The sequence below is a fragment of the Mercenaria mercenaria genome, chromosome 1, assembly GCF_021730395.1.
Source record: "Mercenaria mercenaria strain notata chromosome 1, MADL_Memer_1, whole genome shotgun sequence".
Taxonomy (NCBI): domain Eukaryota; kingdom Metazoa; phylum Mollusca; class Bivalvia; order Venerida; family Veneridae; genus Mercenaria; species Mercenaria mercenaria.
In genome coordinates, this window is record NC_069361.1 from 15,935,095 (window position 1) to 16,007,183 (window position 72,089).

At 35.5% G+C, this 72,089-nt stretch overlaps 4 protein-coding genes across 5 annotated transcripts; all 4 read right to left on the bottom strand.

The window, feature by feature from the left end:
- Window positions 1-7,504: 7,504 nt before the first annotated feature.
- On the bottom strand, window positions 7,505-10,937 carry LOC123545774 (uncharacterized). Its single transcript, XM_045332082.2, has 2 exons — window positions 10,168-10,937; window positions 7,505-9,782 (listed from the first exon to the last, which is right to left on the bottom strand). The coding sequence occupies exons 1-2, from the start codon at window positions 10,421-10,423 to the stop codon at window positions 9,022-9,024; spliced, it is 1,017 nt and encodes a 338-aa protein (XP_045188017.2). The 5' UTR covers window positions 10,424-10,937; the 3' UTR covers window positions 7,505-9,021.
- Window positions 10,938-16,743: 5,806 nt separating this feature from the next.
- LOC123544898 (uncharacterized) lies at window positions 16,744-32,370 on the bottom strand. Its single transcript, XM_053546217.1, has 3 exons — window positions 31,911-32,370; window positions 27,692-28,288; window positions 16,744-18,425 (listed from the first exon to the last, which is right to left on the bottom strand). Exons 1-3 carry the CDS (start codon window positions 32,164-32,166, stop codon window positions 16,744-16,746), a joined length of 2,535 nt encoding a protein of 844 aa, XP_053402192.1. The 5' UTR covers window positions 32,167-32,370.
- Window positions 32,371-43,333: 10,963 nt separating this feature from the next.
- LOC123544896 (RING finger protein 145-like) lies at window positions 43,334-47,441 on the bottom strand. Of its 2 annotated transcripts, none has more exons than XM_053540673.1 (2): window positions 47,101-47,441; window positions 43,334-45,326 (listed from the first exon to the last, which is right to left on the bottom strand). In XM_053540673.1, the coding sequence occupies exons 1-2, from the start codon at window positions 47,354-47,356 to the stop codon at window positions 43,633-43,635; spliced, it is 1,950 nt and encodes a 649-aa protein (XP_053396648.1). In that variant the 5' UTR covers window positions 47,357-47,441; the 3' UTR covers window positions 43,334-43,632. The 2 variants fall into 2 exon arrangements, with proteins under 2 accessions (XP_053396648.1, XP_053396660.1); XM_053540685.1 differs by lacking the exon at window positions 47,101-47,441 and adding an exon at window positions 46,397-46,519.
- A 4,702-nt stretch (window positions 47,442-52,143) lies between these two features.
- Window positions 52,144-60,230, bottom strand: LOC123545773 (RING finger protein 145-like). The gene is made up of 2 exons (XM_045332081.2): window positions 59,712-60,230; window positions 52,144-57,782 (listed from the first exon to the last, which is right to left on the bottom strand). The coding sequence occupies exon 2, from the start codon at window positions 57,572-57,574 to the stop codon at window positions 56,117-56,119; it is 1,458 nt and encodes a 485-aa protein (XP_045188016.2). The 5' UTR covers window positions 57,575-57,782; window positions 59,712-60,230; the 3' UTR covers window positions 52,144-56,116.
- Between the last annotated feature and the right edge of the window lie 11,859 nt (window positions 60,231-72,089).

Sequence of the window (72,089 nt, forward strand, 5' to 3'; positions counted from 1 at the left end):
CAACTTTGCAATATTTATCACCAAACAAAATGGAAATCTCCGTTTTTCCTTTGATATTCAAGTAGTTTCCACTGGCGGATACAATCCGGGAGTCAAATGGTTGAACTGGACATTGTTGATCAATGACACTCCACAACTTCTCAGAAATGATTGTCAACGTGGCCCCTGTATCGATCAGACAATCAACTGACATCCCATTAATGCTAGCTGTTACGTATAAACCAGATGATCGCACGCTCGTCCTCTTACAACTGTGTTCGGTATTCTTATCCTTCTTTTTGTCTGTCTCAGATCTTGTTTCTGAGATGCCTGACTTAGATTGATTATATGGGTCATGTCTCATATCCTTTGGAGGAGGGTTTCTAACTGTTGGATTCGAAGGATAGTATCTTCTTGATCTATCATCATATCTGTATGGCCGAGGAGGTGGATGTCGGTATTGTCCTCGTTGAGCATTTCGTCGATCATAACCATAAGGTCTATGCATAGGCCTATTTTCAGGCTTATTATATTGTCCTTGACGTTTCAGACTATCTACACTATCTTTCAGATTTGAAACTACCTGTTTTAGATTTTCAATATCTTTTGACTGTCCCTCATTTACTGCAGTTCTAAGAATTCCTTGTTGCTTCTTTTCTGCACGATAGAATGCCTCCAGCTCCACCGCATGTCTGACGGCATCGTTTAGATCCGTAGGCCTGGCCTGTTTAATCTTGAGACGCATTTCTGAACTCACAAGAGCGTCGATGAATTGTTCCTTAGCCAGGGTCTCACGAACGTCGGTTGGGGCATTAGGATATGCCAAGTTAGCTAGACGTCGGATATCCTGTCCCAGTTCGGCCATAGACTCTGTAGCTTTCTGTTGTCTGTCTCTCAACTGAACCCTATACAACTCAGTTTGATTTCTCGGTGAAAACCTATCTTCTAAAGCTCTTTTTAATTCATGATAATCGGTGGTCTTTGAATTAAGGTTGCCAAAAACTCCCTGGGCTTGTCCGCGTAGCGATACGGATAGATATAAGCCTTTCTTGTTATCATCCCAGCCATTTAAAGTAGCACATGCATCAAAGTGTGCCTTATAATCTGTCCATGCACTTGTCCCGTCGTATGTGGCTGGTTTCACCAAAGTCGTCTTACTGGAGCTTGATATTTTTGTTCCATCACTTGAATCTAAGGTTTGCTTATCCTCGATTTTTGGTGGATGGGCAACCTTTTTTATGCGCTCCGTCACAAATCTATCTGATTTTAATGACTCTTCTTTACCTTCTGATGTAGGTGTTTCTGGTAACAGACGTCTAGGTTTTAAGGGTCCTTTATGTATTGTAGATAACCCTTCATCAGGTCTACCTGGTGGTATCATTTCAAAGACATACTTTTTATCACTCTGTATTGGGGTTGAGGTACCAATATCACTCAAGGTCTTATCTATTTCTTGTTGTAACTTTGAAATCTCTCGTTCAAGTATCAAAATCCTATTTTGTCTTCTCAACCTCTCAACCTCTTCAACCATGGTTTCGTCGTGATGAGGCAACCCAAAAGTGTGCTCAGCCATCTTTTAGCGTGGATAAGATAGCCTATATGAAGCTATGAATGGTCCCACGTTGGGCGCCAAATTTTGTAGCGTGCACGGTCTAGCTCAGTATATTAAATATAATATAATTTTCCTATGGGCTTCCTTGCCGAATGATTGGAAAACAAATGATTCTTAAAATGATTGGTGAAATATAAAATAATTAATGCTAATCAATCTATCTCAATTTAACTGATGACGAGCACTCAAAATTAGTGGATGGGATCTCTTGTAGTATGGCGATTCACAACAAACTATGCCTGAGGTGAATACCATACATTAAGATTTTACCGAAATACCACCAGATGTCGAGTTCCTATCGTCGTGGAACTTAAACGGAACGCAATGTTCTGAGTAAGAACCCAGACTATGATAGGAGGTCAAGAACCCGATAGTATTTGGCAATTTATTATATTATTTATTTTTCTGCGATGTTATTCGGTCGGTAGCTTGGCAGATTCTCATCACTTCGTGATGCTGCCCTGGTATTTATAACCTTTTTCCCAACTGTAATTAATGAGCGCTCAATGATAATGACAAAATCAAGCTCCTTAGTACAATGATCATCTAAGTGCGTAATTTGACTAATCTTTGTATATTTTCCATTATTAACGCCTTAATATATTGGTTTTATCGTAGTAGTAGATAGAACTTTCTCTCTTCTATGTATTCATGAAAGATTAATGTTTACTTAATTAAGTCTACTGAATTATGACGGCTCATCGGTGGGTCGAAAACGTGGTACGAATATTTTAGGTACGAATCTTAAGGTATGTGACTACTAAATCAAATCAACATAGGTATCTCGCCACACCATCATGTAGGTGACGTGTACTATTTTTAGAAACTGCATATATAAACCTTGAATTAAGTATTTACCTCTGATTTCTATATCCGACCTTTGATGTTATTGAAAATAACATTTTCACGGCAATAACTACTTAATACTTTAATTAAAATTTACTGAATATCGGAAAATTCCGTTTGATGCAACGCTTTCCATTCGTGGGGAGGTTTTTATAATAGCATATGGCCAGCCGAATGACAATCGCGCTAAAATGTAGTGCTGTAAAATGCGAAGAATTTACGTGGTTAGAATCGAAATAATAAATATGTTCCAATAATCTTATCAGTTAATAAAATATGGGCAGTCGTTCGGATGCGAATATTAAATCACTCGTGCTACGCACTCGTGATTTAATTATTACGCATCCGAACTCCTGCCCATATTTTATTAACTGATAAAATATAGGCACATATTTATTATTTCTTAAATATGCACGAGTTCTGCAGAGGAAATATTGCGCGACTTTAGGAGGAGTTGTAATATACAAGTCGAAAATACGTTCACAATCAGAGGAAAGATATGTAACATTTTTTCGTTTTGTTGCAAGTACCCGTGACATACAATACCACCTTTGACATCTCTGTATCCAGGCATATCCAACTGGAGCATTAAATTAATGCTCTGCAGAATCCGAGCATTGACCTGATTCCAGAGAGGTTGAAATCAATAAGGCATGAAAACAGTACATTTAAAGCAAAAGAGGCAATAAGTGCTGTGTGTGGCAACGTTAAATGTCGCAACGCCGCTAAATGTCGCAACCACCGTTATATACCGCAAGGTTGACGTTAAATGTCGCAACCACCGCTAAATGTCGCAAAATCATCTGCCGCTAAATGTCGCACCTTTAACGTTAAATGTCGCAAAAATTTGCCCACCGTTATATGTCGCAACACCAACGCTAAATGTCGCACATCAAAATAAGGTACTAAGTTAAATAGAGATAACATTGGGTAATGCATGTTTGCATGCATCAGTATGCAATGTGTTCATCTGGGAAGGGCTGAAATGACCTTTCACTCTAATCTGCACGTTTACTTTTCAGTGGTCCCGCACCATACATACGTTAAATATTTTATATCTTAAGGTTTGAGCACTAATGTAGTACTCGTCACAGTACTAGATTTATTTCAGGTCTGAACTATGTAGTTCTATGGAGTCCTGCTTAGCTCAAGAGACATTAAGCTCGCGCTCCGTATTGTCGCGCGTTGTATCGACCTGAATTTCGTTACACAACAGACCCGTGGCCAGAAATTGTTGATGGAGGGTGGGGGCACCAGTTTAAAACAAAAGCGTCAGCGGCAACGTTCTGTAGGTACGGGGTTCCTCTGTCTGTATTTGTTGGAAAGTTGTTTATGTACAGGTATGAAATGTTGGCCTGTGGTGCTTTTTTTTTAAGGTACGTACTAGAGGGGCACTCCCCTTATTTTAGGTGGTTAGGGTCTTTTCCCCATGACAATTTTGAAATACAGGTATGGAATGCTGGAATTTTATTGCATTTTTTGTTCTAAATTTCGATGTCATTTTCGAGGGCTCAGGGGCTCTCCCCGGGAAAGTTTGAAAAACAGATATAAAAAGGTTGCCTCTGGTGCATTTTTTTTTTGGTCTTAATCTTAAGGTAGGGGAGGGGTACTTTCCTCATTTTAAGGGGTCAAGGGTTCTTCCCCCTGGGGAATTTTGAAATATAAGTAAAAAATGTCCGCCTCTGGGGCGTTTTGGGTCCGCAGTTTGAAAAAATATTATTTCCAAAATAGTTGTTTGCAACTTTGATGAGTATAAGTCACTTCTAACCCAACAAGGGTGCGGGTCGGGGGGTGGGGTGAGGGGGTCGGCTCGGACCACGATCCGGGCCTGTTACACAACAGGATGTTCAACTACACGACACGAAGACTGTGACTAAAAACAGCTCTGGTGCGCTTGTCATGGTGTGCTTTTTTCTTATTGTCGTGCGTCGTATCGCATTTCGTGCGTCGCCCTAGGAGAGCAGACAGTCGACACACAACACGATTCGCAAGATACATTACGATACGCATCCCCATATTTGACTGGCATAGTAGGTTGTCCCCCTTGAAATTTATCCGATACTCAATATTGGTTTCCCTGCTGATATCACTTTGAGCAATAGATTATATAGGACATTTATTTTCAATGATTAATTTCAGATATGTATTTTAGTTTGTGAATATTTTAACACATGTGACAGTATACACCAATTTCTCCTCTTTAATTTCATGTGAAAATATTTATTCTAACTGAACATCTTCTTGCTTCCAATTTTGTTTTAAAAGTATCACCATCGCTTATATTGAAAATATAATGAAAATCACTAAACTTTTCAATTTCTTTTACTTTAGATGCAAATAAATTATATTTTCCAAAACATGATAACTTATTAACATATATGTAGGTGTTTCTTGACTTTACAAACAATACAATAGTACATTTATATATATGTAATAGGGTAAAAGCTTCTTGCTTCCATTTAACGTCAAAGTGTATCAAGAAATTAAAAACTGTTGGATTTTCTGATGTTGTTTAAATTGTGTTAATTTACGGAACTCATATACCAGCACTTGACGTACGATTCAAAATAGTTATATAGTAAAAATTCTTCAAAAGTTTTGATAAAAGCGTATCACCATAATTTACTATATTACTAAAATATAACATATGATTTAGATAGTTGCAAACAACTTACCTTCACGATACCAAATATAACAAGAGCACCGCAATGCGAAACGATATACGCACGAAGGCATGACCTTTGACCCCTAAGTGTGACAATAGTTTTGAAGCGAGCCATCGGAAACAGGCGCGCTGCACGCATTCTCGATATGTTGAACATTTGTGCCAAGTTTCTAAAAACATTTCGAGAAGTTCAGAGTAACAGAGCGGATACAAGACAAAGTCATATGACCTTTAACCCCTAACTGTGAACTTGGCCTTTAGGCAAGTTGTCCAAAACATGCGTTCTGCACATGGTCTCGGTGCGATGAACATTTATGTCAAGTTTCATTGAAGTCCTTTAAGGGGTTCAACAGTTAAAGAGCGGACACGAAATTGCTTGCGGACGGACGGAAAGACAGACGTACATTGGGGTCATACCAACATACGAACCTTCGGACGTATATAAAGCGAATAGCTTCTGTCATATATTTAGGCTAAACCAGCCCAGCCCAGCTCAGCCCAATCTTTTTAATTTCAGTAACCCGTACCCAGTTAACCTAAACAGTGTAACTGTGTTTTGTACCAGCTGTAGAAAACGAAGATTTTCTATTAATCAGCCTTGGGTTCTATTTCTTTGTTTGGAGGTTTACGTTTAAAGTCATAAGGCGACTATCAAGCTTCAATGGCAGAGAACGATCCTATGTGGCCCTCTGTACATTCTTTCAGGTAAAGCGGGAATTTCGATATTATTTTACTTTTAGTCTCTTAAAATTGTTTGGTTTAGACTCATCCCCCACTATCCTACTTTTCCGCCTACCTACACATACCCCCCCCCCCCCCCCCCCCCCCACCCCACCCCCTCCCCTCTCTCCAACTTTAAAAATGTAAATATTTATAATTTCTATTAATTTTATTGGTGCTGTGTGTTTGTGTCTTAGATTTCTTTGTCGTTATTCACCCCGTTCCCCACCCATACCCAACCCCCACAAACATACAGCACCATTTCCAAATCGTATTTAGTTAGAAGAAACCTCAGAATATTTCTGTCCTAAAACACTGGCCCTAATACAAAATAATTTCACAAATATTTTACTTGCGTGACTGCTCAAGCAAGGTGTGGAACTCAGGTGAGCGATCTAGGGCCGACATGGCCCTCTTGTTGCCATACGTAACAGCACTTATCATTAAGATAATTATTTGTATAACATAAACCTGTTAATTTTTCTTCCCTCAAAAAAGTAAATATACACAAGGAATTGGTAGTCATAGTGTCAAATAGGAAGTGCGACATTTAGCGTTGGTGTTGCGACATATAACGGTGGGCAAATATTTGCGACATTTAACGTTAAAGGTGCGACATTTAGCGGCAGACGATTTTGCGACATTTAGCCGCGGTTGCGACATTTAACGTCAACCTTGCGACATTTAACGGTGGTTGCGACATTTAGCGGCGTTGCGACATTTAACGTTGCCACACTGTGTATAGCGATTATACATCGAATTCAAGACGTACTGGTAACATTGTTTCAATCCGAGCATTAAATCGAAGTGTACTGTATCGGTGGGAAGTAAGCAGTTACCAGTTGTAGCAGTTGCAGTCACAGCAGTTAACTGCAGCAACTATCAGTAGTTAAAGCAGTAAATACAAAATACAATGATGATGACTTTGACAAGGGAGTTGAATCAGACAGAATTTCTCGTAATTGCATCCCCTGATTATCTTTTCCCTACATTCCAATTTGTAAAGTGACATAGAATAGTTTTTTCGTATTGTGGCCCGGTCAATAAATCAATATAAGTTACAGATGAATTTTACATTAATTAATATTCAAGTAGTCTTTTATCATAATAACTGAACAAAGGAGTGCTACAAAGAATAAAAATATGTACGGCAATGAACCAACCGAATGGGCATGCGTCAAAGTTGACCCTGAACGGATAATTGCGAGTTTTCGTTGCGGTGTCTTGTCCCGTAACTGTAGAAGAAACTGATGTGCAACCACTGGCCCCGTGTTCACAAAACGTTTTCAGTCTCAGCTGAGTTTGATAATGAAACTTTATTTGTCATTTATATCGAAATAGCATGTTCAAAACTAAATTTCAAGTTAATAATAATTTTCAAATGACTTTTCAGTAGTGATGGTCAGTTTCAGTTGGAATTAAGTCTTGAAGTTTTAGTAGAATTGATATTAAAATTTCAAACTCAAACTCAGTTGAGACCGAAAAATGTTTTGTGAACACGGGGCCTGGTGTCCGTTCTAGGGAGGATGGGCGCCCACCACGCTGAGGTGGTGGCCATCCTAGCAAGACTTGTTTCCTCTTCAGCTGGTTTCATATGTGTGCATGCACTTTTTCAGATTTGATTTAAAATCAGATTGAGTGTACTCGAATAATCTCTAGTTATTAGTAAAAACTGGTTCAAGTAATTTCGCGACTGCCATTTGCTGATATAGTATGACAACAAATGCAATATAAGTAACTTTTTAACTATTTGCAATATTAACATCATTTCGGTCGTTACAGATGAGCATACAGCACCAACATCACGTCTCACCTATGCTTACATTATTCATTTCAGGTTTAGGAGTACATCACCAACACAAATAATATTTGATAAACAAGCAACATCTTTACTAACGTTCATGTTCTACCGTAGGCCTTTTACGGTGGATATTAAAAATATTCTCGAAACGTTGTCTGCCTTTAAAAATAAATGCCATTTGTAAAGAAACAAAAGTAAGCACTTGCTTAAAACTTCGTTCCCTCTAGTGATGTGAAATTCAGCATTAATTATTGCAAATGCATCAAAACGAAGATAAGTCACAGTTCTTTGAAAATGGTGAGATTTTTAAAGGCCTTAATCTGTCCGAAAGTGTGGCCCCTTTATGCAGAATCAATGTATTTTCAAGTAAACTAACACTTGTTTTGTAAAGTAATATACGTGTTATACATTTTGTTCAATTTTCATGTGAGACTACCCTTCTTTGTAAGGTTTGGTGTTGTTTGATTTTTCAAAGTTTCTCAAAATGTAAGGTCATCCGTCAAATGAAAGAATGTCCGAGAATAAATACACATCTACGCACTCCTAAGTTATTTTGCGGGCCGTCTTACTTCCCGTATATAAACATTGTTAACAGTTACACGTTGACGACACGTCGACCTACTACATTTGGCACCGTACAAACGGCATGAAATAGTGCTTCCCAATTCAATCTGCGTGTTTACATAAAAGACATATTAGAATCGAAATAGTATATAGCAGAACCAAGTTTAGTATATCCCAACAAAACGAGTCGAATACACGCTGTATATATAATTCATTCGGGCTATGCTCTTGTGAAATACACCCTTCGTGTTGTTTCAACATGTTACAACATTTTTATGCTATACATTATTTCTGAAATAAACAACCCAGCTATATACGGTACAATGCATCCTTGAAGCCCTCCTTAACGTTGCGATTACTTTGGGGCCTCCGTGGCCGGGTGGTTAAGGTCGCTGACTTCAAATCACTTGCCCCTCATCGATGTGGGTTCGAGCCTCACTCGGGGCGTTGAATTCTTCATGTGAGGAAGTCATCCAGCTGGTTTACGGAATGTCGGTGGTTCTACCCAGGTGCCCGCTCGTGATGAAATAATGCACGGAGGGGCACCTGTGGTCTTCCTTCACCATCAAAGCTGGAAAGTCGCTATATGACCTAAAATTGTGTCGGTGCGACGTTAAACCCAACAAAATAAAAAAAAACGTTGCGAACTCCAGTAGTATTAAGGATTCTGTTAATTAGTGTTTGTTGTTAGTTGTTATAACAGTAATACTGTTGTTACTGCAGTAATAGGAGCAATAATGTTATTACTGCTATTATAACTCAACAATAATAGCAGCTGAACTGCTGTTATTATTCTACCCTTCACGCTTACATAGCTATTATCTATTATTAATTTTAGAAAATTTGCTCAATGAATTTCGGTAGTAAAGAACGAATGGCGGACACCACTGTAGCGCACAACATAGTGGATACATCGAGGAGAGTGTTGAGAATTACACTCGAAGTCATTTTTCTTCGGGTCCATAATGAAACTATAGCTCCAAACGCCAGGACTGCATATTTCGCGATCCATTGGCCTAGATAATTGTTCGCGTAATAACCAATCCCACGCCTGTTATTTATACGTTGTTGTAAATCTTTGATTCTGGCGCTGTATTTACGTCTCAACATCCTATCATCCGTCAGCATCTTTAATTTCTTTCTATCAACATCTAAGTCTAGATTCCTTAATGAACGCATTTCAGACATACATATTATAAATAATAATGTACTTTCTACCCAGTACGAGAGTTTCGACATGAAGAAAGGAATAAAACCAAAAGTACTTAGGATATTGGGAACCATCGTTGCGAAAAGCGTAATATAATTCCCAGTGGTTGCACGCAATTTCTCTCTGTGTATTAACGTTCCAGGTCTGTAGCAAAGATAGACAACTTGCAGCAGGCTTGAACATAGCACAAGTACCCTCCAATGTTCTGTGACATTAGACCAAACTAGAATGTTCTTGTCATGTAAAACACTATAAGCCATGTTTCGGTGGGTCCAATAATCCGTTCTTTTCAACCACATGACAGCAATATCCATTGTTGAAATTGTGTAGAATTGTAGAATAACGCCGCTGTTCAGTGTGCAAGCTCCAACCAATAGTAAAGCAACTATAAAAAAAAATACAAATGTTCATTACAATAAATATTGTTTCAAACTTCAGATTAGAAAAAAATGTCAGATACGGATTCTGCGAATGTCATTATCAAGCTCATCTTTGATAAACTCAATATGCATGTTATTAATTATACTGTAGATAGGGTAAATATCGCGTTCATGTTTAATCTGTATTAGTACCTGCAAGTTTTAAGTGTCTGACTGCAAAAAAAAACTCAGCGAAAAAAAACAACATTGTTTCTTCTACTCGGTAGCCAGGCTACTCTTATGTCTGAACTATAGGCTTAAATGTTATACAGCCTCTTTGTCTCTATTAATTTACATATATATACTAGGCCCTTGAAAACAATTTTACTTGATGAACAATATTACACTTACCTCCATATCGCACGATGAAGAGAAATATTTCAAGAACCCAGTAATTTGAATATGGACTGAGAAGCAGCCATTGCTGAATTATACAAATCAATGGCAGCCTTAGCAAGACCTTACAAACAATTGTTTCTCCAGGTGAAGCACTATCCATATGCTCATCCAACGTTTTTCCAATTCGTAGTGCTTTGTCCTCAATATATTCAAACGTTTTCTGTGATCGAACCTGTAAATAACGAATTACTTTTCCTACTACCTTCATTATTCTATTTTTTTTCACAGTTCAAATCACTGTCTGTGAAAAAAATGTCTAACGTATACACTTTTTTAGATATGTTGACTTTATCATAAAGTTGGAAATACCCGATATTGATTAATGCCTATATTAAGCACAAAAATATAACTGATTTAGGGGAAACATGGTCGTTGAGCAGTTAACATGGTCGTTGTTGAGCAGTTAACATGGTCGTTGAGCAGTTAACATGATGATATTTATACCCGTGTTCTCAAATGCCACGTTTTACTAAATGACAAGTTATTATCGACCTATTTCCGAGGCTACCAGTGTCATTGTCATACTGATAATTCCACAATGACGTGCTTTGAACTATTACATTAGCCACTTTCACAAACTGATTAATATTCCAACTCTAGCAATAATTGTAACGTCTTACTCATGGCTAAATTTTTTGTGTGTTTCGTCAGACACATCAGACCACTTTCTCGTTTGTTTATATGACCTTATTAACGTTTTGGTCCGCTAGTTCAACAATTGTTTTACCGTTTAAAAATATCTTAAATCATTTAAGCTTTAAATAGATCGATTATTGGATATATACATTGCGAAAGGAATGCCAATATCACATAACAACTGTACAAATCTGTTTGTTATAATAACCAGTATTTTGGATCGATAGCTATTGGCGTTTTTATATATATATATATATATATATATATATATATATATATATATATATATATATATATATATATATATTTAATTGATTTAATTGTCTTTTGTACTGTGTCTTCGAAAATAAAAAAAGAATGTTATGTGTATGCGAGTGCATTTATATATAAATACGAAAATACAACTGACATAACTGAACACGACTGCTTCTTAAAGTGCATTAAATGTATTTAATTTAGTATATAAACATATTAATCCAGACACCAGACATACGGCGTGTCTCAAAACATACAAGTAACTTCTTTTAATAATCAATTTAGTATACTATTTTACTTAAATGCCATGACTCGGACTATAACGATATTTGCAAATAACATCTCAGTAATAGTCTGGTTTTGATACACCTTGTCGTAGTAGTCATGTACATGATACGGTGTTCCGTTTGGACAATCGTGACTTTTTATTTAATACTAAACCGCGATGCATGATGGTACAATGACGAAAACGCGATGGCACGATGATGAAACAACGATGGAACGATGGTGAAAACGCGATGGCACGATGATGAAATCGCGATGGTGCGATAGTACGATGGTGAAATGTCGATGTAATATCGCGTTTTCATCATCGTACCATCGCGTTTTCACCATCGTAACATCGTACCATCACGTTTTCATCATCGTACCATCGCGTTTTCACCATCGTGTCAACGCGTTTTCATCATTGTACCATCGCATTTTCACCATCGTACCATCGCGTTATCACCATCGTACCACGCATTTTCACCATCGTACCATCGCCTTCCGGTGGTCATGCGCAGTGGTACAGTATATGTGTCAGTAAAATTCAGGCTTGATACAATCTCATTTTCACATTGCACTATGTACCTTCTACATCCTAACAAGAATAAGCTGAGTTTGAATAATACCACGTGACTATTACACCCAGCTTTTTATTTACTTTTATGCATACATAAAATACAAAGTACGTGTCCTTGAAGATTTTACAGTTTTAATGAACTGAGCACTGAACATTTTGTAAAACATTTTGCAAAACAGCAGAATCTAAATGGTAAATTTCTTTTCACAAAATACATTGAGATACATTCATCTATTGCTGACAAAAATACAAGTGTATTGGACTACGCATTTCTAACCGGAAGGCGAAGGTACAATGGTGAAAACGCGATGGTACGATGGTGAAACCACGATGGTACGATGATGATAACGCGATGGCACGATGATGAAAACCCGATGGTACGATGGTGAAAACGCGATGGTACGATGGTGAAACCACGATGGTACGATGATGATAACGCAATGGCACGATTGTGAAAACGTGATGGTACGATGCTGAAAACGCGATGGCACGATGGTACGATGATGAAAACGCGATGGCACGATGGTGCGATGGTGAAAACGCGATGGTACGATGATGAAAACACGATATTACATCGACATTTTACCATCGTACCATCGCGATTTCATCTTAGTTCCATCGCGTTTTCACCATCGTACCATCGTTGTTCATCATCATGCCATCGCTTCATCGCGTTTTCGTCATCGTACCATCGTGCATCGCGGTTTAGTATTAAATAAAAAGTCACGATTGTCCAAACGGAACACCGTAACATAAGGGCGAGTTTCACTTTACTTGGTACAGGAAATGTGTAGCAAAAATGTTCTAATGTGTTAGATTAATAAACACCAGTAGTAATAATATATCTCAAATTTCAGTTGTTTTTTTTTCTAATGATTTATCTTAAACAATCCCAAAAGTATACCGATAATGTTACTTCATAGAACTCCTTTTTTCATATGGGTGTATTTAGTTTTTAAATTGTTTGAGTTGCATTATCACTGTTTGCGTTTGAATTTTGGTATATTTTGCATTTTATATGCTTTTATGGCTATTTTTGCTATATTTACCTTGTGAAAGAGCTAATTTACGACATTTGATGTGATCCACTCGGCATAAAATTAGAACACTTTACAAACATAGCAAATTACAATAATGACTTAAAATTCCTCATGTACATTCACTCATAATTACGATAAGGCCTGCAGTATATGCATAAATGAACTATAATATTAGGATTTTTGTATGCTTAATGTATGTTAAACATGAGCAAATACTGTCTGGATCGGATATCAAATATATATGAGCGCCACATCATGATAATATAGCAAACATAATGACTGGAAATTGTTATGCCGACATGATTGTAGAAGTGATACTGGCTAGATTAAACTTTTATGCAACGTCTCTATGGTATTCCGCTAGAGCCACCGTTGTATTGTCCATTTGTCTCATAAACTGGTAGGGGCAATAATATACGATGTTTATTATCACACCCTGAATGACCGTGACCATGTGCCGGAAGGTAATTGATGTTGTTTTTTATGCCCTCGAAGGGAGGCATATTAGCTTTCAACTGTCCGTCCGTTCGTTAGTTCGTTCGTTCGTCACAACGTTAACTTTTTGCATGAAGGCACTTTACTCGCGAAACCACTGCACCCAGGACCTTCAAACGTCACATGCTGATAGTACTTATTGAGTACACGACCCCTACTGAATTTGGGGTCACCAGGTCAAAAGTCAAGGTCACCAGGTCAAATATCAAGGCGCTGCGGGGGCATTTGTCACCATTAGTGACAGCTCTTGTTTCTACTATTTCATAGCATTTTAAAATTATTTAACATACTCCACTCAACAACTTAACGAATCAAGTGCAATATTTCAATTTTTTGAAGCGGCGGCATTTTGTTGAAAAAAGTGTGATTTTAATGAATCTGAAATGCAGAGTTATAGATTTTATTATTGAAACAGGTTTGTGCAGGGCTTAATTTGTGCAAGACATGGAAATGCACTGCGGTATCATGTACATGTACTTTATTCACACGCGTCTTATAAATGTTCATACGTGTTTTCTACTTTATTCTAGGGATATATGTTTGATGGTCACATTGTGTTATTAAATAGTTTACATAGCGAGCAATGACTACCAACTACCCCCCAATGATTATGTCTATTTCAAGTATTGCAGTGTTATGGGTCTGAGCGGAAGGAATATCAACCAGTCTAACATTTGCCACACTAATGAATGATGCCTACTTTCTTATTAAATAGATATCGACTCAGCATTTTGTTTTCAGTACGAAAAAAATGCGCCATTGTGCAACTAAAGTCTTTTTTTTTAAGTTTTATTCTAAATAAGGCAGAAAATAATAATAAAATGAGTATGCGAAGGTAATATCAGAGGCGTTTGTAATGTTATTTGACATACATTGTAATATATACAACGTGGATTCTAAGATCTTTAAGGTGGCGTACTAGCTTTGAAAGTCGTTATCAATATTTATTGTAGATTTTAAGTCTTTTTAAAATCACTACAAATTTGTTGTTAATTTCCGTTAAAAAAAAACAACATTTTTTTCTCGTAGACCTATCAAATACACGTACACTTGTTAATTTTTCGATATCTTATATTTTAGATATCATTTCGCATTTTCACCATCGTGGTTTTGTGTTTTTATTTTCAGGGTTTCTATTTTTACCGTCGAATTTTCGACTTCCATCATCGTAGTTTCGACTTTTACCCTCGTGGTTTCTACTTTCATCATCGTAGTTTCGACTTTTACGCTCGTGGTTTCTACTTCCATCATCGTAGTTTCGACTTTTACCCTCGTGGTTTCTACTTCCATCATCGTAGTTTCGACTTTTACCCTCGTGGTTTCTACTTCCATCATCGTAGTTTCGACTTTTACCCTCGTGGTTTCTACTTCCATCATCGTGTTTCATCGTAGTTTCGACTTTTACCCTCGTGGTTTCTACTTTCATCATCGTGTTTTCAATTTTTATCAACGTAGTTTCGTGATTTTCGACGAAACACCGTAAGTTTCTGATGAACGTTTAGTACGTCTGAGTGACATGTTCTTATCGGCTACGTGTGGGTAAGTCATGTGATTAAACTGGTTTTAAGTAAATTTCCTACATATTTCCATACTGGTAATTCGAGGTTGTCGGTATGCTCATTGCTACAATTGCATATTTGCATAGCATAATGATAATACTTGTATTATTCATCTGTTTATATAAAAGTATTTGGAGTGAATATGTGCCGCTTGATACTAGATATAACTTGCTCTTGCTTTTCGTTTCTGTAAGATCATGTTCGTATTATCTCCATAGCGGTTATTGAAACACTTAATAACGACAATACATAACTTTTAAGATATCTGTACACGTTTGGATAGTTATTGTAAACATCTTAAATAACTTCATATAGTAACATGAGTGTTGATTTTATCTGTATATTTTGTACATATTTGTAAAATTGTAATGAATTTGCTCATTGTACATGTATATCTTTAACATTTTTGTAAATATGTTTTGCTCTCCCTCGAGGAGGAAATAAAAGTATCTATCTGTTGGCTCAATTATATATTCTAAGATTTTTATAAAATTTTATTCAAAGAATTTTAAATATACTGATTATTGTATACATGTATTTTTACTGTATAAGTTATTAATAGTGTTTTACGTCTTATGCCTGAATAAATTTGAATTGAATGACATTCTACGATCGTAATAGTTTATATAAATCATTTTGTTTTGTAAACAAGCCTCATATCAGCTTATTATCAAATTCAAGTAAGTTATGTTTTTTAAGTCCAAATATTTGAAGAAATATAAAGTCACATAAACAAAGATTAAAATCGAATTGTTTGGCCTGAAGTGTTTGAAAAATGCCTACCTTTGTCGACATGTATGATATTATCTATTTATCTGGAAACGAGTATATTTTCGCTTTTCTGGGGGTTTGCTTATTACATTAGAAACGGGAGGCATGCAGATGATACCAGATATTGTCCATTGGTACCTGATGGTTCACTAACATTACTAAGAACAAAAAAAGTCTAACAAAACATCGGTGTAATCAGTACTTATAGTAAGAAGGTGGTGAAAGTTCCCAAGAATTATATTCATTGCTATACAAATGCATGTAATAAAACCACACACGGATGCTCTATGACGTAGATAACAAGCTTAGAATTTAAAATAAGAAAACAATCACATATCGCACTTGGTTAACATCCACTAGGTGCTGTTAAAGGGACGTTAACTGTAGTGTTACAGAATATAAGATTCTTTCATGGTTATAGTGCAGATGGAATTCGGGTCGAGGGTAACTGTTTAGGCGTAACGAGGTTCCTACCGTATTACCGCAATAACAGTTACCTGAGAGCCGGATATTCCCATCTGCACTTAACCAGTGAAAGAATCTTTTTTCTTGCATACGATATCAAGCTATATATTATTAAAAATAAGTCAGTCAGGTTCTTTTTAGAACTATTTTTATAGCAGGTATTTAAACAAGCGCGGGAAACAACAGTCCGTAAACAGGAAAGAGGTCATGACGTTTCAAAGACAAATACAATGTTTGTTCGGTTTTGTTTTATCAGTTGCAGCGTACGTTATATTTTTGATAAAATAACTGTGTTTTGATCGAGAATATACTATCAGGAAGAAAGAAGAACTGTCAAGGTATTGGATTTTTCCGTTTTTCGAAATTAATATTAAAAACTACATAATTCATTCTACATATATGTAGTTCGTAATACGTCATTTAAAGCAGAGTGTCATCTTAACCCGGGTGTAAAGATGATCTTTCACACCGGTAAAAATACCGGAAATCCCCGTCTGGTATGCAAGAACGGACAAACAACTCTAACTTGGAACCAGCGTCTTAGGCAGTCCTTGTGGAAAGTGTGTTTGCAAGGTAAGGTTTTTCCTTCCGTCATCACATTGTAACAAATTGCGCACTCGTTTGACTCTTCCTCACCATTGTCTGAAGTTAAATGAGACTGAAATGTCTCATCCGGTAGTTTGTTTAGAAGAGTTACCATCTTGTTTCTGTTTTTGAACCTGGTTACTTCATTCCTTCCAAGAGTAAAACAAACCAGACCTGAACGGAATATAGCTAAGCACAGTCTTACAAACCACCAACCTTTAAAAAACGGACATATGTATCTCCCGTAACTCTGTGCCGTATTAAGTATCACAATGCACAGGCCCTTTGATAATCGCGTGTAATGTATTGCTCCCTCTAATTTACTTAGGTGTCGTGCAGTGTACCAGGTAAGGCATACAAGAACACATTCTACTAACATAAATATGGCTCGGAGAATTAAAGTACAATTTCCAGATGCAAGAAAGAAAAGCCAGGGGTTAATGTCTAAATGTTTAGAAACAATAAATGTGGAGAAAGTTGGAGCAGTCACAAGAAGTCCTGACAAAATTCCGACTCGTAGATAGAATAGTACACCGGGAGAAATTCCACTGTAAACTGCATTCAGGATTTTTTCCTGTAGAACGTCAAGTGTTTGAAAGATTATAGCGTAGACGGCAAGGAAAACTACCATTGTTATAGCTTCTGATTTTTCAGTGTACTCTAAAGACAAAATGTTTGCTTCGGTAAATGCTATAAGCGCAGAAACTTGTACAAAACCACCACTGTTAGCATCGATAGCTTCGATTATATTTATTTCGGTGGTAAGAAACATATGACACAGAGCAATATTTAGATTAGATATAAATCCAAGTCCGTACGATATAAAAATGACAACGACATTGGTAGTGCACCATATTGTAGACACTTCAAGAAAGGTATCTAATGTCAGCATAAAACCTATTTGTCTTTGATAGATAGTTATTTCGATCAGGAGAGTCAGAAAAAAATAAAAAGCTCCGAAGGCCAGCATTGTATCTCGAATGAACCAAGTGTCAGGAAAACGGTCCGCGTAGCTACCGCTCTGGGATCGTTTATCTATTCGTCGTTGTAAATCTTGAATTCTGTTGTTGTATTTAAGCTTCGTGTGCTCATCTGTTGTAAGCGTCCTCAATTTCTTTTTATCAACTCTGAGATCTACATCTGCGTTTGAAAGAATTTCAGAAACAAATACTGCAGTTAATAATGTACTTTCTATCCAATATGAAAGTTCTGACATGCCTGAAGTAAATATGCTGAGTGCGCTTAAAATATTGGGAACCAGTGTGACAAGCAATGGAATATAAATCCACGCGGTAACATGCTTTTTCTGCTTGTGTATGAACGCTCCTGGCCTGTAGCATATGTAGACAATTTGAAGTAGAATGGAATACACCGCTGGTGTCCTCCAACGTTCTGTGAAATCAGGCATTTTTCCCTGGCTAATTCTGGATGCCTCTTCTTCGCGAGTCCAATAATCCATTCTTTTCAACCACATGATGGCGATATCGAATGTAAGACTTGTGTAGAGCTGCAGAAGGACTCCGTTGTTGAACGTCCATGTTCCAACCAAAAGTAAGGCAACTGCAATAAAAACACATTGTTACTGAAATTATGGAAAAATTATTTTCAAAAAGGTATGAAATGGTTGGTCTGCTGTCGGTTACATATTCTTTTAAATTTTACACAGCTGAAAAAATGTGGTTTCTGTTTGTTTCATTTAGATGTATTCTTACATAAAATACACGTTCTTGGAGGCATACGAATAAGCAAACAAACGTACATTAACAAACTCATATCTTGTTAAAACTACAATCTTATTTTCTACACGAGTTTTTGTTTGGTTTAAGTAGCACTAAAAATTTATGGTAATATGGCGACTTCCACAAGTGCACCGCCGGACAATATTTCAGATACTGGCGTGCATCTAGGAAGAACCACGGATCTGCCGTAAGCCAGCTGGATGGCTTCTTCATATAAAATAAGTCTACACCCAAAGGTATAGAACCCACAAAAGTGACGGGCAATTGATTCAAAGCCAGCGATATCGCATTATGTAATACAGACTAATTAGAACAATTTTTTTACATGACTGTGTTGTTCTGTTTAAAATAACACCGAAAATAAATGGTCATATGGCGACTCATCTTTAAAAAGGGGAGGAAGACCAGAAATGCTCCGCAGGACAGAATTTCAGGCACGGGCGGCATCTGGGTAGATCCGTGGATCTTTCATAAGTCAGCTCGAATGGCTTCTTCACATACAGAAATACAACCCACAACGGTGAGGCACCAGCGACCTTAACTACTCGGCCTTGAAGAATCTTTTCTAAATAAAATTGTATATCAGTTTACACCTACCTCCATACCGAACGAAGAAGAGGAAAATGTCAATAATCCAGTAATTAGAATATGCACTGAGAAGAAGCCATTGGTGAATTATGAAAATCAACGGAACCCTCAGTAATACTTCACACATATACGATTTTCTAGGTGAAGCATTATCCATATACTGATCACAGTATTCACCAATTTGATGTGCATTCTTTTTAATATATCCAAATAATCTTTTTGAATGGTCCTTAAAATATTGAAATCCGCTTTCCATAGCCTTCATGATCTCAAGTTTGATCAATTCATTTAACTGTATGTCAGGCTTTTAAAGTTGGAAATACCCGATATTGACAAATGTCTATATTAAGAGTTATTGATCTTTTTTACAGGTCAGTAATGTATTATTAGTATTATTAGGATTATCGCAATATAGACGTGCTTCGAAGCGTGGCAACAAACATACATATACACCTTTTGTTAATTTCAAGTAGCGATTGCTTAATTTAAATATATATGTTTGTTTGTTTGTTTTGGGTTTAACGCCATTTTTCAACAGTATTTCAATTATGTAACGGCGGTCAGTTGACCTAACCAGTGTTCCTGGATTCTGTACCAGTATAAACCTGTTCTCCACAGGTAACTACCAACTTCCCCACATGAATCAGAGGTGGAGAACAAATAATAGCAGACACAGTGACATTTATCAAATCGTCACGGAGAACATACGCCCCGCCCGGGGATCGAACTCACAACCCCTGGCGGGCATTAAATATATATGTAGTTAACTGCATGAAAGTTACAATCTGAGAAAAAAGTATCAGTCTGAGAGAGTTATTTTAGCTGAAAGGAGGATTCTGGGTAAAATGGTGACAGCTCAGCTGAACTTTATTTTAAGTCTAGGTGATAAGGTAATTTTCATATCCATTAGGTTATATGTAACTAAATAAATTTTCTTTAGGCCCACGTTGTGATGTTTTGGTTATGGGTCTAACCTAACATTTAAACCTTTGATGTAACCTGTACATTTGCAACCACTCAGAAGTCCCCTGAGTTGCTTCCATCTGACCTACAGAGGCACTTTTTTCTTCTTGTATGAAGAAAAAAAAACGATTCCTCGAAATAACTGAAACATGTTTATCTTTTTACTCGAAAACCTCATGTTGCTGACAATTTTGATGATGATACAAGCTGTGGTTTTTAGATAGAGCTAATACTTTAAAGACCCACCACGACCTAGTGACCTACTTCTTCCTCCCATATGAACTTTGTGCAAATCATTCTGATAATACTGGTATACTACAGTTATTCTACAAGATGACAGGTGGACAATTTAGGCCCTCCCTGAAATGATGTGTTTTCACAACTTCATCTTCAAACTTATTCAGTCATTCTCTTTTCAGTATAGTTTTATAAACAGAGATTAATAACTATCTTACACTGTAGAAACAAAGTGTGGTCTAAACTCACCCTAATACATCAAGTACAGTGCCTACTACTACATACTATTACATTAATTTAATAATATATTTATACATTATTATAAATTGACTTGGTCTTATAGGTCACTGTCAATTTGTAACTAGATACTTATTATTTTTCATTATTTCTCATTTTGTTCACATGCAAAGCATGTATAATCAACATCATGGAAATACAAAAGAATACAGTTATTTTGTGGCGCGTCTTTAACTAAGTAAAGAAAATGTAGGATATATTAGCCGTCATACTCCAATTATTTCACCTAGATGTTTGAAATTAAAAGTGCATACTGACAATTGCCTGCATGTATATTTTATCACTTTAGTTACTTTATTAATAATTCTGTCGCCGTTTAACTTATGCCTTATCCCCATTTATTACCAAACATGCATAAGAAATTAGAACTTAGCCGTCAACTAATACGGTGTTCCGTTTGGTTAATCGTGACTTTTTATTTAATACTAAACCGTGATGCTCGATGGTACGATGCCGAAAACGCGAAGGCGCGATTGCACGATGATGAAACAACGATGGTACGATGGTGAAAACGCGATGGCACGATGATGAAATGACGATGTAATATCGTGTTTTTATCATCGTACCATCGTGTAATCGCGTTTTCATCATCGCGTTTTCACTGCACCATCGTGTCATCGCGTTATCACCATCGGACCACCGCGTTTTTTCACCATCTTGCCATCGTGTTATCACCATCGTACCATCGCGGTTTCACCGTCGTACCATCGCGTTATCGCCATCGTACCATCACCTTCCGGTTAGAAATGCGTAGTTTCATGCACTTGTATTTTTGTCAACGATAGATGAATGATTGTCATTGTATTTTGTGAGAAAAACTTCATCATTTAGATTCTGCTGTTTTGCAAAATGTTTTACAAAATATCTAGTACTCAGTTGATTAAAACTGTGTAAAATCTTCAAGGCCACGTACTTTGTATTTTATGTATGCTTGAAAGTAAATCAAAAGCTGGGTGTAATAGTCACATGATGTTATTCAAACTCAGCTTATTCGTGTAAGGATGTAGAAGGTACATACTGCAATGTAAAAATGAGATTGTATCAAGCCTGTATTTTACTGGCACATATACTCTACCACTGTGCATGACACCGGATAGCGATGGTACGATGGTGAAAATGTGATGGTACGATGGTGATAACGCGATTGTACGATGGTGAAAACACAATGGCACGATGGTGAAAACGCAATAGTACGATGATACGATGGTGAAAACGCGATGGTACGATGATGAAAACGACGCGATATTACATCGACATTTCACCATCGTACCATCGCATCATCGCGATTTCATCATTATGCCATCGCACGGTCGCGTTTTCGTCATCGTACCATAGTACATCGCTGTTTAGGATTCAATAAAAAAAAAGTCACGATTGTCCAAACGGAACTCCGTAAACTATGCTGCTTTAGAATTCCATAGTATGATTATTTGAAATGAGTGGTAAAACCTAGAAAAAAACAAGGTTGGTTATTTACAAAAGACATCGTATCATAGGGCATACAGACATTTTTGCAACTTTCATAGACACACTTTCAAGAAAAATGGCATCTGATACACTCAGAATATAGCGACACCCTATAATGACGAAGAATTAGTTATTTTGGTATTAAAGGGAGGTTATTCAAATTCATTTAGTTCATGTATTTCAGCTTTTGAACATATAATGAATGGAAATTTTACTTGTTCTTTGGGACTGAATTTCGTGCATTGACTCAACCAGGAGACCAACGGAAATTAGTTCCTCAAGAATATAAATAATTACACAGCAAACTAATTATGATGGCTATTATTCGCAACAGAAACAACTTTTTGAAAAAGATACCTTTTCCTTCTCGACCTTTTTTGCAAAACACACTTAACGTCAACTTGTCACTGTAGGATAACATTTTTTAACAATTTCATCGATTAAATTAAAAACGAACCCTACACTCGATTTTGACACTACTGTACTCGCGTCGTTCGTATTACCCTCCCTTTTACCTGTAATTCATTTGTTCGTTTGTAGTCTTCTTTTTAGTCCCCTACCACTGGAACACCGGAGTAGACTATAGGAATACCTTCCGTCAGTCCGCCCGTCCGTCTGTTCGTCCTGCAATTACTCAAAAGATATTCAAGCTAGGTGCATAAAACTTGGTATGTGAATAAAGGGCAATATGTAGATTATGCGTGTACATGACTTATGCTTATATGTTTGTTTGTTTGTTTTGGGTTTAACGCCGTTTTTCAACAGTATTTCAGTCATGTAACGGCGGGCAGTTAACCTAACTAGTGTTCCTGGATTCTGTACCAGTACAAACCTGTTCTCCGCAAGTAACTGCCAACTTCCCCACATGAATCAGTGGTGGAGGACTAATGAATTCAGGTCAAGGTCACTATTGAACGTCACGTTAAAATGGTTCCCGCTCCATAACTTTTATATGCATTAATTATCTTAGTGCTACACACAAACATTCCCCATGATGAGACAATGTGTCGACACATGATCTATGCTTGTCGTTTAAGGGTTAAGGTCACTGTTAAAGGTCAAGTAAAAATTTGTTTCCACTCCATAACTTTTGTATGCATTAAAGGACTTTTTATAACTACATAGAAATGTTCCTCATGTATTGACTGTGTGTCGCGCACTGACCCATGGTTGTCGGCCAAAGGTCAATGTCAGTACCGAGGGTCAAGTAAAACCCTCCATAACATTTATATCCATAGATGTATTATTCTTTAAACCGCGCACAAAAATTCCCCATGATGAGAAAATGTGTCGCGTGCATGATCTATGCTTGTAGGTCAAGGTCACTACTGAAATTTAAGTAAAAATTATTTTTTTCTTAGCTTCTAAATGCCTTGAAGCTTTTTAAGTCCTACCACTGTTGCCAACAACCACAAGGTACGAACACTGACAAAGTTTTCCACCGGTAGGGGACGTCTGTATTGCCGCAGCAATACTCGGTCACTTCTTCAACTGGACACCGGGAAGGTTGTATAGAACAGCACAGAAAAGAAAATGTATTTAGACTTGTATATGTGTACATCGTCAAACATAGAATGAACATAATAAAACAGCAATAAATAAAATCACAGTGATCAAAGTTAAACATATATGCACGTTTAACAAATACAGAGGATAAATTATTTTGTATTAATTGTGATAAAAGAAATTCTATGTGGCATTGCGGTTGTAATAAATAGGCAAAGATTAATCAACATATTTCTATTTTCTGTATTTAACATCTCAATAAACTTATGCATGATACTAGGTCTAATGTACCAACATCGTTTTATATGATTTTTTTTATACCAGTGTAACAGGGACATATTGAAATAAAATAATATTCGTCTTCAACATCATCAAGGTACAGTACGTACAACATTGTTCACCTCTTACAATTTTATATACAGCATAGCTACCAATTTGAACATGTAGCGAATGAGATGAATCTCTTATTTTGATAGAAATATTCTTAGTTTCCTTGGCAGTATATCAAGGTAAGTCTCATATACAAACGGATCTTTAACATGGTTATATAAATTTAATACAATACGATTCTCTTTATTTTTATGCCAACTTTGTATTAAACAACATAACTCATTTCTTAAATAAAGGTGCAAGGACTTTATTGTTTACAGATTCAGCAAAATCGCACTTAAAACTGTAGACAATAAACAAACTTTTAATGTTCGACAACATTTTTCTTTCCCCTGATGCAAACCGCTTCTTTTTCAACACATCAACTTTGATTTTCTCTATATTTACATATATACTCCACTTTTTGCAGTATATAGAAGTGTGATCATCGTGTGTCTACGTCTCAGTGGGTTCATCGGTATATAAACCACAGAAACCTCCATGCATAGTAGCAGTAACCAGCTACAGCTGAACAACGGAGAGATAAATGGGTAATAATTTCGAAGAGCAAATTAATCCCCTTGGCAAGTGTGAATAGAGTAACATAGTGGCAAATGTAGTCAGTTAAAGTCGCCATAGAATATTCTGCAAACACGTAGAATGCATTAACGAGTAATATACACTTTCAAAAGGTGAAACGTTACATACATAAAAAGAGTTTTTGATAACAAGTCAAGGAATATATTGGTAGAGGTGGTGCAGTTGCAATATGTCCTGTTAAGATACAGCATTTTAAATGAAAAGTTATACTAGTGCTTTTGGTTGTCCACTGTTTAGAATATAATTGGCTTTTGATGTATTGACTAACAACTGTGTCAAACGACAACAATATAACTAATTTGATAGCTTAATTATTTTTAATGTTATCAAAACCTAATTTGCATGTCCGTAGGAACAAAATACATCACCGGAAAAGTCTCTACAAATCTTAGTAGCACATTTTGGATTTTTAAGATAACCTTAACAATGTCATTGTATTACTAATCCATCAAGTAATATAGTAAAAGGGATTTTAAAAAATGCTGTCTAAAATATCTAAATACTCAAAATTCGAAAATAAACGAAAAGGTTAACCGGCTATTTAAAAATTTTAAAACGTTCTTTTACTATGCTCAGAGTCCATTAGATGCGTAATGTATATGTTAATGTCTTTAATTGCATGGAACATTATCGTATGCATAGCTCCTTTGAACGTGTTTTTCTTGAAAAAGCTGCTATATAAATTTGGTACAATGTATATGTATACAAGGCATGCGTATCTTATCAGTCAAGGTAACACGTCCTTACACAAATGATAATAATACATTATATTTATATTTTTATACGAATAAACTTAAAACGAGTGTTTTTGTACGTCCCAGTATTAGGTTTCATATAGTACATTTTCCCGAGAAATCTAGTAGATCAAACACGAAAGTAATTCCTAATGCTTACTACATGAACAAGTTCTGGCTACATGTTTACAAGAATACATGAGACATGCGACATACATAGTATCGGTAGTTGATGACTTGTGTGTATAGATACTAAACACCATGAATCAAACTCGGTTGTATAAAAGAATATACCAATCGTCCGTTTATAACCTTAAGGATGTTAATCACGTTTAAGCAAAATGGTAAGACACTTCTTTCAGTATTCGTAGTCTGTTAGAGGTTTGTTGAAAGAAATAAAAGACCCACTACATATATAGTAAGATATAGTTAGATCCCTATTACAAATACACGCTTCATCATATTTTTTTTAAATTTTGTAAGTTCTTCCCTTTAGTATGAATATATTTAAAAGCGGACTATTTCTTTTGATTGCAAAATATTTCCTACTATACATTTACAGTTGATAAATATTGTGACATTTCAAAAATCTAAGTAAAAGGGCAAGTTTTAAAACAGTGTGTAGCTTCCAAATTCATTTACTTCCAAACAAATTTCTGCTGCGCAATCAATGTATGTCAAATAATGTAATAATTATTTTGCAAACTTTCAAATCTAATGACTTTTGGCTCAGTATATGACTAGTAACACATGAATTTTTATATTCTTATAATGCTTTATGCAAAGTGTGTTTATTAAAATTATACTCCCGCTGAAAAAAAACTCAAATTTCAAATAATACCTCCAGTGAATTAAGCACTCGGTGTATATAAGTAATAAAAATGACAAATTTTCGCAACCACGGAGAATTGGTTGAATCCTAGGAAGAATGTCTCTAACCTATCGTATATTTAATTTCTTTGTAATTGATCGCAAAATAAATAGATAAATGAAGTTAGTCATTCGACCGGTTTTACACCTAAGTGGAGAATATATGTCACACATAAAATCTCCTTTTATAGAGAACTTTAGAAGTAAGCAGCCGACAATGATGAGTAGTCCAGGCCACTGATATCACAGTAACAACAATTTCATTTGTACTGAAATAGTACTGAGTACCTTTAATCTACTCTTTATCATAAGCAAAGCATGCTACAAAAGACAGCAACAGCATATCGCACTTAACAACCCTACTTAATCTCTGTGTTGCAAAACGGACAAACAGCTTTAACTTGAAACCACCGTCTTAGACAGTCCGTGTGGAAAGTGTGTTTGCAGGGTAAGGTTTTTCCTGTTGACATCACAGAGTAACAAATTGCACATTCATGGGTTTCTTCCTCACTATTGTCATTCGTTGTTGATGTAGATTTAAACGTTACATCTGGTAGGTTATTAAGAAGTGATATCATTCGGTTTCTGCTTTTATATCTCTCTGCCTCCACCAACCCAACAACAGAGACAACAACAACGCTATTTAATATAGCTAAGCAAAGTCTGAGAAACCACCAACCTTTAAAGAACGGACAAATATACCTGCAGTAGCCCTGTGCGGTATTTAGTACAACCATGCAGAGGTTTTTCGATACTCGAGCGTAATGCATCAGATCCTCTAATTTGCTAAGATGCTGTGTAGTGTGCCAAGTCAAAGATACTAGTGCACATTCTAACAGTACAAAGATAGTTCGGAGAATAAGCGTACCATTTCCAGATGCAAAGAAAAGAAGCCATGGATTAATGTCTAAATGTCCCGAAACAATAATTGTTGATAAAGTTGGAGCTGTCACAAGAAGTCCCGTCAGAATCCCGACCCGCAGGTAGAATAACACACCTGGGGACACGCCACTGTTAACTGCATGAAGTATTTTCCGTTCGAGAACATCGAGTGTTTGGAAGATTATAGTATATAGTGAAAGAAATGCTACCATTTTCATGGCTTCTATTTTTTCAATGTACTCTATGGACAAAATGTTTGCTTCAGTAAATGCTATGAGTGCAGACAATTGTACAATGCCACCGATGTTCACATCAAAAGCCTCAACTATGATTATTTCGGTAGTAATGAATAAGTGACACACAGCAACGCACATATTAGATATAAGTCCAAGTCCATACGACATAACAACAACAATGACATGTGTCGTGCACCACAAAGTTGTTAGTTCGAAAAGAGCATCGAATATAGACATCGATGTCATTAGTGTTTCGTAGATGGTAATTTCAATCAGAAGAGCCAAGAGAAAATACAAAGCTCCAAAGGCAAGCATTGTATCTCGCATGAACCATTTACCTGGGAAACGTTCAACGAAGTTACTACCCTGATTCCGTTTTTCTATACGTCGTCGTAGATCTTGTATTCTAGTTCTGTATTCTAGTTTTGTCTGCTCATCATTTGCCAGTGTATGTTTTGCAGTTAGTAGCATTAATTTCTTTTCATCAACTTTAGCATCTACATCCATATTGGAAACAACTTCTAATACAAACACTATGATGAATAATATAATTTCTATCCAATATGAGAGTTCTGACATCAGGGAAGGAAATATATTTGATACACTTAGAATGTTAGGAACCAGTGTGGCAAGCAATGCGACATAAATCCAGATGGTTACATGCTTTTTTTCTCTGTGTACGAACGCTCCAGGTCTATAACAAAGGTAGACAAATTGCAGCAGGCTGGAACACAGCGCAGGTACTCTCCATTGTTCTGTCACATCAGTCCAAACTAGAACATTCTTTTCATGGCATAAACCATGCACCCCGTCCTGGTGTGTCCAATAATTTATTCTTGTCAGCCATGATATGGCCAAATCGAATGTAAGAATGGTATAAACTTGTAAGAGGACACCGATGTTCAACGCCCATGTTCCAACCAGAAGGAAAGCGACTGTAAAAAAAAGTATTTCAGTTATAATCTATCACTACATCTAATTCTGAAATATAGATTGATTTCATAGAGTACATTGAATTTTTATCTCGCATAGGATGGTAAAAAGCACCTGTGTGGTATTGCACATTTCATTACCTGTCTGAAACAATCTGTAAACACATCGTTTTAATCACTTGCGTTCTATGCTTCAAATCGGCTTCTTTTAACTACATATCAGTGAGGTGTAATACGGAAATTTCGTTATATAGCAAAATACCAGTTAAGACCAATTTGGTAGTACCTTAAGAGAAATACGCAGAACATAATAAGCCTTGTTGCATTTTCTATAAATTCTAAGTATTTCCGTTGGGGTGCTGTTAATTGCTGCATGAAGTACAGCCAACTTTGTTAAAGAGCGCACGAAGGACAGTTGATTTTGTTGTTGTTTTTTGTTTTATTAAAATTGCTTCAATATATTCGTCATTTAATTGTTTAAACGCGTGCTTAGTTTCAGATAAACGTCAGACAATGTTTCCAGTATTAAGACAAGTATACTGATAAAGATGTTACTATCTTGTGAAAGGTTCAGTGTACTATTTCCTCCATAATCTTACATAAACATCTTTGCGACGAATGAGTTAAAATATAGCCTTTAGGCCACCACAAATTGATTACTACTTCTTCGTTAAAATAAGTGGAAAAAGGCAATCCAGCAAGCGACAATTTTATCTTATTTTGTCAGTTTTGACTTTTTGATGTGGAAACATTTTTCATGGAGCGAGCAGGTAATTTTCCTCACAATTATGTGACAATAAAACATACAAGGCGAACTGCCTAATAGAAACGGGCCTTTCAAAGAAGATATTTTCCACAGTCCGTCATTTTGAATCGGAATCAATTACTATCATTAATCATAGAAAAATCCAACGTTGTGGAAAGAAAAAAATTAAGAAAAATACTTTCGGTTTCGTGCAAATAAATAATGTGGCTTTCATCTGAAGTACGCGAATTCTGAAAAAAATGGGTTTCCAATACCTCTGTTTTTATTACCAGAGAATGCTGCCTTAACATTGGAATCATAGTATGCAACCAATAAAACCAACAGCAAACCTGGCCTAGAAGATATAACAATTGCATAAAAAAACTAAAACAAAACCACACAGAAATGTTCTCCTGGAATCCTAGCTAAATATAGATCTAAAATAGAAAAGGTGGAAACTCCACAGGTCACTCAATACAACAAAAATCGAAAATGTTGCAGACTCGGTTTGATTGAGCCTGTTCATGGAGGGTAGTGGAAATGCATGCTACCGTAAGACTTCTATTTTCACTTTAAAAACTTTAAAAGAAAAGCTCTGACTAGCTGGGCAAATGGGTCATTTGAACGTGATCCCTTTCCACTTTCATCTAAAAAAACCTAGCCAGCCGCATTATAGCTTTTTTTAAAAATTAAACTACGGAAAACTATATAAAAATGAAAACATAGAAAAGTTGAAAGCGAAACCAAAACAAAAATTCGTTTTAAGGGGACGCATATTGTTACATTCACAGTTCATACAGAAATGAAATGAGGAAGGGGTGCATATTCAAGAAATCGATGGTGGGAAGATAAAAAACATATTCCTAAAGTGATATAATACTGATGGACACCTGTAATATTCAGTACTTTGTGGATAAGGATGTGGTACTTTGAATGTAATAGGAAAACAGAGGTCTTTGTGAAAGTACATTCAACACAAAATATTAAGCTTTTGTATAAGGAAAAAACAGGTTTTTATACAATACCAGTGTTAAAAATAATGTTGAAGGGATGAACTTTCCTTTCTAACACACCAGGTTTGCTTAAACATGTAAAAATTTAACGCCGCGTCATTTCAGCTCGGGATGAACGCCATATTTCTCATTGATAAAAAATGTAAACAAAAAAAATCAGAGTGGGAATAGCATTGCAAGGGCATAACATGACATTCTACACAATGAATATCTTAGAACAGATATCTAAGATGCTACACAGGTCAGGTGGGTTAAATGCATAACGTCGATCACTTGAAATTGATCTTGAAAAGGTGGTTAATTTTAGTTTATTTACATGGTTTTTAATTTTCCCACGACTTCTCGGCGATTCACTGCAAAATGTATTACTACGCCGGACGAAAGGTAACTCTAATAAACAACGGGAGACAACTTAGGTGTCAGCACGTGTATGATTTTTAAAAAAACATGTCGATGATTATAATTTCTTATCAAATAACGAATCTTATTCAGAGATTCGTCTTAAATTTCAGAAAATTATTAATTTCTATGGACATTTATCAAAAAATATTATTTACAGTGGACTACTTTGCGCATCAAACTGGTTTCCGCTTCAGTTGTGAGGCACTTCCGTTATACTTTTGACAACAATAACAAAACACAAAATGAATCAATAAAGTCACTTATAAACCGACTGCTACTTAGATCAGTTTAAGTAGGCCTTTAAGTATAGTTGTTGTTTCAACATTATACTTGTTCATTACGTTATGAGATAAAGTTTTTCTTGAACTGCATAATCCATTAATAACATTTAGACGATATTGCATTTACAACTTGTCCGACCCCGGTTTTTACGTGAATGACAGCATTCTCGTGCAACTCATGCAAACAGAGTTATGAAAAGTATGGTGGAGAATTCAAGGACAAATTATAAATGACATTAAAGTGAGGATAACTGCATATTCGTCCAGTTTAGATCATTGACATTCCTGCTGTGTATTAGTAAGTTTTGTGAAGAAGATTAGAATGTTACTTTTGCACATATACACATTGATTGGACCTCTCAACCAAATTTCATACCTTATTTAAGGGATTTTTAAGACAATACATTTTCAAAAGTTTGTTCAGTGTGTTTTGATATTTAAGTGCATTGTAGTTCATGAATAACAAGTTGAAAATTAATAATTGAAACATTTCTAGACCCTTATTGTAAGCCACTCGACTTCTGTAACGATAAATGTTTAATGTATTAAGGGGAATATACTCTTTTAGTTTTGGAATGTGGCATTCCTTGACCACCATATCTTTTCTTATGCACTACTTTGTAAACAAACTAAATAATGTGTTTTAGCTTACATATGTCAAATGAAAAGCAAGACAGTGAACTTATTTCACTTATTTTCTTTAAATTAGAATCTGTAGGAGATTGATAAATGTTTGGACAAGGTAAAGCACTATTATTTTCGCACAAAAAGTATTAATTGTTGACTTTGAATGTACCCATTTAGTCTTATGCAATTCAGTAATAACTTTCTTGTTTCAGTTTTTCTCATTTTTATTTAAGTGAGCAATCCTTTGTGTACTTATAATAGTTGAACAGTATCCATTTCATGTACCAAAACTTTGTACTTTTTTGCAGGTACATTTTATCATACCCCACCCACTTTTTTCTAATTTCAAAGTGTGCGTCCCCTTAATAAGTATTCATATAGAAGAGATCTGTTTCCGTTACGCGTAGTTTTATTATCACATAATATACATGTCTATTTGGTTGGTTAAACTTGTTTATGCTCTAACCAATGATAGCAAAACCTTTCTATTCTCCCCGCAATTTATAGCATAATGGATACAATTTTCTCCATGAGGTACAATATCAAGTCACACTCACCTCCATACCGAACGACAAAGAGGAATAGTTCAATAATCCAGTAATAAGAATATGGACTAAAAAGTAGCCATTGGTGAATTATGAAAAATAATGGAACCCTCAGCAATACTTCACACAGATATTTCTTTCTTGGTGAATCATTGTCCATATATTTATCACATTTTGCACCGACTCGAAGTGCTTGTTTCTCGATATGTTCAAACACTCTTTGTGTATGGTCCTGAAAATATTGAATTCCCTGTTCTACAGTCTCCATGCTTTATAGTATTGTCCTGCAATGATAATTTCAACAACAATATTTCAATCAACAGAAAAACTGTAAAGTTGGAAAAACCCAATAATGACAAATACATATATATAGCACACTGGGAAACTGTATACATAGCTGACCATGCAATAGATATCTTCCTCAATGATTTAAACCGATCCAAAAACACAACGTTGTATTTGTCATGAAATGAACATGATTGTATATCAAAATTTCGTATGTGTGTATTTGCATAACTTAGTAAATAAATTATACTCAGTCATCAATATTTTCAAGGTTGTTCCGCGTTGTTGTAGTTCTCTTATTCATTAAAGTCTCATTAAAGTACACAAATCAATATTAAAACATAATAATATTCTATATATTACAATAAAACGACGTCGTTACCAAGGGTTACTATCTTTTTATGTTATATTATTTTAATATTATTAACGTACCCTGGGTAATAATCCGTAATTTTCAAAACCAGTTTTAGCTATCCGATTATGGTTAAAAGACTCAAAACGATTACGTTCTTTATTCCAAATACCAGACAAGGCTGTCCGCTGATTAGATATGACACTAGCTAAGAAATTCAATATAATTGATGCAACTGAAACAATGCATCGACTCTTACGGTATACTTCTTTCAGCATTTAAATGTATACTTTTTAAAACGTAGGAAAAATCTCAAATTTGCACAAAATTTATATTTTTTTTTTAATCCTATGAAAAACATGGTATCGTAGGAAATGTTCCATACTTTTTGACACTTTCAGTATAGACTGAAAACATTAGCGACACCCTAAAATTACGCAGAATTGGTTATTTTGCTATTAAAGGGAGGTTATTCAGATTCATGTAGTTAAGCGCGCATGAAAAATTGATTCCCTTTAGTTAATTTCGTAATGCTCATGTAAACGAACGTGCCTGAACATTTAATTAAATAATTTTGTTTCATAGGGTTTGGATTAAAACAGCTATTTAATGGAGACATGATTTCAGCTTTTGAACATATAATAAATGGAAATTATACTGGTTCCTTGGGATTAAGTTTCGTGTATTGAATCAACCAGGAGACCCACAAAAATTATTTCCTCAAGAATGTAAATAATTAAACAGCAAACTTATTATAATGGCTATTATTCGCAACTGAAACAACTCTTTGAAAAAGGTACCTTTTCCTTCTCGGTCTTGTTTGCAAGACAAAGCGAAATTTACTGCTCTTAACGTCAACTTGTCGTGTTAGGATAAAATTTCAGCAGGACCATTTATTCATTCGATAAAAAATAGAACCCTACAATTGATTTTGACAGTACTGTTTTCACCGGGAAGGTTGTATAGAACAGATAATCTATTTAAACTTGTACGTGTCTACATCGTCAAACATATAATGAACACATATAAATAGCAATAAATAAAATTACAGTGGTCAAAGTTAAATAGGATATTCACATTTAATAAATACAGAGGATGAATCATTTTGTATAAATTGAGATAAAAGAAATTCTATGTGACAATGCGATTGTAATGTATAGGCAAAAGGTATTCCATATTTTTCTATTTTCTGTTTTAACACCTCAATAAACTTATGTATACTAGGTATAATGTAACACCGGCGTCAAATGTTTAAAACAGTCTTTTTGTATTTGTGAGTTGTTCGTCATTAGGATTCAAAGCATCTGGTTGCAAACCCAAATGTTTCAGATCTCTCCAGTCACGACGATGGGTGATATCCTGCAAATATAGAACAAACACGAGAAAAACGGGCAGGGTTGGAAGGGAAGTTTTAAACTAAAATGTTTGTTTAAAGTATCAATGACTCTACCTCGTTCAATGGATTCCGAATCGAAAAGACTGGAATCTGGCGAGACGGGCGTTTATATACCTGACCCAGAATTCCCTGGTCACGTGAAGGTATGGTGTACAAGGGGAGTCATTTTTGCCGAGTAAAGAGTTTAACCTTAATTCGGTTAAACTGAATATTGTATATCTTTTGTTATCCCAGTGAAACAGGGATTTTGAAAAAAAAATGATATTCGTCTTCACCATCATCAAGGTACGGTATGTACAGTATCGTTCACCTCTAACCGTTCCAGTCAGCGAATAAGATGGTACTCTAATCTTGATAAGACATACTCTTAGATTACTTGGCAGTATATCAATGTAACTCTCATATAAACAAGAGCTGTCCGTAAGAAAGCGTGCTCCACTATTCGGCGATTTGCCAGTAAAAATGAATTTATGTCTCAATAGAGACCTCTATATACTTTAAAAGGAAGATGCACCAAGATATAAAAAGACCCTACTACTCAGAAGGGTTAAAGGTACTTTAAAAGGAAGATACACCAAGATATAAAAAGACCCTACTACTCAGAAGGGTTTAAGGTCAAGTATAGAAGGGGTACTAACATTCTTTATTTTAAGTTTCAAGTCATTATCTTATAGTCTACTAAAGTTATATCCAGTAAGCGAAGATTGCCAAAAAACTTTAAGTATGAAGGGGGCATAATTCTGTCAAAAATACAATATGAGTTATCGGGATTGTAACAACACATGCAGATGATGATTATAAAGAAACATCTTTAATTTCAAGTCATTATTAAGTACCAAAGATATGTCTATAAACGAGGCTTTCGAAAAACTTTAACATGAAAATAATTCCAGGTATAGCAACTTGGTGACCTTGACCTTTGGTATAATGGACCCAGCCCCTGCACATACTTTGTTTGTATGCTTGACAATGTTTTTGTGAAGTTACAGTAATATATAAGCAATAGTAATAAAGATATGACAGAAAAACAAAGGTTGCCGAAAACCTTTAACCTAAAAATAACCTAAGTATAACATCTTGGTGACCTTGACCTGGGATATAATGGGCCCAGCCCCTGCTCATAATTTGTTTGTATGCTTGACAATGTTTATGTGAAGTTACAGTAAGATATAAGCAATAGTCAGAAATATATGTCAGAAAAACAAAGGTTGCCGAAAAAAACTTTAACCTTAAAAATGACCTAAGTATAACACCTTGGTTCCCTTGACCTTGGGTATAATGGGCCCAGCCCCTGCACATACATGTACTTAGTTTGCATGCTGAACAATGTTAATGTGAAGTTACAGTAAGATATAAGCAGTAGTAACAAAGAAAAACAAAGGTTTTCGAAAAACTTTAACCAAGAAAGCTCACGCCGACGCCGACGCCGACACCGTTACCGACGCCAACGCCGGGACGAGTAGAATAGCACCATATTCTCCAAATAAGGGAGCTAAAATGGATCTTTAACATGGTTATATAAATTCAATACAGTACTGGTATCTTTAGTATTATGCCAATTTTGTTAGACACAGCTTATCACTTTTTTCTTAGATATAGGTACAAAACAACAAAGACAAATATCAAACAGGGAATGCCACGTACCAAAAACGCAGCCTCCCCAAAACGAAACCCACAGCACGCAGACGCGTACACCACAAACACACACATACATACACATACACGCGCACACACACAAAGCAAACACATTAGGACAAAACGAACAAACAAAGGAACACAGTGGGAACAAAGACTTTATTGTTTACAAAGGAACAAAGACTTTATTGTTTACAGATACAGGGCAGATTCAGGATATTCCCTCACAAAATTAAAGCCGTAGTTAAAAAGCAAACTTTTAATATTCGGCAACCATTTTACTTTCCAATGATACTATCAATAAACGGCTGCATTTCAACCTGTTGTCTTGAAAAGGCTGCTATATAAATTTGGTATAATTTCAATTGGAGACACACAAATGATAGCAAAACATATAGCATTCATATTCTCCTACGAAAAAGCGAGAAACATCAAAACCGTGTTTGGGCAGTCCATCGCCAATCAGCTCCCGATATTAATTTTTGCACTTTGCATTTTTCCTGAAAATTCTACTAGATTTAATGTTATTAAATTATAGTGCTATTGCCACGCATGATGCATACTACAACAACCAATGCTGGTGATATGTTAACGACATACATGATATTGGTAGTTGATGACTCGTGTGTATATATAGTAAACATCATGATTAAAAATCGTTTGTATAAAACAATATACCAACAAGCTGAATGTTAGTAGGCCGCCAAAAGTAGTATGGTGTGATCAAACAGAAACTGTGGACGAGTTTCATGCCTACACACCAAATGGAACGTTGTTAATGTAAAGACTGTAAAGCGGGACTGCTGCATGATGGACTTGCTTATATATATTATATCATATGCTTAATGGGGTCCAGAATTCTGTCCAGTGCAGTGCATTGCACCCCGTTAAAGGGCGGAAATTTTTAGGAACATTCGGTGAAAATTCTCTGTAACGGCTCTTTCCATTTTCAATCTTCAAACAACAAGATGGCCATAGGGATGTTGTTTTGTGTCACGTGACAAAATGCCCTATATACATTTATTATTACACTAAATGAACTAAAAGATTATATTTCATTACATCAAATAAAAGATTTTGTTAAATTTTGTATACTGAAATTGCTTTAACAAGAGGATCATGATGGTCCTGATTCGCTCACCTCTTCCCACATGATCCAGTTTTGAGTATGACGTTGTTTTTTCTATTATTTGACATAGTGACCTAGTTTTTGAGCTCATGTGACCCAGTTTTGAACCTGACCTAGATATTATCAAGATAAAAATTCTGACCAATTTTCATGAAGATCCATTGAAAAATATGGTCTCTAGAGAGGTCACAAGGTTTTTCTATTATTTGACCTATTGACCTAGTTTTTTAAGGCACGTGACCCAGTTTCAAACTTGACCTAGATATCATCAAGATGAACATTCGGACCAATTTTCATGAAGATCCATTCAAGGGTATGGCCTCTAGAGAGGTCACAAGGTTTTTCTATTTCAAGACCTACTGACCTAGTTTTTGATCGCAGTTGACCCAGTTTCAAACTTGACCTTGATATCATCAAGATAAACATTCAGACCAACTTTCATACAGATCCCATGAAAAATATGGCCTTTAGAGGTCACAACGTTTTTCTATTATTTGACCTACTGACCTAGTTTTTGATGGCACGTGACCAAGTTTCGGACATGACCTAGATATCATCAAGTTGAACGTTCTGACCAATTTTCATGAAGATCTTGTGAAATATATGGCCTCCAGAAAGGTCACAAGGTTTTTCTATTTTTAGACCTACTCACCTAGTTTTTGACCGTACGTAACCCAGTTTCAAACTTGACCTAGATATTATCAAGATAAACATTCAGACCAACTTACATACAGATCTCATGAAAAATATGGCCTTTAGAGAGGTCACAAGGTTTTTCTATTATTTGACCTACTGACCTAGTTTTTGACGGCACTTGACCCAGTTTCGAACTTGACCTAGATATCATTAAGATGAACGTTCTGACCAATATTCATGAAGATCTTTTGAAATATGTGGCCTCCAGAGAGGTCACAATGTTTTTCTATTTTTAGACCTACTGATCTAGTTTTTGACCGCACATGACCCTGTTTCGAACTTGACCTAGATATCATCAAGATGAATATTCAGACCAACTTTCCTGAAGATCCATTGAAAAATATGGCCTTTAGAGAGGTCACAAGGTTTTTCTATTATTTGACCTACTGACCTAGTTTTTGATGGCACGTACCCCCACTTTCAAACTTGACCTAGATATCATCAAGATGAACATTCAGACCAACCTTCATACAGATCCCATGAAAAATATGGCCTCTAGAGAGGTCACAAGGTTTTTCTATTATTTGACCTACTGACCTAGTTTTTGACGGCACGTGACTCACTTTCAAACTTGACCTAGATATCATCAAGATGAACATTCTAACCAATTTTCATGAAGATTTCTTGAAATATATGGCCTCTAGAGAGGTCACAATGTTTTTCTATTTTTAGACCTACTGACTTAGTTTTTGACCGCACGTGACCCAGTTTCGAAATTGACTTAGATATCATCAAGATGAACATTCAGACTAACCTTCATATAGATCCCATGAAAAATATGGCCTTTAGAGAGGTCACAAGGTTTTTCTATTATTTGACCTACTGACCTAGTTTTAGATGGCACGTGACCCAGTTTCGAACTTGACCTAGATATCATCAAGTTGAACGTTCTGACCAATTTTCATGAAGATCTTGTGAAATAAATGGCCTGTAGAGAGGTCACAAGGTTTTTCTATTTTTAGACCTACTGTCCTAGTTTTTGACCGTACGTGACCCAGTTTCAAACTTGACCTAGATATTATCAAGATGAACATTCAGACCAACTTTCATACAGATCCCATGAAAAATATGGCCTTTAGAGAGGTCACAAGGTTTTTCTATTATTTGGCCTACTGACCTAGTTTTTGACGGCACTTGACCCAGTTTCGAACTTGACCTAGATATCATTAAGATGAATGTTCTGACCAATATTCATGAAGATCTTTTGAAATATGTGGCCTCCAGAGAGGTCACAATGTTTTTCTATTTTCAGACCTACTGACCTAGTTTTGGAAGGCACGTGACCCAGTTTCAAACTTGACCTAGATATCATCAAGGTGAATATTCTGACCAAGTTTCATGAAGATCCATTGAAAATTATGGCCTCTAGAGAGGTCACAAGGTTTTCCTATTTTTAGACCTACTGACCTAGTTTTTGAGGCACGTAACCCAGTTTCAAACTTGACCTAGAATTTACCAAGATGAACATTCTGACCCATTTTCATAAAGATCCCATGAAAAATGTGACCTCTAGAGATGTCACAAGGAAAAGTTTACGCACGCACGGACGGACACACGGACGACGGACGCTGCGCGATCACAAAAGCTCACCTTGTCACTTTGTGACAGGTGAACTTATAAAGATAAAACATAAAAATGATCATTTGGAAGAAGAAGCTATTATAAACACGTGACTTATGATGTCAGATACACGATAATTATTTCAATTTACAGTCACTTTATTCGTTGCATTCAAATATACGCCGCCTTCATCCACTAATTTATTAAATGTTGTTAATCAAGTTTTAAACCACATTGTAAGACATTTCTTTCAGATTTCATAAATTTAGATTTATTTACAGAAAAAAACACTACATGTAGTTAGATCCCTATCAATAATATATGTTTTATCATTTTTTATAAAATTGTAATAAAATCTGTGAAAAAAAAGATCCTTTGGAAGCATAGAATGCAACCAAGCAGAAAAAATAGCAGACTCGGTTTGATTGAGTCTGTTTATAAGAGGTAATGAAATGTGCAACACCTCTCACGCCCCCTAGTACCGGCTTAAGCGGAACTCTATTACATATATATTGAATAGACTCCACGAACCCAAAGGCAAAGAAAATAAAACAACACTGAAAGTACTTCCCTTTGGTATTAACGTAAAAGCGGACTCTTTGACTGCAAAATATTTCTTAGTTTTACATTTGCATTTGACTGATACTGTGATATTTCAAAAATCTGAGCAAAATGACAAGTTTTTAAATAGTGTGTAGCTTCCGAATTCATTTTCTTCCGAACTGTTTCTGTTGCACAATCAACATAGGTAAAATACAAATACAATACGAATTTCCATTTCTAATGAATGTTGACACAGTTTATGACTGATAACACATCAATTCCTATATTCATACCATTTTTATGCGAACCAAGTTTATTAAACTTATAGATCATGAGCCAGAAGCGGTTTTGCTCCCCCGTCAGGGGGAATTTTGTGGACTACATTTTTTTTAAACTCTAATGTGTGGTGAACATTTTAGCATAACGTTTGCAACTGGCGAGTGGGGCTTTTCTCCGTAACAATGCTTTAAAATACGTTACCCTCAAAACCAATAATTTTTCATCAATTTTTACAGACAAATGGTACCATTATGTAAGTAAATCATTTCAAGTTTGCATATCTTATTTCAAGGTATATACTAGATACTGCGATTTGATTAAATTTCAATGTTTAAAATGTGATGTTAAAGAAGAAAAATATCGGAAAAAAATACGTTACCCTTAGAAACTAAACATTTTTGGCATAAAGGTTTTACTGCAAATTGAGATGACCAGGTAATTAAAAATTGAAGATTTTATTAAAAAGTTCGAAGTTCAGCAAAAACAATGATATATAGATTGCTTGTATAAGTTAAGGGAAAGCATACTTTTAGCGATTCTTAAAATGTAACGTCATTCTTCCAAAATACGCTATTTTTCAATCATACCTAATTCAAACATGTTTTTTCTTAAGAATGTTGAATCAATTTTATATTGACATTCTTTAGTTACATGTAATACAACTATATGCTTATTTATCAACAAGCCTCTAACTTGTAAGATATGTTACATTGAATTTTACATTACATTTTACGTTACTAAACATACAAATTGTAGAGTATGCCTTCTGTTTCTTTGAAACATACTTTGTCATTTGAAATTAAAAAAAAATACAATATAATATCTATTCTGAACAGTAAAGTTTTGCATTTCAAACTGTAGGTTTAACTTAAAACACATGTATTAATATATCAAATTAAGTTACAATTTACGTTACAGAACATACTAACTATATCTCTTGTGTTATGTTACCTTAAATATACTGTAGCACTTAGAAATAGCATATTTACAGTTCAATCAAAATATGTTTTGACATAACTTTGCATTTTAACTTTAAACTCATGTATTCAAAAAAAATCTACTTTACAATTTACGTTACCTAACATATAAACAATACATTTTCATGTATTCTGTAATGTGAACACAAACTTTATCTTTGGAAAATAGAAAACTAACAATGATTTTTTTTTGTATTTTGCTTTATATTTTAAACACATACATTTAACAACCAAACTATGAAGCTAGAACCTTATCAACATGGTCCGTGATTACACCTTCATGAGAACACTTAATATATATATATATATATTAATTTTTAGCAAATTTTAGTGACATACAATATATACAGACATTGCCCGAAACAGTGCTCTATAATGATGCTAAATTTGAAACAGGCTTATCACTACATTTGGAAATCTTGTGCAAGTTTATGCACACAGATTGTACATTTTGTTAACTGCTGTATATTGTAACTGTGATTGTTTTGATTGTACAGTAGATTCATTCATCAGTATAGACTTCATCCAACATGTTGTCAATTTCAACTGTATCCTTAAGCAGATATACCATGTACATTTAGCTTCTATGGAGTCGGTATCCAATTCATATGACTGACATACTGCGACTTTCTTTAACATTGTCTGTATATATTGATGGAAGTTCAATAAGACGATTATAGGAACTTCCTCAAAATAAAATATTCTGTAAGTGAAATTGATGTAACTCTAGTAGGTAAAAGTAAAGTGCAAAATGGTACATTAGATTTGCCCAGTCTGAAGGCAAGTTTTTACAAAACTAACTCTTTTGATGGCAAATATGGCACTTTAAACTTTATGGGTGAAGGCCGTTACTCCTTGACAAGTTTATGCCAGACCGAGGCCCTATTTGATTTCCAGTCATTTGAACCTCAACTGGTTTCTAGAGAATTTAGGTCGGAGACAAATAACAATAATGGGGAATATTGTTACTAAAAGTCAAGCCACTTGTGTGAAGTTCGGAGGCCACTTCCTTCCAAAGGTTTGTGGACCTCACACAAGCAACCCCATTCAACATCAAGAGCTCGCTAGAGTATTGCCCTTCAGTCACACTGGGCAGTTGCCTTTTAATAATGTTGTGAACCAACAGTTAATCTATCCTTGTTTTGTCTAGGTCATGAGGGCATACAGGCCTGGTGGTTGCCACCGCTAGAAACCGTGTCATTGTATTCGGTACCACCTTCTCTAACAGGGTTCCTTCTTCCCGCATTCAACCTAAGTGCATCAAGTTCTCCATGACAGCACCTATGGAACAAATATATGTTGAGCGATACTTGTCCTGCGTCGCAAACTGTAGTGTCCTTCTTTGGGCATCTGCGTCATTTACGTCCATTTTACTAATTCCTTCAATTCGAAATTGGTAGTTTACAATACCCTTTCTGTGCATATTTCGGGGGAAAAGAGTTGGGTTATGACAACAATTACAGTATGGGCCTTGCTCCTGACACTGTGGCTTTACACAATTATGGAAACATCGACTTGAGGGGTTTCGTGCAGGTTCTATGGGATGTGTTCAGGTCTCCTGTTCTGATGGGTAGACCAGTGGGGGCACGTTGTGCCAGAGTCTCACTTATGGGTCTGGTTGTGGCATTACTCAGTAAGTGGACGTGTGGATTTGGTAAAGTTGAGACATGATCAACATGTTTCCAGCGTGAGACTGCAGTCTCTAAAACCGATGGTAGATATGGCTGTGCAGCCTTTATTTAACCACAACATTCTTTGTACTTGGGTTGAAACATGAGTCTCTTCCAGATGGGAATTGATAATTTCGGGACCTGTCGTGGGACCTGTCTAGTTTAAGCAATAGAGATCCTTGGGCTAGAGACCTGGGGAAAGGGACTCCGGGTCTTGGATCAATTACTTTGGATCTTCTTTCAGATATGGGTCAGCAGAGGCAAAGCCCAGTCCGGCAAAAGACGCAGAAACTGCGTCCATCTGTTTGAAGTCTTCCCAGCTTCCTGGGCATCCCAGGTTTATCATTGTGAAAGATGCCGAAACTACGTCCATCTGTCCGCCAAACTTTCCAGAAATCCCAAGTTTCTCAGATTTGTATGTTTTGCTAGGTAACTTGACTGTGACTTAGAGATTTAAGTCAGAATGGGTATCCCATGGTACACAGTAGTATAGGTATGATAGTCCCATTCCTGGGTATTCCAGCACGGTAATAATTTCTCCATGCAGCCCAGGCGTTTATGAGCTAATGCAGTACGTGTATCACCTGGCATACATGATTGTCAGTATTATGGTCCTTGCTCTGGGTATTACAGGGCCTTAATAATTTGGTGAGTTTTTCTAGGCATCCCGGAAGTTTATGAACTTAGGTCAGGGTATCCGCTGACCTCAATTCTCGTTATTATAAGATGTGTGGAATAACTGCTTCTATATAGTAATTAACCGTCCATTGGGGAATCTCATCTCTTTTAAGAAGGAAGTACTGGTGGTCTGCTTCGCATTAGATGTATAATCGTTATTGGTGAAACCTCCATGTTAATTATCCAGCAGGGTATTATGCTGTGCTAAAACAACTTAAATTAAAAAAAGCACCTCTGGTGAATTAAGCATTTACTACCAAATCTGATTAACCACCTATATCATAATCTAGATATGTTACGTTAAGATTAGTTAATCATTTACATATACCTGACATAAAATCTCTTTTTACCGAGAACTTTTGAAGTAAGCACATAACAATAATGGGTAATCCAGTCCACTGATCTAACAGTTATGATAATTTTATTTGTACTGAAATAATACCGAGCAACTTTTATCTACTCTTTATCATAAGCAAAGCATGTTACAAAAGAAAGCAATTACATATCGCATTTAAGAACCCCTGGATGTCTCTCCTATTTAATCTCAGTGTTGCAGAACGGACAAACAGCTTTAACTTGAAACCACCGTCTGAGACAGTCCTTGTGGAAAGTGTGTTTGCAGGGTAAGGTTTTTCCTGTTGACATCACAGAGTAACAAATTGCACATTCATGGGCTTCTTTCTCACTGTTGTTATGTGTTGTTGCTGTAGATTTAAACGTTACATCTGGTAGGTTATTAAGAAGTGATATCATTCGGTTTCTTCCCTTATACCTATTTACCTCCACCATCCCAAGAGCACAGACAACAAGAATGCTACTTAATATAGCTAAGCAAAGCCTGAAAAACCACCAACCTTTAAAGAACGGACAAATATACCTGCAGTAGCTCTGTGCGGTATTTAGTACAACCAGGCATATGTTCTTTGATACTCGAGCGTAATGTATCAGATCCTCTAATTTACTAAGATACTCGGTAGTGTGCCAAGTAAATGATACTAGGGCACATTCTATCAGTAAAAAGATCGTACGGAGAATAAGCGTACAATTTCCAGATGCAAAGAAAAGAAGCCATGGATTAATGTCTAAATGTTCCGAAACAATAATGGTTGATAAGGTTGGGGCAGTCACAAGAAGTCCTGTCAGAATCCCGACTCGCAGGTAGAACAACACACCTGGGGACACACCACTGTTAACTGCATGAAGTATTTTTCGTTCGAGAACATCGAGTGTTTGGAAGATTATAGCATATACTGAAAGGAATGCTACCATTTTCATGGCTTCTATTTTTTCAATGTACTCTATGGACAAAATGTTTGCTTCAGTAAATGCTATGAGTGCAGACACTTGTACAATACCACCGATGTTCGCATCGAAAGCCTCAATTATGATTATTTCGGTTGTAAGGAATATGTGACACAGAGCAACGCACAAATTAGATATAAGTCCAAGTCCATATGACATGACAACAACAATGACATGTGTCGTGCACCACAACGTTGATAGTTCAAAAAGAGTATCGAATATAGACTGCGAGGTCATTAGTGTTTCATACATTGTTATTTCGATCAGAAGTGCCGAGAGAAAATACAGAACTCCAAAAGCAAGCATTGTATCTCGCATGAACCATTTGCCTGGGAAACGTTCAACGAAGTTACCTCCCTGATTTCGTTTTTCTATACGTCGTCGTAGATCTTGTATTCTAGTTCTGTATTCTAGTTTTGTCTGCTCATCATTTGCCAATTTGTGTTTTGCCGTCAGTAGCATTAATTTCTTTTGATCAACTTTAATATCTACATCCATGCTGGAAACAACTTCAAATACAAACACTATGATAAAAAATAAAATTTCTATCCAATATGAGAGTTCTGACATGAGGGAAGGAAATATATTTGATACGCTTAGAATGTTAGGAACCAGTGTGGCAAGCAATGCAATATAAATCCAGATGGTTACATGCTCTTTTTCTCTGTGTACGAACGCTCCAGGCCTGTAACAAAGGTAGACAACTTGCAGCAGGCTGGAACACAGCGCAGGTACCCTCCATTGTTCTGTCATATCAGACCAAACTAGAACATTCTTTTCATGACATATACCATACACCTCGTCCTGGTGGGTCCAATACTTGATCCGTATCAGCCAAGTTACGGCCAAATCGAATGTAAAAATTGTGTAAACTTGTAGAAGGACACCGATGTTGAACGCCCATGTTCCAACCATAAGGAAAGCAACTGTAAAAAAAGAAAGTACATGTATTCATGACAATTATAATATATAACAACATCAAATTCTAAAATATGGTTTGACCCCAAAAAGTACGATAATGATACTATAAGTAGTTTATCATCAAGCATTTAATAAACGTTTAAATATGTTATCCGTTATACATAATCGTTATACATAATAACTGACAACACTGTCGCCAGCAGAAGAGGCATTATGTTGTAAAACAGTTAATTAGTCAACATGCACTTATTAATGTTATTTGTAACGCTATTATATTAACAAGTGCCTGGCTTTCACAACAACTTTTAGTACCATGTGGTATCCGTTACATATTGCTCCGTTCTTTGGCTCAGTGTATTTTTCTCATCCTTTGAGATCATAGGTACATTGAATTTTATCAAAAAAAGAACCTGTGTGGTATTGCACATTTCTTTATCTGTCTGAAACAGTCTGTACACACATCGCTTTAATCGCTTGCGTTCTATGCTTCAATAGGCTCTGCTTGGTTTTGTTTGAATTAATCGCTTTAACTACATATCGGTGAATTGTAATACGAAAATTTCGTAACATTGCACAATATCAATTAGGACGAATATTTGGAATTTGGTAGTAACTTTAGCGAAATAGGCAGAGTATAATAAGCCTTGTTGCATTTTCTATAACTTCTAGGTATTTCCTGTGAAGTGCCGTTAATTGCTGACTGAGCGCATGAAGGACAGTTGGTTTTGTTAAAATTGCTTCAATATATTCACCATATAATTGTTTAAACACATGCTAAGTTTCAAATAAACGTCAGGTAACGTTGACGGTTTGTCAAGTATACTGTTTAATATACTACTATTTTGAGAAAGGTTCAGTGTAAAATTTCCTCGATAACCGTACATAGCATATGTGCACAGTATGATTCCATTGAAATACAAAATACGAAAAGTATAAGTCAGTACTGATTGCGTTAATTCCAGAAATTAATAATCGAAAGTGGGATACATTTAGTTATTTCCTTAGCTGTAATAACTTTTTTACATCTGTCAAAGATTATAGCATATACTGAAACTGTTGAATTCCTAACACTTACTACATCATGTTCTGGTTTTGTATGTTTGATACATCTTTGTTTTTATCATTCCCTTCATATTCTATTTGTGCATCTGTGTACACAATTTATGTGCGAGTGAAAACATATCCATGAGGAGTGAAATAGTTGAACGTTTTTTGAATGTTGGGCTTGGTTTTTATACGAAACAAAAATGTTCTCCTGGAATCCCGGCTAAATATAGATTTTAGACTTACATTTTCACTTTCAAAACTTAAAAAGCAAGGCTCTAACTGACCAAAACGTGACCACTTACCGGCTGTCGCTTTCATCTAAAACAATAAACCTAGCGAGCAGCATTATAGCTTTTTAAAAAAGTTAACCTTGTATTGTCATACGGAAAAATATATAAAAAGACAAAACAGCGGAAGTTGAAAGCGAAACAAAGTAATACGTTTTAATACTTATTCATACTGCTAATTCCCACGAGGAATACTTATTTAAGAGATCCGTTTTCTTTACGCGCAGTTTTATTCTAAAATCCTTTAACAATTTTACAGAAGAGAAATATTAATATCACATATACATGTCTGTTTGGTTGGTTATACTTGTTCATGCTCTAATCCATGGTATACTATACTAGATATTCCATATTCTCCTATGTAACAACCTTCCTATTCACCCCGCTATAATATAGCCTAATGAATATATTTTCTCCATGAGGTACAATATCAAGCCACACTCACCTGCATACCGAATGATAAAGAGGAATATTTCAATAATCCAGTAATTTGAGTATGGACTGAGAAGTAGCCATTGGTGAATTATGAAAAACAATGGAACCCTCAGCAATACTTCACACAGATATTTCTTTCTTGGTGAGGCATTATCCATATAATTATCACAATTTTCACCGATTCGAAGTGCTTGTTTCTCGATGTGTTCAAATAATCTTTGTGTATGGTCCTGAATAAAATGAATTCCCTTCTCTACAGCCTCCATGCTTTATAGTGTTGCCTTATTATCAATGATAATTTCAACAACAATATTTTAGTAAACAGAAAGACTGTAAAGTTGGAAAATCCCAATAATGACAAAAACTTATATATAGCAAATTGGGAAACTGTATGCATAGATAACCATGCGAAAAATATCTACCTCAAAGATTTAAATCAATCGAAAAACACGTAGCCTATATTGAGGTATGTATGAAAAAAAGTTGCCAGCTTTTTATTTGTCATGAAATGGACATGTTGTGCAATCCAAATGTTTATCATTATTTCGTTTATGTGTATTTGCATAACTTAGTAAATAAATTATATCCGGTCAGCAATATATTCAAGGTTGTTCCGCGTTGTTTTATTCAATGTAACATATGTCTCATCAAAGTACACAAATCAACTCAAAACATGATAATATTCTATATACAAGTCATGTATTTAGCCACTTTTTTGTAGAGTTATAAGAGAAAATTAAGGACATAATATAATACTGTTCACTCTTGTTAAAAAGTATTTAAAGCTACTTTAAAGAATGAAAATAAAACATGTAAGAAGTTGAATTAATAGCCAAAACATCTTTTAGAATTTGATAGTATTAGGGTTTTCTTGTTGTTCTTTTTAACCCGGAATATGAATAACAAGAGTAATTTAGCATGTAATAAATATTACACTCAATGCACTACACGTTATTCTCCGCGCCTGTGGAGTATTTTTGACGGCTTTTTGTGAGTGCAGTGTGCAGTCCATGTCGTAAATGACGATTGGTTTTCCTTTCGATTTGCAAAATTTCAAATTTTTATTTTTGATCTGATCGACCCATGATAATAGCATCAAATTTAACAACACAAACGAGAGAAATAACTAGAAAAATCACTAAAAAAAGAAGCAGAAAAGAAATCAAAGAGCAGAAAAGAAAGCAATTTCTGTCGGACATCACGTGGAAAATTCCTTTCGTTTTTAGTTTGATGAATGGACCAGAAAGAAGGTTACCTTTTTCGTGTGTAATAATTTCATTTTTTTGTTGTATTTTAAATATTGATTTATTACATTGTAGGTATTGTTATTTGCCACATTTATTTCATATGATATGGGTATGGGCCTTTTATTTCAACCGAAATTCCGAATACTGCTTTGTAAAGTTAATTTATGCTAATTTTTATACTCATTTTAATGTGTTACTTTTATTGGATTGTATTTAAGTAAGTTTTATCCTACTACTTCTGTATAAGCATTTGTTAAGGATAGTTGTGCACCAGAACAGAAAGAAAATGCCATTGTACATGTTATACCCTACCCCTAGGTATACTATAAGAACCATGGCCATGAACGGGAAAATGCACTAACCATTTTCAATCGCACATTTCTCACCTAAACCGCGCAGTTCGGTAAATAGTTATCAAATATACTGAACAAGTTGTAATTTATCTTCCAACATGCACTAGTCACATTTTCTAAATATTTCATATTGTAGGGATACAACACATAGTTTATGCTTTCATCAACGTTACAAAAATAAACTTGCGTGAACTTTCCTAATGAACATCCGGTCTACAGGTCACAGTTAGGCGAATGTAAACAAACAAAAACCGAACGCAAAATATTCACAGTTATACAATAAAACTCGAAATGATGAATGAAATTCACTTATAAATGATTTTGAATTTGAAGTCATGCACTGGTAAACATTTGTACTGTTTATTTAATACACATTGCACATGTATGTTGCATATACATATTCGTGTGTGCACGTGTAGTTGAACTACGATTGACATGCATTCTCACATCAGCCAATCAGAATAGTTTTGAAATCAAGACCGGAACTTCCTTAAAGGTACAAGGCTCTGCCATGTTAATGTAGGCATGGCTTTGCCCATTCCTCTTTCAGTAATCAACACAAGCTTATTACACAGAACGTACGTTTGGAATAAACAGTGTCTTTCATTTTTAGTTTTTTATACTTTGATTTTTTTTTTAAGTTAAGTATTTATGTGTTTAATGTTTGATATGCATAATTATAGTCATTTTTTACAAATGTTCCCTAACTATAAGGCAAAAAAATGGCCTTTGAACCAAGGTGACTTGCATTTTAAAGTATCCTTGCTTTATTATCTCAATGTAGGTTTCTTACAGGCTTTAGCAATATCAGAACAATGGTCTATCTTGAGAGGTGGCTGATTGCACAACATTGACTGTTTGCCTTTCCAATATACCAGTTGATCAGTATATGACTGTATAAAGTGGCAAAGGCGTTTATAGTAGTGAATCGTTTAGTCAATATTCATTGCTGGGTATTCAAAAGACGAGGTGAGGAAAACAACAACTATGTAAGTAAATAAACCAATGTAATCCTGGTTTCCCTAATGAATATAGATATCATTACAAGGGATCTAGGTTTATATCAACTACAACAAGGATAAGACATTCGATTTTCCTACATTTGAAAACAACTAATAGTGGTGTGATGAAATATTTATACAAATGTAATTTTTGTTAATTGCAATATATAGCATGCTTTGGAACAGCATATTATTAACGTTGAATAACAACATAACAATATTTCGGCCTCGGACTGAAAATTGGCACTTAGCGAACAGAGTTTTTTGTGTAATACATAAGGCAATATAAGAAAACATGGCTCTCATCTTCTAAACGGCCTATACAAATAGGTGAAATACGGTTTTCAACTGACAAATTTATGTGCCTCCCAGTTTCTAACATAAGTGGGAGTACCCCACATATAAACTTGGCACTTTCCGCTGCTGTATTCTTCAGTACAATATTCATACCCAGGTTTAAAAAGACAATATTCTGCCATAGTCTCTTACAGCGTAAGTTTTGGTTACGGTATTTTTCTAGTCAATACGTTTTTCAAACATAGTACTAGAAATTTCCTTTTTGATCTAGTCATTTCCAAATTCAACTTGATAAAAATTTTACACAAAAGACCCATTTCTTACAACTAGGCTTTGTATTATCTTTTATTCTAACACGACCAGCGAATAACCTACACACATGTAGAGCAAAATCTATCTCGGGTTATTCTACAATAAACCACTCGCGTACATTGACGTCATCTGATCCAAGTGCGTAGCACGGTCGTAAAAGTAGTTACTATTTTTTCTAACACTGTTGATACTAGTATGTCGTGTTAGAATCGAAATAACAAGTTCCTAATTGTGATTTATCGTAGAATAGCCCTAGTTTTTCGCTTTTATGCGAAATGATATATCACTCAGGCCTACGGCCTTCGTGACATATTCTTACGCATAAGAACTCAAAACACGGGTTATTCTACGATAAACCACTCTTTGGAACTTATTATTTCTTAAATAATTTTCTTTTCCCAAATGAGAGGGTACAATTTATGCGAAAAATAATTTACTTTTTATTATTATAAACATACCGAAAAAATGCTTCCTCAGTATCAGATAGAGAAACATTAGTATTTCGTATTACTTAGCTTACCTTACTTTACCTTATATAGAAGCCGAAATAAAAGACCCGTTGTGTTATAACCATAATAAGTAATATAAAGTTTAGTCTAATTACATTTTTGTTGCTATATACATGTATATTCAATACAAAGAAAATGTAAGCAAATAGTATGGACAAAAGGTATTTCCACATAAGCGTGTCAAAGTCTTCTGTTCCATATAGCTGTAATGACTATCCCTTGATGTTGCTGATCAGGTTTAGATCGTGCTGTAACTTCCTGATTTGGATTGTATATGTCTGATCATGAGTGATCGTGCTGTAAATTGTAACTTCCTCATTTGGATTGTATATGACTGATCCTGAGTGATCGTGCAGTAACTTCCTGATTTGGAAAACACAGTATAGGCCATGTGCAGTTTGATGGTTTTTGCCTTTTTTGACTGTACAGCAAACCTGGTGCTTACTGCACGTCCTTGAGAAGCAGTAAAACTAACATATTCTCCAGATGTACTGATGTATATATCATATTATCAAGCACACTGGCATTGAAAAGACAACATGTAAGTTAAAATATCTATAAAGACTTTCTAACATGATACGGTGAGATCTTGGTGTCTTTATATTACACTTGGCTCCTGTTCGAAAGTTTTGTTTAAAATAGATAAAGGCCTCACAGAAATCTTAGAAGTGCAGTCCAACACACAAAGGAACTTGCTATAGCTAAAATAATATAGGTGACATTACTTCAAAGTACAAATTATTTCAATGAATAAAATGACAAAACATTTATTGCGTATTATCAAACGACTGCATAATTATTATAATATGTTTGTACTTATACAGTCATCTTGATCTGATTCATCAATAAAAACTGTAACACGATCAAGCTCTCATTTACTTTTAGGCCTCACCAAATTAAAAAGTTGATTTTTTTTGCTTTTTTGCTAGGATGTGTTTTGTTGTTGTTGTTGTCTTCTGGCAAATTCGCGCCTTCACATTCATTTTCAAATTCCTGCTGAAAATAATAACTAGTGCTTCAGACCTTAAAGGTGGTCAATCACAGTTAAAGTCTTTTACACATTACCAAATCATACAAGTTTTCTTGCAAATAACAGGTTGTACTGTTGATTAAACAAGAAATGAATTTAAGTAATACTGCGAAGATAGCAGTGTGGATAACACTTGCAATTGCATGCATAAGGATGAAATCAATAGAAAATGCTTTAATTAAAATTCGGAACATCATCATATTGAAAAAAAAATAAGATGTCCGTCTGCCAATTTACTCATTTATACACAAATATACAATCATGCTACTCTCCGGCAATCAAATTACAACCGTATTTGAAAACATAAAGTAGTAGTAAGTTTATTTCAATTCAAATAGGCTAGAAGCCCATGAGGACATAAACATGCACAGTATATGACGAACAGTGAAATCAGCATGTACATTTATAAAACATTTGTGTATATGTGTCTACATTTTTACATTTGGAGAAGGTTACACACTAATAATAGATTAGCATTAACAGCGAAAGCAGCATGTACATATATAAAACATTTGTGTATATGTGTCTACATTTTTACATTTGGAGAAGGTTACACACTAATAATAGATTAGCATTAACAGTGAAATCAGCATGTACATATATAAAACATTTGTGTATATGTGTCTACATTTTTACATTCGGAGAAGGTTACACACTAATAATAGATTAGCATAACATATATATTCATACATAGTATCTATTAATAATGAACTGAAAAATATTCCAGTCTTATAGATTAAGATATATTCCGGACTTGAGTTGATCCTTAACGAAACGAAACTAAAGGAACAACAGACTGGATAATCATAAATCTGTTTCAAGAAATAACTACTGCGAAATATACATACATATTTAAATTACAACAGTATTTGTTTTGGCTGGAATATTTTTACGGGAAAATGACATATTGTTACTGATACATATTTGCATTTCTTAAAGTAAAAGCATGGTATACATATGCTCCTAATTTTTTCACGACTGACTGATTTTCATTATTTAACAAATCTATAAATTTATACATATTTGGTCTTCTACAGAATTTTAATAGGATATATTGTTTCCTCAAATCATTATACAATCTACATTCAAGAACAAAATGAAATTCATTTTCTAATACATTGCAAATATGACATCGACGTTCATTTACAGGAATACTTAATGGTCTAGCCCAACGGCCTGTCTCTATCTGTAGCCTATGAGAAGAAACCCTCAACTGAACGAGTGCTTGACAAAATTTGTTAACAGAAAAATATTCCAAGTATGGTTGAAATCTAAATGAGGCTATGTTTCGATAAAAGAGTACACGTGAAGAATTTTCTAATCTATCGTGCCAATTTTGTATAAATTGATCATTTATTCTTTGCTTAACCATGCTTAAGAATAGGTTAGTATTACCTACACTTTGTTGTAACCAGGCATCATAAAAAGCGAAAGAACATAACAAATTTTTAAGCAGTGAACACCAATTTACCTTATTTGGAGCATTTTCTAAGTCATCTTTTAACATTTTGTACACAAGAGTTACATATTTATTTTCACTTGTACACACAATTTTTGTCCAGTATTTAATAATGTTATAAAAATGTATACATTTAAAACTAATTCTACCCAGTTCACCATATATAAAATCAACATAACATATCCCAAGTAGTAATTTACTGTTACAGCGAAAAGACCGAAATATGATAAATTATCAATCTTTTTTGTAAGAACCCTGCATCATTTAAAAGATCATTTTAACTTGTTTCATTTATCAGAGGGTCAGTATAGTTACAACATAAACTGTGTGCCTAAATGATCTAAAATAACTTATTTAATTATTTAATTTGAATAATTAATATTAAGGTTTTTTTACTTGTTTGGTACCTCCGCTTTTTGGAATTTCAGTCTTTTTCGACTAACTTATACCAAACATTGTCCAGAGAATTTGTTTGTTTAAAGCAACATCGGAACAATCCACGTATTAACTAAGCCATATTTCGAACGTAGTAGTCTTTCTAACGAGGTTACTGGGAGTTATAAATGTTGCATTTGATAGCATAAACATTGACTGCCATACTCTCTAATGTGGAGAACACGGAAGTCATTAGAAGATTGTTTTAACAAAGATTCTGATAATTGTGTGATCAAGGTACATTGTTCGGACCCCTTATCTGCAGCACATATATTGTTCTTTATGATGAAATAATTCTTGCACTCAGCAAAACATGATTCAACCTTTTATTCTTTTCACTAGGTTTTATATACATACAAATCTGTACACTCAGTTAATACAAGCAATGTACATAATCAATGTAAATTCATGTCATTAAGTGAAATAGAGAAAAGAACTGGGTAAACAGATGGCGCAGACAAATGAATATGCAAGAGATATTCTCTATACTTTTTCTATATAAGTAAAAGTATAAAGACATTTTAATTTATCAACAAAAGTAATTTTGTTTAACGACCTAAATGTAAGAGGTCCCATGTTCAAATTCAGATAGGGGCTGAAATATTTTCAGTCTATTGCAATGTGCTTAATCGGATAGAGTACAAGTATACTAGCTTGCTACTGAGCTACATTTTATAGTGACGTTGTGTGATGTGTTCACCTTAGGTATGAGAGGTTCCGGGTCTGAATCCCGGTCAGGACTGAAATATGTGTCTTCTTCATGGAATCACTAAAACATTGAGCCTCGCAAACACACCAGAAAAATACAATCGAATGCCGCTACCCAAAATTCGACCCTTGACACAGAAAGTAGACGGTGTGCTTCAAATACCAGTCCACAATACATAGTTTATCATAATAGAAATATTGTAAAACACAAAAGAAGAAGGCGGTACATGCAAGACAACATACAAAACAAAAGAAACAGCTAGGGAAAAAAAAAACAAGTTGAAAATCGGGAAACTGCTTTCACACGGTCAGTAATCTTTGTAAAGGGACTTGTTTGTGGCATAAGCATTTGCACCGTTGCAATTACACTATTTAATACAAAAGTCGGGAGGAACTTCTAATTTCTTTCATCTTACTTCTAACTTCTGTGTTGTCACTGGATTTTCTTATAGAAAATACACACAAAAAGTGTATTTGTTTAGGGTATGTATTGATTACGATTAAAGAATTCATTGATCGTACGTAAGAGAATTTTCTGCAAAACGCTTCTGTCTCAATAATAATTGGTTCGGTGACAGTCGGAAAATTCCGTTACGTTGGACTTTATTCCAGTTGTAGAAATGATGCAGACTATTTTATTATGTACATGTATACTCATATAATTAACTGAATGACATGTCAACAAAGTAAAAACATAACAAGCTGATATTAAGAAATATGTTCAATGAAAATTTTAGATGAAAAATCTGCCGAATTATAAATCCTTGGCGTACTTTTAAATTAATACTTATTATGTACCATCAAAAATCAAATGAAACGATAATCACAACCGATAATGATGGAGCAGTGTGCTTTACACGCAATAAGGCCTAAAAGATTGTTTGTTTCCAGGAACATGCTAAAAAATTAGGGTAGGGCGGTTGGTAATTTTTTGGGGGATTTTTTTATTAAGTGGTATCTTTCGGTCAAAAAATGAATACAAATAAGAAATAATATTTTTAGAGCATCGGTAAGTTAATTTCTAACATCACTGACCATTTTTGAAGAATAAAAAGTGCAATTTTGCAACTTTTTGTTAAAAAAATTAAAAAATTCTCCAAGGCCATAAAAACATTTAGAGTCGGGTCAAAATTTAGGGTAGGTCGGGATACCGGAAACAAACACTTTTAGGCCTCATCATAATGAATACCAAGAGTAACCGAAACGTCACCGCAATCTGCCACGTCATATAGCAATATTGATATTTCTGGTGGGGGGATCGTGATAGATTTTTAGACTTAGATGACAAGAAAAATGAAAAAGCAATTTATTTGATACGTATCAGAATATGTCGACAATATATGAAACATGAATATGAAAGCTTCGGTATATGATAAACATGTCATAAATTGTTGTGGTATGGCTTTTGGTCATAATGTCCCACTACAAGATTTTCATAAAAGCCAGAAGGTACACCCCAGCCGTATTTTGACATTTTATTTATCTGTAGAGGCTACTTTCATATCCTTCTCTGTATAGCACGAAAGCCCAAAAGAGATATTTAATTTCTTACTTCTCTTACTTCTTATTTCAAATTATAAACTGTTTATTTCTACATTCTTACTTCAAATTTCTTACTTTTTTTACTTTTTATTTCTAGCTTCTAATTTTTCAGTTTCAAAAGGTGTAGAATTTCTCATTCAATTTCAGTGTTACAGAAAGGACAAACTGCCTTAACTTGAAGCCATCTTCTTAAGCAGTCCTTGTGGAAGGCATGTTTGCAAGGTAAAGTCTTCCCTTCTGACAACACAGATAAACAAATCGCACAGTCTTGAAATTCCTCTGCACTATTTTCGTTTGTGGTGTTTGTAGATTTGAACGTTACATCTGGCAGGTTGTTAAGGAGTGATCTCGTACGGTTTCGGCTATTGTATCTATCTAATTCTATAATCCCCAAAACACATACAACACCCAAACAGTTGAATACAGCTACGAAAAGTCTTAATAACCACCAACCTTTAAAAAACGGACAAATATATCTACAATAACTCTGAAAAGTATTTAGTACAACCAGACACAGACACTTTGATACTTGCGTGTAATGTATCAGGTCTTCTAATATACCTAGATGCTGTGTAGTGTTCCATGTGATTGACACGAAGGTACATTCCAATAACATAAACAAAGTTTGAAGTATGAGCATACAATTTCCACATGCAATAAAGAGAAGCCATGGATTTATGTCTAAATGCTCCGAAACAATAATTGTGAAAAGGGTTGGGACAGTCACAAGAAGTCCTGTCAGAATCCCGACCCGCAGGTAGAATAACACACCTGGAGACTCGCCTCTGTTAACTGTATTCAGTATTTTCTGTTCCAGAGCATCGAGTGTTTGGAAGATTATAGCGTATACTGAAAGGAATACTACCATTTTCATGGCTTCTAATTTTGCAGTGTACTCTAAAGACAAAATGTCTGCGTCAATAAATGCTATGAGCGCAGATACTTGTACAATGCCACCAATGTTCGCATCGAAAGCCTCTATTATGATTATTTCGGTAGTAAGGATTATGTGACACAGAGCAACGCAAATATTAGATATGAGTCCAAGTCCATACGAAACGGAAACAACAATCACCTCTGTCGTGCACCAAACAGATAATACTTCAAAAAGTGTATCGGATGACGACAAAGACGTGAGTTGTGTTTGATTTATGGTAATTTCGATCAGAAGATTTAAGAGAAAATACAAAGCTCCAAAGGCAAGCATTGTATCTCGCATGGACCGTTTTTCTGGAAACCGATTTCGTGTTGCTATACGTAATTGTAAATCTTGCATTCTAGTTCTGTATTCTAGTGTCGTCTGTTCATCATTTGTCAGTGTGGGCTTGGCAGTCAGTTGAATTAATTTATTTTCATCAACTTTTATATCTACATTCATATTTGAACTTACTTCAAATATACATACTGTTATCAATAATGTACTTTCTATCCAATATGACACTTCCGACAGAAAAGAAGGAGATATACCTAAAACGCTTAGAATATTGGGAACAAGGGTCCCAAACAATGCAATGTATATCCAGGCGGATATATGCACTTTCCCTCTGTGCGCGAACGCTCCAGGCCTGCAACAAAGGTAGACAATCTGCATTGAAATGGAACATATCTCTAGTGCCCTCGATTGTTCTGTTACATTAGTCCAAACAAGAATATTCTTTTCATGGCTAATACCATATGCTTCGTCTTGACGGGTCCAATAATCAATACGTTTCAACCATGTGACGGCTACATCTATTGTAAGGACAGTGTATACTTGCAGAAGGACTCCGATGTTGAATGCCCATGTTCCAACCAGGGAACTATGAAATACAAATAATCATGTCAATTAGAATCAAAGTTTACAAAAAGGTCTGATACAAAGTCAAGTATATCCTTTGTAAATTTAAAATAAAGTTTATTTATCAAACATAATAAATGCAACCCTCCAATTATGGACTAAATAGGTTTATAACTTTGCCGGTGCAGTGAAAATGGTGTAATGTCCGTAACTTAATGTCACAGCTACGTATTTAGAAATGCACCGCTTACTCAATAGTTATATACTTTTTCGGAAAATACATCTTTACAATATTCTCATGTTATAGAGCTCTGAATGTACTCTATTGACAAGTAAATGACCTGCATAGATCCTTTAACTACATAATCGTGACCTGTAATGAGAAAATTCCGCCACAACCGCACGTTAAGATAATCAGAAAATATTGAGTAGCACAGTACTACGATTTAGTAAGTGATGATAATTTCACTTTTTTTGCGCTATGGTGAAACTTCCACAAATGAACCAAATGTATCTGTCTGTGAATGCAATAGAATTACAATTACATCATAAACTAAGCACTGACAAAATTACGTTATAATTATGACCTTTTCGTCACCTAAAACATATAAGCTATAACTTGCGAACGATATATCTATTCCGTATCAAGCTATATAAAACATTCATGGATAAGTTTGATAACGGTTTGGAACTTTTTAAAAGTCCATCGTAATTGGCAATCTAACCCGTGAAGGGAAAAGTGTACTCTTAACAAAACTTCCAATGATAAAATGATACATGTGCAAATATAATCAATCTTAAGTTGTTTACTCCTTATTTATCAATGTTCTGAGACTCAAAATAAGATTTGTTGTTTAAATACAATATGTGTTATGTTGATATATTAAATGAATACAATTATATTTCAAAATGAATAGCTCTTCTTGGTTGTTTTCCAGAAGCAAGTAAAGTTCACAGAATGAAATGACCATTTGTGGTTATATCAATGACGTAAAGTAACATTATGCATTATGTTCTGTTTATTTATTTATCACTGACGTGGGACTAGTATAAAATGTTTTTATTAAGTTAATAATTTAACAAACAATGAAACGTGAAGCTTAAACCCCCATCCTTGATTTGTTGATAAATGCCAATGAATAAGATGTATATATGTTCCAAATATCTACATAATGGCTCTAAATCACTTAACAATTGACATTTATTAGCACGTTTTTCTTAAATACACTTCACGAGAAAACAGTAATCAATTTATGTGAAAATACCCTGGCCGTGTAAAGTAACGATTAAATGGCAGGATGACAAGTTGTTATATTTACAATATCTATGTGCTCAAAAGCCGTTTTCGTGTTTCTATTATTAAGAATTATTGAATACTAGCAAATACTAGCAAATACCTTTTGTAGTGTATTTTTAGCTTGAAAGTCCGCAAAGATCATAAACTTGAATTTACATTCTATTTTAAGAAAGTATTAATCTTTCCTTAGCATTGCTTCGGGATTGTTTTTTTTTTTTTTGGGAGGGGGGGGAGGTTATTGTATTAAACTTATTTTCCTTCTTAAGCTGAACATTATATCGAAATATAGTAAGTTACACCAAAACAAGTAGCTTAAGAATATTGAGGTTCACAAGCCGGGTATTTTTTTTTTCAAACGAGGTGTATTAATATAATACAAATGCAGCTATACTATAAAAAGATAAAAAAGGAACAGTTGACAATGACATCGGAAAATAACGATAAACACCAATAAAATAAATCAATATACATCAATACTATAAATAAAATAATTATCAACAAAATCAATTTTCGTTATGCGTTATTTCATTTTAAAATCCCTATAAAAAATTTCTATAACCCGAATGTGTTCAGTTTGTTTTATATAGGACTGACCGACAAAACTTTTTCAAGTTCTTTTCCTAGTCATATTGTTGTATCATGAGTGACACTCACCTCCGAATCGGACGAAGAGAAGGAAAAATTCAATAATCCAGTAATTAGAATACGGAAAGAGAAGTAGCCACTGGTGAATTATGAAAATCAACGGAACCCTTAGCAATATTTCACACAGATATTTCTTTCTTGGTGAAATGTTATCCAAATAAATATCACATTTTTCACCAGTTCGAAGTGCTTGTTTCTCAATATGTTCAAACAATCTTTGTGTATACTTCTGTACAAACTGAGCTCCTTTTTCTACGGTCTCCATGATCTAAATGATATTCTTTTCAAAGAATTTTCAGTAGGAAACCCCAAATATTGAGAAATACGTATATTTAGCGCACGATAAACATACACTGACATGATGTGCAATCCGATATTAGTATTTTTTTACATGTCATCGATGCATATTTTGTTATTCTATGATTTACCATATCGTCATTCGATTTGCGTGCAACATGCTGTCAAACGCATCCTTGTGTTATAAGCGTGCATAGTCCGTTTATTAGATACAATCGCTAAATTTAAATTTTAATCGATAATTTGTTTTTGCACTTCAGGAGATAATAATTTGTCCGAAAAATACCGATGTCAGGATTGGAAATTGATTGATGAAAACCCAATATATGGTATAAATAGGTAGTTGTTTAAAGTTACAAACTACCCAGTTTTATAAATAGCGCATACACATTATTTTTACATAAACGACCTCTGTTTTAAAAATAACATACAAACACTATTTTAGGCTGGCGATTTATTCGCCAGACTATAATAACCATAAATTGAGATTCCACAAAGTTCAAACAGGTGCTGAGACTGACAACACAAAATATAATTTCATGCGCAATTCAAATAGTTCGCCACGCTTATCAGTTTTGCTATTGAGTTGAATAAAAATTGTTAAACTTACCTGTTTCTATAAATCTTTTTGCTCAAACATGTTATAATAATTATCGTTATGGCGTATATGCCAATAACGAATATTATTTTGCGAACAAGGGTTTTTATCCAGACGGGCTTACCTGTTTCGTGGAAGGCGTGTAGATTTATTATCTCCCCTTGACCATAACAGTAAGATTTTTTTACGGAAATTGCCGAGTCTAGCGAATATGATGTTTGCATTGTGACGTCAGAGCCCTTTCCGATAGATTCCTTCAACAGACATCCAACCAAAAAATTTTCATAAATTAAATCCAAAGTAATCCTTGACTTATCTTAATAATGAGAGGTAAAGGAACCAAGTAAAGCTGGTTTGAAATCCACGGGAGCCAAGAATTCGAAGAAAAAGCGGACATCCCAGATCCAGACGGAGGCGGAACGGGCCGAGGTGGAACATATGGATTTGTCGTCGGGCGACATAGGAGAAAATGCAGGTGATAATCGTAGATCTATCATTGATTTTGAGGAGATTTTAGGCCCTGTTAATGATAACAAGCAGTCACAATATGATAAGGAACTTATAAATTCTAATAATACAGGGTGTGGTGGTCTCAACAAAAATGGCTCTAATTTTACATTTGGTGAAGGCCAGGCTAATTCAATTTTATGGTGCGCTGGGGATGACATTTCGGTCCATGTTCCTAAAGTGTTAAAGGCACAAATATGTCAATGTGGCGTTATTACTTTAAGGGGCGATGGAGCTACAGGATATTTGCGCTGGCAGCACGTTGTCCCTTACAGCAGGTGGTAAAATAGAATCAAAGCCACGGGAATGTAGAGACAAGGTGCAGTTAATTGAGAAATGGACAGACGCGTTTCTGATTTTTATGGCAATTTATGTTAAACAGTATCCATTGAAAACCGGCGAAATGCCGCAGTATATAACACATATAAGGGAGGCAGCATATAGACAAGGAGGGTATTCGTGATGTTTATATGATGAGCAATTTCATATAAGACAGGTCGCATGTTCTTCTCCATGGGGGTCAATAAACCAAGATTTATGGTTGAGATGCATGTCTTTAAAAGACCAATCCTGTCCCCAACTTCAGATGATGTAACATAAATCAAACGTAAGCAATGATTATAATCAAGGTTACTTCTACTGGTCAAACTGAAGTATCAACACAAATGCTCAAAATGCGGTTTGCCTCATCCACGTGTGAAGTGTCATACAAGATAATAATTATAATGTGCAACGTGTTGATTATCCTCAGCCAAAGACCATGTATAACTTCGAAAGGCAGAATACCCCATACAGTCGTTTTCGGAATGCAAGGGGTAGAATGCCTTTCAGGGGACAAAGGGTCGCAAGAAGGGGATACCGGTACTTTTAATATTGCCGATTCGCCAATTGATGTAAATATTATTGAAAGAGAATTGCTTTATTATGAACATCCAGATAAACATGCTTTATTACAGGGGTTTACGGAAGGTTTTCCTTTGCAATATTCGGGGCCTCATTGTTATTCTGACGCAAAAAAATTAAAATCGCCCCTCCAGCATCCTAAGGTAGTACAGCAGAAAACTGACAAAGAATTGGCTCTCAAAAGGGTAGCAGGACCCTTCCCCACGATTCCGATTAAAACATTACGTGTGTCCCCGATAGGTATCGTGCCCAAAAAAGATCCTGGTGAATTTCGTTTAATTCACCACTTATCACACCCTTTCATTGATCAGTTATACGCGATTTGACGAAGCAGTTATGTTGCAAGATCTTGATAGAGGTTGTAAAATTTGGAAAATTGATATTAAAAGCGCATTTCGGTTACTCCCCGTGCATCCGAATGATTGTGATCAGCTTGGCTTCAAATTCAATGGCAATTATTATGTGGACAAAAGTATGCCTTTCGGTTGTTCTGTAAGTTGCAGTACATTTGTACTTTTGAAAAATTCGCCTGTTCTCTGGAATTTTGTATAAAGCACAGAGTGTCGTCTGGACAAATATTGCATTATCTAGACAATTATCTGGGTGGTGATAGGTCATACAGTACATCTCTAATGCTTATGAAAAAATTCATTAGTTTCTTTGCGGAAATGAGGGTGCCTATTGCCGATGAAAAAACGGTAGGACCCGTTACAGTGCTTTGCTTCCTGGGTCTCGAACTTGACTCGGATGAAATGGTAGTGCGTATGCCCAGTGATAAAATCGAGGAGATCAAAATATCAGATTGACGCTGTCTAAAGTAAAGGTTGCATTAAGATTCATGCAAAGTTTAATCGGAGTGTTGAGTTTCGCGTCTATAGTTATTTACCCGGGTCGGCAATTTTGTCGGGGTTTAATAAACGCTACATGTGGACTTACAAAACCATTTACCATCTTAGGATAAGCAAGGCCATTAAGGCTGACTTAAACATGTGGTTACAATTTTTTCAGAAATACAATGGAATATCCGTATTTCATGATCGCTTTTGGGTTTCAAACGAGGATGTTAAATTGTATTCAGATACTGATGCCAGCGTAGGTTTTGGTTGTTATTTTAAAGGTCAGTGTTGTTGTGCAGAATGGCCATCGGCATGGCATACTTCCGGTATTACCAAGGACATCGCTGTATTAGAATTTTTTCCTTTTTTTGCACTGTACATCTGGGGAACAGAGTTACGCAATAAAAAATATCATGTTTCACTATGATAATCAGGCTGTTGTCCATATCCTTAATACACTTTCTTCAAAATCGGAACATGTAATGATTTTAGTCCGTGAGGCAACAATGCGTTGTTTGAATTTTTATATTGCTGTTAAGGCGGCCCATGTCGAATGTCATCGGAATTTGATTTGTGACGCTTTGTCTCGTCTGCAGATCGACAAAATTCGAAGGCTTGCACCGGAAGCCGATACCTTCCCAACTATGGAGTATCTTCGAACCAGGGTTTCAAACCTTTTAGAACACAGTCTAGCACAGAATACACTGATCACTCACAGCCTTTAGAACATTTCGGTCAATGTATGGTTTTTCCAATAATTGGCCGGCAACACACCAAGAGATAGTACTTTTATTACATATTTTGCCGACAGGAGCTATTCATCATCTACAGTAAGTACATATATAGCCGGCATCGGCTATTTTCATAAGATAAATAACTGGTATGACCCTAAAGAATTATTCATCCTTAAAAATTACTTGAGGGTTGTCGTAGGCTTAGAAATAACACTGACATTAGAGCACCGTTTACGTTACCTAGGCTTAAAAGCGTGTGCTCAGTTTTACCGGTAGTATGTTTTGATGAATTTGAGGCTACTCTTTACAGGGCAGCCTTTATTTTAGCTTATTTTGGGTTTTTTCGAGTAAGTGAGTTAGTTTTAACAACCGTGACGCAGTCAATGAGGCCATTACAAGATGCAGATGTGTCGTTCTTAAATAATAATTCAAACGTACGGATAACTATAAGGTACTCAAAAAACTAGTCAAACTGGCCCACCGATTGTGTTACGATTGCCATGCGAGACTGATTCGGACTTGTGTCCAGTGTGTGCTCTCAAAAGTTATCTTATAGTTCGTCCTAAGATTCGAAGTTTTCTATTCATTCATAAGAATGGTAAGCCTGTTACTCGAGCACAATTTTCATATGTATTGTCCAAGGCAGTCCAATTGTGTGGTTTTGAAAATTGTCACTTCCGGTCGCATAGGAAGAGCGACGCAACTCGCTTTAGACGGAATATCAATGGATACTATAAAACATTTAGGTAGATGGAGATCGAATGCGTGCCGTTTGTATGTTCGGAATTAACAAATTCAAATAAAATATAATCATGGTTTTACATTGTATTCTCGGCAGATGTATGGATGATTGGAGATTCCATCATACACTGGGCAGGTGAAAGGGCCAGAGAACTTGAGGCTTCCTGGTGACAGAACGGTTAGGTGGCTCACTATTCGGTGAATGAAGTGGCAGGATTTCCACCATGTAATACACAGGTAGCAGTAACGTACATAGGATACAGTATGGGTCCATGAGCCATATGCACTTAAATATATTACAATTATAATGTTTTCTTAGGAAAAAATGACAAAAAGCCATTTTGAAAAAAAAAATTGCCCCTGTGACAACGAGCCATGATAAAGGTGATCAAGAACAGTTTGATATGTGCATTGCTTCCAGGTCCGTATATTTTTTTCAATACAATATTTCCTTATCAATGTTTGGCCGTCTTTTGGGCAAAAGAATAATCTTTCAGAAAAACCTTACTTCAAAGCCCAGTTCCAAACCGTTTACGCATCACGAGCGAGCAACGGCGTACGAAACGGTAGTGTTTTCTCTGTCCGAATAAATCCCACACATTTTTCGCACCGAAGTCTCCGCTCCCCCCCCCCCACCCTAAAACACACCAAGCACATCGTGCCAGTTTAAAATAACGTTATTACCGTTCAAAACAGGCTAAACGCAAACTAACAAGACCGAAAATCAGGTTCAATCCTACTTTGTTACTCACAAATTCGCTATTTAACGTTTTCGCTTTCGCAAATTACCTTCGCCTGCCATGATTACCGATGACAAGACGGTGGTTGTAAAGAACGTTTTCATTGGCGGAGACAGTTTACGTATTTCAAACGTAGCCATAAAATCCAAAGAGTACCCGAATATAAACAAGCAGCGATGGCTCACGAAGATTATTTACCCTATTCAATTTAAATAGCAACTGGTAAGTAACTAAATAGAATTGAACCTTATTTTTAGTCTTGTTAGTTTACATTTAGCCTGTTCTGAACGGTAATAACGTTATTTTAAACTGGCACGGTGTGCTTGGTGTGTTTTAGGTGGGAGACTACGGTACGAAAATGTGTGGGATTTATTCGGACAGAGAAAACTACCGTTTCGTACGCCGTTGCTCGCTCGTGATGCGTAAACGGTTTGGAACTGGGCTTTGAGGTAAGGTTTTTCTGAAAGATTATTCTTTTGCCCGAAAGACGGTCAATCATTGATAAGGAAATATTGTTTTGAAAAAAATATACGGACCTGTAAGCAATGCACATGTCAAACTGTTTTTGATCACCTTTATCATGGCTCATTGTCACAGGGGCAATTTTTTTTTCAAAATGCACATGTCAAACTGTTCTTGATCACCTTTATCATGGCTCATTGTCACAGGTGCAAATATGTTTTTCAAAATGGCTTTTTTGTCTTTTTTTCCTAAGGAAACATTATAATTGTGATAAATTTAAGTGCATATGGCTCATGGACCCATACTGTGTCCTAGGTACGTTACTGCCACCTGTGATGTAATACAGAGAGAAAGACTATTCTGTACTCCACCGAAAGCAATTGTACTCCATTTAGGTGGGAACGATTTACGCACTTGGAGTTTATATAAACTTAGACGAGTTATTAACAAGGAAATAAAGTACTTGTATGAATGTTTCCCTGATACAATAGTTATTACAACGTCGTAATTGGTGTGGCTGTTATAAAGTGAATGTTGCCATGGAAAAGAAGTGTCGGCAGGTTAATTATTTTAGCCGTAAAGCCGTAACGGCAAGATCCCAGGGTAGAACATTAAAGACACAAATTGATTTTGCAACCGCGGGGTTTTATCGGGGAGACGGGAAACACTTATCAGAAGTCGGGTTGGAAATGGTTTTAGATTCTCTAAGGGACGGCTTAATAAATTATATTGGCTAGAATTTGGCGGATAAATTTCATGTATGTAAATTTATTGTGGCGGAAATTGTAGCGGTCTGGGAGTTCCGTCCTTCCACTTACTGCACCTCTCACTACGAAAGTCCTAAGTTACTGGATACCTAGGGTGAGAGATCGTTAAGTTATATACACAGAATCTGCCTTATTCTCTTAATACCGAATGCATACGTGCATACATTGGTTGCAATTAGACTACCAAATAGTGTGTAACATTATCATTTACAAAAAGTAAATTACAACTGGTGCTTTTCAAAATTCAAATTCAATAAAACGCAATTAAGGGGCTAGGGATTTCGCTCGCATAGTCATAGTACTTGGCGTATCCTGTGTACCCTCTAAATTTTTGGCTACATGATTGCTATTTTGGTGTTATGTTTGCTTCAAGTAGTTGTTGAAATGCACGTGTCTGAAATGCACGTGTCTGTATGCAGTAGTGGTCGAAATGCACGTGTCTGTATTCAGTAGGTGTCAAAATTCACGTGTCTGTATGTAGTAGTGGTCGAAATGCACGTGTCCGTATTCAGTAGGGGTCGAAATGCACGTGTCAGTGTGCAGTAGTGGTTGAAATGCACGTGTCCGTATGCAGGTTTTTCTGAAACCGTTGTAATGGTGTTGCGATGCGTTATTTAAGTGCTTTGGAGTGTCGTACAGTTGCTAACAAAATATAGTGCTGACTGTTTTCGTAATGATAACGTTAATATATTATTAATATATTATAGCACCAGTATTAGGCAGGTACTTCTATTTAAGACAGGCGGGTCCGAACTTCCAGACTGGTAGGATTTTCAAATCGGTTCAACTGTAGCCACCGTTGGGAACTCAGTGAACCATATAGCGGCCATATATCTCCACAATATTACGATAATTATCATTTAATATTAAATATGTTGCAAGCGATTCGTGGTAATAAATGTATGAACTTTTAGTGAGTCAAGAAATAATTATCGTTATGGCGTATATGCCAATAACGAATATTATTTTGCGAACAAGGGTTTTTATCCAGATGGGCTTACCTGTTTCGTGGAAGGCGTGTAGATTTATTATCTCCCATTGACCATAACTGTAAGATCGTTTTACGGAAATTGCCGAGTCTTGCGAATATGACTTTTGCATTGTGACGACAGCGCCCTTTCCGATAGATTCCTTCAACAAACATCCAACCAAAAAAAATTCATTATTTTTCTAACGGTAAGTACTTGAAATTCAACACTGTTGACCGCTTCGTTATAGATTATGACCCCGTCTATAAATAGTTAATTACACTGACGAATGCTGAAAGATTTATTGTAAAAAGTGCTTTGTCACTAATTTGCTTAAAGAGTGGGGGCGTAGATGTAAGCGATGTAGATATGATTTAACTTTACGGAGAAGTTTAAGTTTTCTAATTCATTCTTAATTTGTGGTCGTGGTGATGTTTTTCAACAAGCTGATTTAACAGTAAATTAGGCCATTTCGTCATGAAATCACTTTCATTAATATTGTCAAACATTTACATTTTAACTAATATTAAGAATCAAACAGTCTAGACGTGAGATAGCCCTAAAATATACAATGCATTTGGAAATAAAATATGTACCGAAAATGGTTCGGGAGTAAATTTAGTCACTTTTTATTTTGAGAGATAGCTCTGTCGTGAAGGAGATAGGCATGTCGCTAAGGAGATAGCTCTGTGTTGCATTAACAGTTTTGAGTAGTGTTGAATGTATCCAGATAGTAGTTATGTCCACTTACGAGGTACAATGCAATTATCTCATTTTTATATTTATACAGCATTTGTATAATACATACATATTGAATTTTTTCTTATATTTATTTTGCTTGGTTTTTATTTAGTGCCGTTTTAACAAGTACTTCTGGATTTAGCACCAGTACTAACTTGTTCTCAGCAATTAACTATCAAGTCCTCCTACAGACACATTGTAAAATAGTCAGGGGGTTCAAACTCAAAGTCCATGATCAATAGATCTGCACTTTCACTTTTGATCTAAGCGAGCGGGCTATATTTTCTTACAATCGGCATGTGCTACTTTTTCTATAAAACAGATAAATTCATTGATGCGTGAAATTATCTTGTGAAAAGCAAGGATTGCCTGTAACTTTAGTGGAAGCGGCTCTGATACATGTTTACAAGGCTTGTAAAATCATATCTGAATATAATGATACCATAATTGCTTTTCGTTAAGGACACGACCAGTTTGTTTGTACGTTCTAGTAAATAAAATATACTTTGTACAAATATCAGAGTCGCTGTGACTTCATCATTGTACTAATGAATCTAAAATCTGAAAGTTTTGAACAATCATGCTGATTTACGAGCTAGATAAACTTTATAGGACAACTTTACGTGGAGGCTAATCATAATGCTTTTAGTGTTTTAACAATGTACGCATTTAATTAGCAACCTCAATTAAACATACAATTACTGACATAATTACTGCAGTGATCGAATTCTAATTTAAGAACTTTCTTTATAATTGAAATTCTAATATTCTCGGCTATTTTCATTTCTATCGATTTATCTTTTATCTGAACCAATCAGACACGTTTGTCGAAAGGGTCGTGACTAAAGATGTTGAGTAAAATTATCTTTCTTTAGAATTTGAATTTTGTCATATTATGACGTAAGAGCATTAGCCTCTTTAATTTGCGAAATTAGGAGAGAAAAAAACATGTACGTCATGTACAAAAACAAACGGCAAAAAGGCAGTTTCGCGCGGGCTTTAATTCATAAATCGCTAGCATGGCATTTGTCTTTATTATGTACCACATGTCAATAAAAGTGACCTTGTGAAAAATCAATATGACAGTGCAGCTAATGACACTATGATTTTGTGAAGTGTGAAAGAGTATGAAATAGTTTGAAGTCGCTTATCCAACCACTCTAAAGCAAACAATGGCAGGTGCGAATAATTACTAATGGACAGATCCAAAACTGTCAATCATTAATGTTTACATAAAACAGACTGTGCAATCAGGACTGCCAAATGCGATTGACCTAGTTTACACAATAGACACGTGCGTTTTGTTTGTGATACCGCTTGTGAGCACTTTACTTTAGCATGAATAGAATAGCAATAGAAGGAGGAGTTATGTGTAGGTTACTAACCGAGTAGTAGGTGTTCATGAATTGAAAATACAATACCCGCGCTCGTGCGAATCGTGTTTCCGCACGACCGCGAGTATTTTTAATTTATGAACACCGATCTAGGAGGTAAGTAACTGACTTACAAAATGTCATATTGATTTGTTACTTTTTATTAGCCCGACAGAGCACAAAGTGCTCAAGGTGAGCTATTGTGACCGGTCATTGTCTGGCGTCCGTCGTGCGTCGTCCGTCAACATTTGCCTTTTGAACACCCTAGAGACCCAATCGTTATGAAACTTGGTCAGAAATTTAGTCTTGATGGTCTCTAGGTGTCTTCTGAAACTGGATCATGTGGGGTCAAAAACTAGGTCAGTAGGTCAGATCAAAGGATAAGCTTGTGAACAGTCTAGAGGCCATCAATCTAAATTTTATGAATATCCAGTGTAACATGCTGCCCCTACTGCGTACACAAGGTTTTTCTTTCAGATGAGAAAGGTGACCTAGTTTTTTATCCAAGATGATCCATATTTCAATTTTAGATTTCATCCAGACAAGCACTCTGATCAAAATTCATGAAAATCCGGTACAAAATACAGTTTCAATTGCAAACACAAATTGTTTCTTTTATTTTTCCTAGTGGCTTAGTTTTTTTATCCAAGATAACCCCTATTTTAGTTGACCTACATTTAATCAAGACAATCACTCTGACCAAATTTCATGAAAATCAATTGAAAAATTTCCTTTGATTTAACCAGGTGACCTAGTTTTTTTATTCCAAATAACCTATATTCAAATTTATCCTAGATTTTATCCAGACAAACATTCTCATCAAATTTCATATGAGTGAAAAATGCAGTTCCTATTGCGTAGATAAGATATTTCTTTAATTTGACCTAGTGACCTAGTTTTTGACCCCAGATAATACATTTTCTTACTTGACCTAGATTTAAACAAGACAATCATGTTGACTAAATTTCATGATCAATTGAACAATACAGCCTCTATTGCATACACAAGCTTAATGTTGACAGAGAGACAGACAGACGACTGACAACGGACATCGAGCGACCACAATAACTCACATGAGCAAAAAGGTTAACAGAACAACTATTCAATATTTACAATTATAACCTCATGAAAAATCTTTGTCGAAACAATACTTTGAAAATGCATACCTGTATATCAAATGGAACAATAACTTTATATTAGTTCAAATGAGGACAACCCAGAGTAAATATTAAAACGTTTAAACTATGAACACAGAGCTCTGTTCATGCAACACAGAGCTATCTCCTTAGCGGCATGACTATCTCCTTCACGACAGAGCTATCTTTCACAATAACAAGTGAATAATGTTATTCCCCAACCATTTTCAGTACATATTTTATTTCCAAATGCATTGTATATTTTACAGCTAACTCACGCCTACTCGGTTTGCTTCTTAATATTAGTTAAAATGTAAATATTTGACAATGAAAGTGTTTTCATGACGAAATGACCAAATTTACTGCTAAATCAGCTTGTTGGTAAACATCACCACGACCACAAGTTAAGAATGAATTAGCAAACTTAAAGTTCTCTGTAAAGTTAAATCATATCTACATCACCTACCGTTCCCCGATTTTTGATCTTCGATACACTGCTTGTAAAAATGCAAAAAAATATGATGACACTCACCTTTGTTGATGTTCTTTTATCGCGATGTGCACTACCTCGGATGTTGCGACAGAGGAGTTAACCGTACAACTCTTAAAAAAGGTAGCTCTGTAGTTAACCAGGCGTGTAGTAGAGCTTGAACCTTCGCCTTCCTTTCTGATCAGTGTTCATACATTCATGCATGATGTGTGTGTGTGTGTGTGTGTGCGTGCGTGCGTGTTTGTGCGTGTACAAGTTCGTGTGTGTGTATGTGCGGGGGGATTTGCATATCGAAGTATAGATGTTGTGTTTGTTACCTTTATATTTTATTGGGGGCGTGACTGAGTGGTTATGGTCGCTAACTTTCAATCACTTGCCCCTCATCGATGTTGGCTCGAGCCTCACTCGGGGCGTTGAATTCTTCATGTGAGGAAGCCATTCAGCTAACTTACGGAAGGTCGGTGGTTCTATCCAGGTGCCCGCTTGTGATAAAATTACGAACGAAGGGGCACATGAGGTCTTCTTCCACCATCAAAGCTGGAAAGTCCCCATATGACTTATAATTGTGTCGGTGCGACGTTTATCCCAACAAAATAAAATAAATATTTATATTTTATCTGATATTATGTCCTTCAATGTTTATTATCATTTTTGTATAAGCATATATAAACGAAACGTGTGTGGCACGCAAATTGTCCGATGATAACGTGAACCCAGGTTCACGGTCGGAAAACTAGGATTAACAATAGATAAACTAGGTTATTTCGAACGTAAAACCAGGATTTTCGAATACTAACTCATATTTTCGAGCAATAACGGATGTTAACCATAGTTAACGCTCTTGAACCCATGTTTAAGTTCGATAAACTAGGTTTCTCGATTGAACTTTAACTTGGGTGTACAAACGTGGACCAACGTTTACGAGCATGAACTATGGTTTACGACGTTATCCTATGTTTTCGCTCGAAAAAATAAGGTTTACATGCTTTTACGTTTGAAAAAACCTTCTTTATCTGTCGTTAATCCTAGTTTTTCGACTGGGAACCTGGGTTCATGTAATTATTTAAGTTCCATACATGTCACGTCCGTAAAAT

Excerpts from the sequence above, each read along its gene's own strand:
- LOC123544896 (XM_053540673.1), bottom strand. The coding sequence starts at position 47,356 with ATGGAGGCTGTAGAGAAGGGAATTCATTTTATTCAGGACCATACACAA. Across the intron at positions 45,327-47,100 it reads CTTTATCATTCGGTATGCAG|TTGCTTTCCTTATGGTTGGA; the intron begins GTGAGTGTGGCT and ends CTTTTTTTACAG.
- LOC123545774 (XM_045332082.2), bottom strand. The coding sequence starts at position 10,423 with ATGAAGGTAGTAGGAAAAGTAATTCGTTATTTACAGGTTCGATCACAG. Across the intron at positions 9,783-10,167 it reads CTTCATCGTGCGATATGGAG|TTGCTTTACTATTGGTTGGA; the intron begins GTAAGTGTAATA and ends TTTTTTTTATAG.
- LOC123545773 (XM_045332081.2), bottom strand. The coding sequence starts at position 57,574 with ATGCAGATTGTCTACCTTTGTTGCAGGCCTGGAGCGTTCGCGCACAGA.
- LOC123544898 (XM_053546217.1), bottom strand. The coding sequence starts at position 32,166 with ATGGAGACTGTAGAACAGGGAATTCAATATTTTCAGGACCATACACAA. Across the intron at positions 28,289-31,910 it reads CTTTGTCGTTCGGTATGGAG|TCGCTTTCCTTCTGGTTGGA; the intron begins GTGAGTGTGACT and ends TTTTTTTTACAG. Across the intron at positions 18,426-27,691 it reads CTTCGTTGAACGTTTCCCAG|TTGCCTTACTTTTGGTTGGA; the intron begins GTAAATGGTTCA and ends TTTTTATTGCAG.